This window comes from Physella acuta, unplaced genomic scaffold (genome assembly GCF_028476545.2).
Source record: "Physella acuta isolate Inbredline_101_S28 unplaced genomic scaffold, ASM2847654v3 ptg001872l, whole genome shotgun sequence".
Classification (NCBI taxonomy): Eukaryota; Metazoa; Mollusca; class Gastropoda; family Physidae; genus Physella; species Physella acuta.
Window position 1 is genome coordinate 35,331 of NW_026733378.1, and position 50,554 is coordinate 85,884.

Here is a 50,554-nt window from a genome sequence, read left to right on the forward strand (position 1 = left end):
TTAAAAACACACTAATGCGTTTAGCTACTTTTTAAACTAGAGAGACATCAATTTTACAGTATAGGCAACCAAAGGGGAGTAAGTATCATAAACAGATCAGATCCTGAAATTGCTCATCTTGGTAAAAATAACCTAGTCATTCAAAGAAAAATATTATAGTCCGTAACAATTAGCTGGGGAGGGGGAGGTGTTTAAGATCTTAAATGAGTACTAGAACACAAAGAAAAGACAGGTATATTTGCATATTATTGTTGGCAATAAGGTAGAAACACCTAGAAACACCCCCGTGTCTGAATCCAAGATATCAAGAAATACTTTCAACATATTGACAGAATATTGTTTTTGATTTCAGCTTTTAAAAAATATGAAATGGTTTTGATCAGTGTTTCTTCCAGACTTTTTTCTCCGGGGGGGGGGGGGGGGGGGGGCACTTGAAATTTTCGGGGGGGGGGGGGGCGCGGTAGACTTTCTTCGGGGGGGGGGGGGGCACTGTTAAAATTATATATTTTCTATATAAATTACATACATTTTATTTCGTTCGGGTAGATTTTTTTTGCCCCCCCCCCCCCCCCCCCCCCCCGAAGAGATGCCTGGAAGAAACTCTGGTTTTGATTCAATTTTTTTTATGGTCTAATAACAAGTTTACCAGTACAAGTGGCGTGGGTAGGGTTTTTTATACCCCATCACCACACCCCCATGGATCCCCAAAAACTGAAATTATCTCACATTAAGATACAGCTATGGGCAATGGTCTGTTAGGGTCACTTCACTTTAACAATGCAAATAGCACAACTTTATGTTTTTAAACTTGTGGACATATAATTATTATAATATGTGTGCGTGTTGTGTATTTAAACCCCTCTCCCACATGGCTAAATCCTGGTCAGTGTTACTGTCCAGTAGACATTCAAAAGAGCAACAGTACATGTATTTTTAATTCTACCCAGCAAATTAAATACACTGCATAACAAAGCTAAGTAGAGGCCTTATAGTTTAGTTAGAGACTTAAAAACATGAGTCAACTTGATGCTATATGAAATAGGTTGGATGATTTTGATCTGACCATACATTACACCAGAAGACTCATTAATTAATATATAATTCTGGCTATGAGTATTAACTTTACCTTCTTAACGCTTAAAACATAATTATTCCCCTTTTGTAAAAATAATCACATGAAATTCAAAGAAAACAGTACTAAAGAATAAACAAACACTCAAACAATAAAAAAATATAAACATATATTGATTTAAAAAACTGTGTTTTAAACCTTTTTACGTCCATTAACAGTTGACAAACAGGAAATTAGTAAAAAAAATTATTTTACACAGGCAAGGGTTTAAGAAAAACTGCATGTTTTAATTAATTAACACATGATAAAATTTACATTATGAATAATGATTAAGACAACAATTTTAAACACAAAAAAAAAACATATTAATTACATAAACTGTAACATGTTAAAATCAATTACTTGAAATATGATATTTACATATTTACACAAGATTGCAAAATTATGTTTTTCCGTATCAGTGAGGTGTAAAATGTCGAGATTTGTAAAAATCTCTATTTTTTTTTTGCACGATTACAAGACTTTCTCTATACTTCGTATATACGAGAAAGTAACAAGACCCTTTAAATTGTTTAACAAAACTATTAGGCTGGACAATTTTAAGTTGCTTTGGTTTGAACAACCAGCCTTAGATTGTGTTAAACACCACATGACTCAAACAGTTACTGGTGATATTCAGAACATCCTAGCCAGTTAAAGGGGGTATTATATTTTTTTTAACTGGCTTGGTGTGTTATTCTTACTTCAACAATTACAAATTAGTAGACCAACATTATTTTTTCTTAAACTTAAATGTAATTTAATAATATTCATATTGATTGCCAATGACATTTTAAATTTTCATTAAAGACATATTTTTGTTTGCCTTGTCCTAAATGGAAATTAAGCATCAGGTCCATAAATATAACAAAATTAATGTTATGCTTTCGCACGGCTGCCTATGATTTAAAAAAAAAATCTTTTATGAGGACTAAAAAGCAAATCAAAATCTCATGAAGGGAAATTATAAACAGTGCCCATGCCTTCCACCTCTATCATTTCTATAGTATATTTCCTATTGCAACGACAGTCTGTGCCACACTTTGGAGAGGTACAACGAGGACAGGGAAAATGGCAGCCAGGACAATCCTTTTCCAGACAATCACAGATGTCTATTGATGTCTCCAAGAAGACTCCTTTGTCGTCATACAGCTGATTTTTTCTTGACCTATGACCAAATCAAGCATGTATTTTTAACTTTAAAACTACTGTAGTGGATTAGTGAACGATTGAAGGCAACACTTTAAATTGATGAAATATAAAATAAAATTGTCAATTTAATAAACAATTTATAAATATTTTGTCACTATTTATTAGTATGTGAATCTTAATCAATAAAATCTGCCAAATATAATTTATCCACATCAGTGGCATCTATAGGTCAGGTGACACCTGGTGTAGTAAGCTGGAGTGTTGTCCCCCCCCCCCCCCCCCCCACCCATTTCTGCAACAACTAAATGTTTTATGTACAGTGACAGTAAAGGCAATGTGGTGTCACCATGTACCTAATGAGGTATAGAACTTTACAAGCTATTAAACTAACTAAAAAATTAGCTATATTATTTTTGGTGTCACCCTCTTGCATGGGTGACTCAGTAGAGTCTGCACACACAAACCCCTGCCCCCTACGCCCACTGCCAGTTCCAAATTCAACAAGTTATTCATCTGGGTCTGTACCTGGACTGAATTTTGAGCTACAAAATATTGACGGTTGGTTAGTATAGTAGCATGACTGTGTAAAAATATAGTCTGAGTTGATGTGGAAATTCAAAGTGAAGGAATGTAAAAATAACTTCACTCACTCTTTAGTGTAGAGGCGCCGATTCATTTTTCTCATTTCTCGTTTTGACTTTTCTGGATCAAAGTCTGCCATAAAAGTGCCATTCTGGTCCAAACTCAATTTTCTTAATTCATGTCTGGTCAACTAATTTAAAAAAAAAAATGTAATCATTGTAAATTACCAACAATGTTTACAAATTTGATATATTATTATTTACCTGCACCCAGGGCAGAAAAATGTTTTTACCTTTCTAAAATTGCTGCTATAACTGGGATGGATAACCAATATAATTCAACTTTAGAAGTAATTTAAAGAAATCGAACTTACTAATACACAATTAAGTGAAAGTAATTCTTTAAATTAATATCTATAAAGAAAAGCTGTTTCTATTGTTTAAATTTTTTTTATTCTAAAAGAAAATTAGAGATAATGCACATTTTTATGTAACATAAATGAAGTGTTACAATGGTTTATCATTTTGTCATATGGGGTGGGATGGTGGTCAAGAGCTTTTTTTTGTTTAATTTTTTTTAACACAACTGCTACTTGTTTTGTGTTTACTTTCCCACCAAAGATCTGCAGAAAAATATCCTAATTAATGTAAAGTAAAGCCTGCATGATGCCTAAAACATGTGATAACACCTACTTCCTCAGGAGCTGTTGATTCATTCCCAGCTGTGCTTGTACTGTTAATGTCTAATCCCAATTTGGAGCTTCGAAAAGATGGCTCATTTTCGGCTGAATCACTAGATTCACTGTCATGAATGGCTATCACTTGTGCATCATTTAGTGAAGATTTACTGCTGCTGTTGGAGTTTGACTTTTCATAATCCATTTTTGAAAGAATAAATGTCAAGCATTCACCAACAATGGATTATAAGCTGTCTTACAATCACGAACTGAAATTTAAAAAGAAATGTAATGTATGTGTGGTGCCTAAGTAAAGTTGTTAAATTTGTTAAGGAACATTTTTATGTAATTGTAGGCCTGAATAAAATAATTATTAGGCCTAAAGTAAAATTTAAAATAATTAAAAAAAGGTAAATTGAGAATTAAATATGCAAACCCAAAATCAAAATTGTAAAATTAGAATATAGGCCTTACTGTAGACTATAGACCTAAGAAAAATCATTAAATTAAAAACAGATCTAGAATCTATTCTATAGGCCTATATATAATATATATATATATATATATATATATATATGTTACGGTCAAAGCCCGAAGTGCGGCCAAACCCCGGATTGGCCGGCCAATGCGCGGATTGGCCAGCTCTCTTGGCCAAAGCCCGAAGAACTTAGAACTAAGATCGTATTTCGTACATTGGCCGGCCAATGCGCGCACTGGCCGGGACGTACTGGCCAAAGTCCGAAGTGCTTAAACTTGACAGCGTATTTTGTACATTGGCCGGCCAATGCGCGCACTGGCCGGGATGTCCTGGCCAATGTTCTATCTAGACTAAGTTGTGATCGCGTTTTCATTATTCTGGGTGTGGTTTCATTGTGAGTAACGTATTGTTTAGCTCTTGTTTGTATAGCATCCATAAGGATGGAAAAAGAGCTCAAGAGAAAGTACAAAAATATCACCAAAGAAATCATTACTATGTATCTTCGGTTGTGCAAGCCTTGTCAGACAAAATTGTCTAAACCCAAGAAAGTTCTTGTTTCCAAACCTTTGATATTTAAAGAATTTAAAGAGATGCCAAGTAGATCTTATTGATATGCAAAGTAACCCAGAAGGCAAATACAAGTTTATACTCAGTTACCAGGATCATTTAACCAAGTTCATATTGTTGCGAGCTTTGGAAACCAAAAGAGCAGAAAAAGTTGCTTACCAGCTGCTGGATATCTTCACGACTATTGGTGCCCCAAGTGTGCTTCAATCCGATAATGGAAGATAATTTGTGAATCAAGTTATTTCTGAACTAAAGAACATGTGGCCTGAACTTAAACTAGTATACGGAAAACCAAGGCATAGCCAAAGCCAAGGTTCAGTCGAACGTGCCAACCTAGATGTTCAAAATATGATGATGACATGGATGCAAACAAATGAATCAGCTCATTGGACTGAGAGTCTCAAATTCATTCAATTTATGAAAAATCGTTCTTTTCATCAAGGAATCCAACAATCATCATACTAAGCCTTGTTTGGATGCAAAGCAAAAGTGGGACTTAGCACTTCAAATCTACCAAGAGAGGCTCTCAATAAAATAGTTACTGAGGAAGATCTTGAGAACATTGAACAAGAAATGGAGGTTGCCATTAATGCAACGACATCCTCAACTAACACATCTGCTGCCAGACCAGTTGCATGACAATAATGTGGCCAACAGATTCTGTATAGTTTGTGAAAAACCTTGTAGTGCAGCTCATTCTTGTGGATCCTGTGGCAACGATGTCCATGCTATTTGTGGAGTACCCAATGAAGCAGACGAAGGGTACGGAGGGAACATTACCTGCAGATTGTGTCACAACAAACAAGACATCATGGAACACAGGTCAGCAGCTCATACTGGCTTGCAAAATCAAGGTGCTAAGATGCTTAAAACATCAAATACAAAATTTAAAGATGGTGAAGTGGGTGACAATGTACGCAGTTGTCATGAGCGTCGAGGGCGGTTTCTACAAATTAGGAACGGAACATGGTGTTCTAAAACAACTGTATGCTAGAAGTGAGTTTTCAATTCTTCACGAAAAACTGCTCTTATTGTCGTCAGTTGGCACTGAGGAAAAATCACTACGAACCATTGCATCTTCACAATCATTGACTGGGGGCCAAGGCTACACTCGCTGCAATTGCACAACCAAGTGCACAACACATCGCTGCAAGTGTAAAAATAACAAGCTGCTATGTAATTCTAAATGCCATAAAAGTTCAACTTGTTCTAACAAATGATCCTTACGCCATTAAAAAACCCAAAATCTGCTCATGATTTTCTAATTCGGACTTTGGCCGGTCGTCCTTAGCCAGATGATCTTCTAATTAAGACTTTGGCCGGTCCACCATGGCCAGTCCGCGGACTGGCCGGCCAAAGGCCGAAATCAAGAGCTATTTCAGACTTTGGCCGGTCCACCATGGCCAGTCTGCGGATTGGCCGGCCAAAGGCCGAAATCAAGCAAAGTTTCGGACTTTGACCGACCTATGGGAGGCGATATTGGCCAATGCGCAGATTGGCCGGCCAATCCTAGCATTGGCCGACTTCGGGCTTTGACCGTAACATATATATAAATATATATATATATATATATATGCCCTATATATATTTATATATATATATACAGATACTATCTCTAATATATCTATTAGATAGATATAGATAGATATAGATATATACAGCCATATAGGCCTATTTATATTTAGGCCCTATACTATATATTTTAAAAAATATATATACGCCTATATATAGGCCCTCTACTCTATATATATATATGGCATGGGCCTATATGTAATTTTTTTCATTTTTTATCATTTTAGGTGGCCCTACGTAAAATCGGCAGAGACTAGTAATGTGAAAAAAGGTGACTCATTAAATTACTAAATTTTAGTAATTATTTCACATTTTTAGGAAGATTTTATCTTTTTAAATTACAAAAATGTTTCAAAGTTTCATTCGTGTACCTGTTTTGAAACAATTGTATTAAAACTTTTCAAAAGGGCCTAATAAATAATAAAGACTACTCTAGAGTACTCTAGAGACTAGGCATTAACTAAACTAATTAGTAATTACTCTTACTATTACTAGATCTATGTATTATGTAAACTACTTACAACTTATTAGATCTACCTAGTCCTACATCTACACCCGAAGACGTCCTAAGAAAGAATTAAGACAAGTTCTGGCCTAAATAAGTCTAAATTCAAATAATTTAGTAAATTACAAAATTAGTAGGCCTAAATTCCTGAATGAAAAATATGTGCATTTATTATAACTATTAACACAGTATGACATATGGGTAATCTATCGTTTTAGGTACGTTAAATCGTCCAAGGCTAGTAATGTCCGAAAAAGTTACCTCATTGTCAAGGCTTTAATAGAAGTATATTGTGAAATATTTGTGTCAAATATTATAGATAAATGAATAATAAACCTAAATCAATGGCTAAATATATCAATATATGCAAGAAATTAACTTTAAACAGCAGTGTTTGCGAGCAGGATTTGCTATATACTATATAAAAAGAGGCCATCTGTAAGTTATAGTGGCTTCCCCTGGATATTGCGCTATAACTCTACTATAAGTTTACAATAAAAAAAAATAAACAAGATGGCTGCTATAGTAAATGAGCATGGTTGCATCTGTTGGAAACATCGCTAGTCTTCATTCATTACTGAAAATTTCTAATTCAATTGTTTAAAAACAGGTACATAAATGAAACAAGGAAACATTTTTGTATTTTTCAAAACATAAATCCTCCTCAAAATGTCTATTAAATGTGAAATAATTATTAAAATTTAAGGAGTCACCTGTTTTTCACATTACTAGTCTACTACTAGATCTAGATCTAGAGTCGCGGGCGATTTTACTTTTACTCTTTTACGTACCTAAAACGATAGATTACCGACGTATAATATGAGTATGCCTTTATTACTTCATCATTCATATCAATTTAATCAATTATCATTCCTTTTATATAAAATTAAAAATTCAGCTTGCGATTGGCCTCACTCTCACTAAGTCACTAACCTAACTCTACCTACTTACTCGTAGATTCTACTCCTCTACCAACTGTCCGCGGCATAGGCCGGCATATCGGCCTAACACTACACTAAACACTTCACTACAGGCCTAACTTATCATAAAATCTAGTTATTCGGTTAATATTTTAACAGGTTGGCTAAAGTAGCTAATTTAGAATAGATTTATGGCATGGAAACTAGAATTTATATCTTTAAAAATCTCAAGCCCAAGACGCCTAAGAACTAAGAAGATTTAGTTATTTTAGGAGGCACTATCGTAACGCATTTCGAAAGTAGAAATAAGTAAAGTCTCATTCCCGAAACAGACCGAAACAAAAATAAAACGCATTAGGCCTAGATTATATTAAGATCTATTCTATCTCTAAAAACCTATACGCCTTTCTATACGAGTATATACTAATATAGATCTAGATATTCTATATCTAATAACAAGCTTTTCAAATGCACTAAAAAAGAAACATTTATTATCTTTAGCTATAATATTTACTAGTATTATATTTATGTAATAAACAATGACCGATGTAGTGTAGGTTACGATGAGAGGGCTGGTATTTCAATTATTCTGGCTGCGGTTTCATGTATTCCTCGACTCGTGTTTGCGTACGTTCAAATGTAGAAAAGATAACTGGTGTGGAAAAAACTAGATCTACGTTCTTTGGTAATTTGAATACAAAACTGCAAGAAAAATCAAATAATTGTTAATTCTCAGTAAAGGCAAGTCAGTGTGCTTTTTAGAGGAAATTAAATAAACAGGCTAAAGCATCGCAGACAAATTTGACTATCGACGACAAAAACATATAACGTTAGTCGTTAGTGAAGTTAAAAGGCGAAGAAAAAAATTACTCTACAAAAGAGCGGACGAAGCTTCTTACCGGCTGTTGGATGTCTCCACAAACATTGGTGGCACAATGCGCGCTTCAACAAAAAGAAATGCGTTGTTTTCATTGAGGAGTTCAGCGGTTGCCATTTGAAGTTTTTGTTTGGCAAAGGTTGGTCGGTCTTAATACTTCAAATCTACCCAGAGCGTTTGTTGATAAGTTAGTTACTGAGGAAGATGTTTAGAACCTTGAACAAAAATGGAGAATATATATGATATACGTGTATAACTCGACTTCCTCAGCTAACAAACCTAGCTGCTGCTGTGGCAGAAAGTCCAGTTCTGTGTAGTGTGTGTGGAAAAAAAATGCAGCCCATTTTTGTCAGAGGCGTATCTATGGGAGGACTGGTGGGGCGACCGCCAAGGGCGCCGAACCTAAGAGGGCGTCAAAATGGGTAGAAACAAATGAAAAAGCTTATTGTAATTTGAAATATTGAATTATACATATCCAAAGTTAAGAAAATAAACGGCTACAAATCTTTACACACTGATTTAACTGATATCTACACTAATTGTGTGGAACAAAAATAAAAACGGTTCGAGACAGTGACTGGTTTCCAACTAGTGGGGGGGGGGGGGGGGGCATATTTATAAGCACGAAAAACTATTGCCTATATATAAATATGACGGGGGGTGGGCGTAAAATCTGATAGTTCGTCCTGGACGCTGGATGGGGTCGCTAAGCATCTGGTTCTTGTGGATCTTGTGACAACGATGGCAACGTAATTCGTGAAAAAAAGTAATGGAACAGACGAAGGGCATGGAGGGAACATTACTTGCAGACTATGCCATAATAACTAAGCAACACATTATGAATAAGAGGTCAGCAGCGCATGCTAGTTTGCAAAACACAATGTGCTAATTAAGCTTTAAAAAAACAAACACGTAAACTCGATGGGGGGCGTGGGGGGGGGGGGGGAGTGCGGTCAGCACTGGATGACACTAAATCGAACAATTGCAAAAATTATTGCCAAATCAGTGTTTTATCCAGTTAACATTATAAAATAGTCGGTGAGAGGTATAGCATTAAAGTTAAAATGCAAAATATATAGATAGACACCCTCATTTCCCGCACTATGGAAAACCCATCATATATTGACGCCAATCACCATATATATATTATATATATATATTATATATATATATATATATATATATATATATATATATATATATATATATATATATATATATATATATATATGGCTTTAAACTCTCCCCTTCCCCGAACACCTGACTCTTACTCACAACCTGTTAGTACCAACATAATATTTAACTAGGCATATAATATTCTAAATATAGACTGAATTGGCCTACTTCGTTTGACCTATTTATTATTATTTGTTATCTTTAGATACAGTTCTTTTTAGAAAAAAAACAGAAGTAATAATATATACTAGATCTAGAATCTAGATCTATGTTACGGAAAAAAATAAGTTATTTTATAAACGTATTTTCAGTATTTAAAAAAAACCCACATAAAATAAAAATATTCGGTAAAACTCTTCCCTCTTTTATATAACTCCGTGTGTGTTGTGTAGACATAAGTGACCAACCACCGTCACTATTAGCCCGTTGTAAATAAACATGGCAGACAACAACAAACAGACATTATCAACAACAAGCAGGATGTTATTTCTGAAAACCCTAATTTTGCTTGTTTTGGTCCAAGCCATTAGCTGTGCAATATTTAAACATAATAATAAATATTCAAAGAAGCAAAAGTTGTACACCATTGAACTTGAAAACAACTTTTTAAAGACACAGAAAAAGGATTTCAAGCCCCACTCAAATTCACAGTCACACCATCATTTGCACACAAGAGATGCTGGTGCAGTTAAGCCAGAAATTCTGTTAAATAGAACTATTTTTAATGGAACTGAAAATTCAACACATGCGTATGTTCACTGGATTGGAAAGGGTGTTAGTGAGGTAGGGTGTCCTTCACAGTGAAGTCTCAACAAAGTCAATAATATTTAAATTTTATTATTTTATTTGGTAATCTATCGCTTTGGGCTTTAGGTATGTAAAATCGTCCGCGACTAGTAATGTGAAAAACAGGTGACTCCTTAAAATTTAATAATTATTTTACGTCTTTAGTAGTATTTATGTTTTGAAATTTACAAAAATGTTTCAAAGTTTCATGTAGGCCTACCTGTTTATAAAAATATAAACAAATGGATTCAAACTTTTCAGTAATAAATGAAGACTAGCGATGTTTTCATCAGATGCAACCATGCTTATTTACTGTAGCAGCCATCTTGTTTAAATTTTTTTGGTAAACTTAGGGGTCATCCATAAATGACGTCACGCTTTTTGGACAATTTTTACCCCCCCCCCCCCCTCACCTCCGCGACACATCGTCACAAAAAGCCAGACCCCCCCCCCCCCTAAAATGACGTCACACCTCAGCCTAAAACCCCCCTCAAAATTGCAGTTGAATTTTTCTTAAAACATCGATATTTTTCCTAAATCTTGTCTGAACTCTGTCAAAATAGAGTATTTTAATCAATTCCTATTGCAATTTTTTAAAACAGTTTTCTAAAACACATTACTTTTTTATAATGCAAAAGTGTGACGTCACAACATCTGAACCCCCCCCCCCCCCCTCCCACTCAGCACACACCGTCACAAAACTATTGATCCCCACCTCAGAGTGTGACGTCATTTATGGACGACCCCTTATAGCGGGAGATTCAGGGGTAGCCACTCTATTTTACAAATGGCTGCTGTTTATATAGCAAATCTTGCTTGCAAACGTCGCTGTTTAAAGTTAATTTCTGGCCTATCTATATATATAATTCTCTTCTGGGAGCCGTTAGAAAACAAGCTGCAAGCGCCTCCTTGCAGTCCCCTCTCTTTCTCTCTATCACTATCACTATCACTACCACCCCCACCCCACCCCCACATTGTCTGGTGAGTTGTGGTCACGCTAACTGTTTACAAAGCTAAATGTTTACAAATCGTAGAGCCGGGTTTCTATTAGGGGCAGATAATTTAGTTCGATTTTAAACTTACAGGAGGTAACTAAGAAATAACTAAGAGGAGGCTGCTTTCACGGGGGGGGGGGGGGGGGGGGGGGTGTAGGGTCGGGGTTAGGTGAAAGGGGGGGGGGGGGGTTAGTGTTTTAAAGCAAATAATTTCAGTGGCAGCATTGGTACTGTCGAATTCACAAATTACGAAATACTGAAAAGTAGAAAATAAAACAACTAAATAGCGGCGTATGATACGCTGCGGGTCGGCTTGTATGGATATATTTAGCCATAGATTTTGGTTTATTATTCAGTTATCTATAATATTAGACACAAATATATCACAATATAGTTCCATGAAAGCCTTGACAATGAGGTGACTTTTTCGTACATTAGACGCGGCCAATTTTATGTACCTAAAGCGATAGATTACCATTTATTTTAATATGTATTAAATAGATTAGACCAAGTTAGATCTAGGTCTAATATTTATATTTATTTAATATTAAATTTAATAATATTGAATAAATCATTTCATGATAAGTTGTCTAAGTTGAAAGTTGCTCACTTTGTTTTTGCAGTTTGTACTCTTCTTCTTCTTCTTTCTTAATTTTTAGTGTTGGAAAGGATTGAGCATTATTTACCAGAGGGTTTGAACTCGAGACTTTTTTTTTCGAATTTAGCCGACTCGACCACGCTTCCATCACAATTAAGTATTACGTGTCAACTGGTTATGCGCCATTTAGGCCATTGACTCCGATTTCAGCCTGCTTTTCTTTTTGGATTTGCTTCCATTGCCTTTGTTTAACCAAGAACAATCTACAAGGCAGCAGTTGTTTGATTTTGGAGTTGTCTCTCCTAGAAGAGTGGCTGTCCCCAGCTAACGAGCCTCATCTGCCCGAGGGTACGAACTCGGGACTTTTCGGTTTAGCAACCATGAGTTTTACCGACTCGACCACGACAACCCCAGTTTGTACTCTTAAAAACTCTTGTAGCAACTAGATCTAGATCTAGTACTATACTAGTATATAGACTAGTATATAGTATAAGCATAGATCTAGATTCTACACTACTTAGATCTACTACTTATTATATTAGAAAATTGATAGCAAATTAAATAGGTTACCACAGGAGGAATAAGCATAAGATTAAGTAGAAAACCTGGTCTTGAAATAATTGATTTAATTAATTTAATCACATTTTTTAATTAAAATTAAACTCTCATAAACATATATGGTGTAGGATTTTGTTTGAATATTGTAAATATGTGTGTATGGCTGATTAATAAGTCCCAAGCTAAAGAGCACTTTACTTTAAGATGACTTGCTTCAAGTTAAAAAGGATGGAAGTAATAGTTTAATATGTGCAAGATACAACCTGACATTACAAAGAAACATAATTAGTAAATTCATGTTGCAGAAATGTTTAATCCAATGTTTTACATTCAATTAAAAGGTGTCATAATACAATAAATGAAATGATTTTTGTACCCCCTTCTCACTTTTTTAACAATCTTAATACGATATGCCTATAATGGTCTACATTATTAATCTAATGAATATTCACCATTTTTATTTATTAATTTTTCAGAGAATTTTTGTTCTCACAATTAGACAAAACTATTCAACATCAGCTCGGCGTGTTGAAGAAAGTAAGCTTTGGAGGTATATATATCAATTTGCACATCCTTTTACATAACTAATTTGCTTTTTATTTTAATTGGCTTTAAATAATTTCTTTATTTCATGCTACATTTGCCAAATGTAGCCTTCATAATATATATTCAAGATTCAGTGTAACTTATGCATGATCTTAATACAGATCTGAGGATTATGGGTCAACTTTCAAAGAGGTCAAGTTGGCAGAAGGAGCAAAAATCTCATACATATATATATTTCCAAAAAATGAGAAAAAGGTAAATCTTTTAATAAAGCTATTTAACACTTACTTTTATAACCAAAATTTTATTATTAAATGTTTTGTTTTTTTTGTTGTTGTTGTTTTATAGTAGTTATTTACAATTTCATTTTCATGACATCTTTGCACCACGCTCACAATGCTTTTTTGTTTAAGAAGATAGCCTCTTTCTAGGAATAGAAGCAATTGCTTTAAGAACAAAGACACAATATAACTTGTAAAACAGAATAAATCTTTCTTATTACAATATCCATTACTTAATTTGTCAAGCTGCTGTTCACTGATGTCATGGCAAAGAAAATTTATGTAACAGAAGATGAGTTACAGACAAACAAATCATATAATGTTGATGTGGAACCTGATGAGATTTTAACACATCCCACTGATGAAAATAAAATCTTGCTCTACAGCCACACACAATTGAAGGTTGGTACTTGGTCTAAAAATACCTTTTTTAGGTTTTTAATAATTTTTTCCACAGTTTTTAAGGGTGTATCAATTTTGTTGTTTTATCAACGAAGATATTGGTAAAAGGTTGTGGTAGAAACTCATGTTAAAACCTTAGTATTAAAAAAACTGCTATCTAGTTTGAATACTTTTTCTTGGTCTAAACATTTTTTGTTTTTCAGTTGTATGCCTCAGTAGACTTTGGTGCTACCTGGACGTTATTGTCAGAAAATGTTCTGCCCAACTTTTTCTGGTCAGTTGGCTACTAGTTACAGATAGCTATTGCATATTTTATGCCCACATGTTGTAAAATTTAACTCTCTTATACTATTACTCACATATAGAATATAGTTCAATCTTGTATGAAATAACAGAAAGGCATATTATCCACATTAAAGATGAGAATACAATACTAAAAATTTTCTTTTAGGCCAATACTCAGTCACACAATGTTGTTTATAACTTATAGTATATTTTATTTTACAAGATTGTAATATTGTTTAAAGTAAAATCTAAATTACAATTCTCATTAAAGGGGTGAAGAAGGCTATGATAGTGACCCCAACACTGTGCACATGGAAGTGAAAGGAGCAAGTAGGTGTTAATTTAATTAACTGTGAAGATCTATTCAGTGGTTAGCTAGCAATAATTAACAACTTATGTTTATTGGTAGAAAATTTATAAATGTGCATATTGATATATTTATTGATTTTCCCTCTGGAATCAGTGCCAAATCAAGCATTTTACAAGTCTTGTCTTGTGCCTGACTGTAAACAAACAGCTAACCAACAACTTGGAGATGTTGGACCTTTCATGATCTGGAGTCTTGTGGTTAATAAAGAGTACATGCTTGTGCAGGTGAGGGCTTGTTTTTCCCATTGCACTTATTGTTAGTGTTGTTTTGAATTAGTGAAGCGTGAAAGTGTGGGCATAAAAATTCTATTGCATTTAAAACTTTACTTTTTCAACACTATTAACTAATCACTATCAATGTTTTAATGTTTATATTCAGCCTCGTTTAGTTAAAATAATTAAACAATCACACTTTTTCTTCTTTGATAGAATTAGCTATTCCTATTTTATTGCTAAGCAAGGTCTTCATCTCAAAAAAACATTTTCCCCAGTTTAATTTATATAGAAATTGAATATTTCAGAAAAGCAACTTGAATGGGTCACAAAGTTACTTGGCTGTTTCATACAAAAGAAAACCTTTTCAAAGAGCTTATTTCCCTAAAGACTTAAAAAGCTCAGTAAGTAAATACAATTGGGTTGTTTTTTTTTTAAATGCAATTCATTTGCCAGTATAAAGTATGTTTATATTATCACATGTCAAAACACACTTGTCATTTTCAATCATAACCAGGACTTTGTAGTGCTGAGCATGGATGATGGCCAGCTGTTTGTTGCTGTTAAACACGATGACTCTGTCAACCTTTATCTGTCTGACGCCACTGGACAATATTTTGTACTGAGCTTGGAGAATGTTTACCATGTTATGAAATTAAATTGGCTTGAAATTGATTTTCACGAGGTACATTTTTTTTTAGCTCTGTTCTTTTATAAGCTATTTTCACTTAATTGACTGTAGTAGTATTTTGCTTTTGTCAACAATGTGAATGCTGCTATTATGCACCCCATCTTCTGTCCCCACTTTATAAACCACTGCACAGAATGGTTCTCCTACAATAAAAAAAAGAATGTGTGTCATTATTTATCCACTATATGCAATTATTCTATTTGCAGAAACTTGTGAAAATAAGATAAAAATTGAAAATAAGATTAAATTTTGAAGTAAATCCAAGGCTGCATTATACAACATTGCTATTTGTCATGCTCGGACCCTTAAAATAAACTTATAAATCACATCACTACTCCATTGATGCTTATATAACATAAGAGCAATACTTGATGAACCATTAATGTTGCTAAAAATAAACAAATTCTAAACTTAAATCAATTTTTTAAGGTACAAGGCATGAATTGGACATTTCTTGTCAACAAAAAACTCACCAAATCAAACAGCACCTGGCAGACTTACATATCATACGATAAAGGAGGGAACTGGGCACCACTGATGGTTAATCAGTCATGCAAAGTGGTAGGCTGTTTTAGATTCAGTCATTTATTCAAACAAAATTAATTAATTTACTTAAACCTTCCTCCATGAAAAAACTGCAAAAAATTGTCACTTAATTTTTAAAATACCTTTTTTTTGGCTAAGAGTAAGATAGTTCATTGTTCAAACAAAAGGGAAATAAATCCAAAAATAATTTAATAAGTATAAGTGCAATGTATACATGTTATTATAATATGTTGAACCGCCTTTAAAATAATGTATACCATGCATCTGAAAAGGTTGAACAGTGTGCACTGAACCTTCAAGTCTCACAGACCAGCTACCTGACCACAGTGTACTCTCAGACTAATGCAATAGGAATTATTCTTGCTCATGGAACCTTGGGTACAAACTTGCCTAATCAAAGAGCTTATGTCTTTACCAGCAATGATGGAGGTGCTAATTGGATTCAGGCTGTTACAGACCAAAAGGTGAAGAGTTTTGTATTCAATACATTTGAAAAAAACCAAACATTATATCATCATATTACAATAACATTTTAAATTCCCAAAACTTTTTTTAAGGTTTTTTTTTCCAAATTTAGTGCAAAAAGCAATTTGGGTATTTAAAAGTACAATATTAATTTTAAAAGTTTTTATAATGTTTTCTATCTTACCTTTGTAGGAGCAGGTCAATGGGACTTTCCGCTTCAACATACTGGACCAGGGAAGTATCCTGACAGCCATCCCAGATGGTTTTCTTTCTGAAACCTACAGCACCACTCTCTAGTAAGTTGTTTATCATGTTGTATTGTTGTTATTTGTTGTATTTGTTAATAAAATATTTTTTTTTACCTCCTAGAGAAGCACCAATATCGCAATCATCACATTTAAACTTTTTTTTGTTCCAGTTACTCAACAGATCAAGGATATACATGGAAAGCAGGTAAATTTGATGACAAGGGATTGCTTGTAAAAGGCGTGCTGACAGAACCAGGTATCATGACAATGGTGGAAAGGTAAACATCTTTATCCCTAGGTTGTTTATGTCCATTTATATCATGATATGTCATATATAATCAAGGTATTTGTAATAAGGATATATTTTCTATTGTAGTAGTTGAGCTCTAAACAGTTAAATTTTTTTATTTCAGTGTTTTTGGTCATGAATCTAAAGGAAAACCATGGACCCTGATCAAAATGAACTTTACAGGGTTGCTGCCAAGGAAATGTGAGGACAAAGATTACACAACTTGGACACCACAAGATTATAATTCCGTGAGTTTTTTCTTAAGGCACAAGCAAAGAAAGCCATTCTGGGCAAAGTTACCTCAACCTTTCCATTCCATCATTTAAGATTTGTAAAAGAAAGCAATGTTTATACCTAGTAAATTAATTAATGCAGTAGGTGTAATTTTAGAAACTCAAACATTTTTGGAATGTCAAAGCAGAGATGATGCCTTTCATATTTTTACAAGATATCTCAGTAGCTCACATCTGGGTGTGAGTAGTTGGGCTTGTGCTTGTAACTCTACTTTGACCAATTTTTAACGCAGCTGTTTCTTTTAAACTTAGCATAGTATTAATAGATATTAATTTTCTGGGACAACTTAAGAATATTGAGTGTTCAGTCTAATTATAATAATTATTTATTAAAGTAGTCATTAAAATTTATTTTAAGATAACTGTATTCAAAAACAAAAGGGGAGATAAGAATAAATAGAAGCTATAACTACCAGCATTTTTATGTGACATGACTTATTTTAAGAACAAACAGAATGGAAAGATTAAATATGGTAGGGCCTACTAATTCAATTACTGATTGAAAAGGTTTCTGGGACTAAATGCATTTATATTTAATATTAAAGTTAAAGAAAACTAATTATAATGAAATTATAATATAGTAAATTAAAGTACCCTTTTAAACCTGATGATCCATGAGGCTGGTGAAGTAGATTTCATCTGTTTTTTAGTGACCTCAGTGAAGGGATTGTGTGGTTAGCACTATGCCCAGCCACCTGTACTTTGCCTAAATTGAATGAGCATTATACTGCCTAAAATTAACAATTACTTAGTGGAAAAAACCTTTTAATTTTTTGGGGAAAGTTGGCTTATCTTTTCAATTTTTTTAGGTTACTGAATAATTAAGAGTGAAGCACAAAAAGTGTCTCAGATTAATTTGGTTGACTGATTATTCATGAAGTTAAATTAAATTTCTGTCTTAGAAAACTGTAAGTAACTGCTCTCTTGGAAGTGTAGTGATATATAAAAGGCGACTAGAAAATGCTTCCTGTTATAATGGCAAGAGTTTTAGTCCTAAAACAGAAAACAAAATATGTCCTTGCACAGCTGAAGATTATGAATGGTAATTATGTTGTTTCCAATTTGTTAAATTTTTATCCATTATCATTAATATGTTATCTCTTAGGTTAACATTCTGTTATATGGTCCAATTATTATTATATCGGTATGACTAATTAGTGTATACCCCCAAAGGTTTTTAAATAGTATTTTGAAGGTACCCTAATGAAAAAGAATGTATATGCTAAATATGGGGATACTTATACTTTTCTGCAGTGACTATGGTTTTGAAGAAATTGATGGTGCTTGTAAAATGGCTTCATGGTACCATGATGGCTATGTACAAGGTGATTGTAATGATGGAGGGAAATACAATAAAAGCAAAGGGTAATTTTTATTCAGTTTTTAAAACTTATATTCAGTTTTCTCATTTTTAAGATAAAATTTATGTTTTACCTTCTAATATTGTTTCAGTACATTTGAAGAAAGTCATAACCATTTGAAATTTTTTTTAAATTAAAAAAAATGTAGATACAGAAAAATACCTGCTGACACCTGTGTAGCAGGAAGTGAAGATGACAAGTATAGTACACAAGTCACAGAATGTCCACTCACTGCTCCAGCACAGCTGACCATATTATCTGAAATGGTTATCTTGCAAACTGGAAAGGAAATCACCTTTTATCTAGAGCAGGCTGAGGTTAGTTTTTCCCTTTATCTATTATATTTTAGGCAAAAGTTGTGTCGTACGTACAGCTGGCAGTCAGTGCTCATACTTGATTGTCCTGTATAAAAATCTAAACAAGAGTAATGATTCCATCCATTTTCACAACTCTAAAGGAGTATAAAAGGAAGATCATGTTCACTTTTTGGCTAAATTCAACAAAAATTCAAATTGTTTTCAATTTTTCAAATATTTGTATATTTAATATCGATTTATCTTTCTGGTTAGTATTATATTTTAGTTCTTTATATTTTCTTTAGCGTCCATATTTACACATAAGCATTTAATTGAAAACAGTATCTATTCTCCACAATCCATAAAAGCTGCTAGCCCTAAATAAATGTCAGCATAAAGATTTGTGACCTGTATATGCCTTTAATGTCTGACACAGGATTATCAGCCAGCGCATGCATGTAGGCCTCCCAGAGGAACCATCTGTAGCTAACAGTAATGTGTACTTGCACTGTAACAAAATTTCATTACAGGGATCCAAGTTCAACACTACTTACAGTTGGAACTTTGGAGATTCATCCCCTGTTGAGAATGCAAAGGGACTAAAAGAGGCCACTCCAAAAAAGCATACTTTTCAGCATCCTGGCCACTATAATGTTACTGTGACAGCCAGAAATGATAAAGGCAGTGTCACAACCTCCACATATGTTCACTGTCAAGGCAAGCTCATTCATTTAATTTAATATTTTTAAAATGTGCAATTTTACACTTTTCTTCTTCTTTCTACATTTTTTTACTCCTATCTAGTGGGTGTTCTAAAAATAGATTCTTCGAGAAAATATCCAATCTCTTTCCATATATAAATATATTAGAAATCAGAAATCAAAATGGGAATAACATGATCTTTAAAGGTTTTAATATCTACCAAAAATTAACTAATAGTAGTAATGACAGCATGTAAATATTATTATTATATTATATTGTTGATTCTAAACAATTTTTTGAACATTTTATTCTTAGACGCTGTTCGTGACACATACATAGTTGCACCCTGGGCCACAAAAACTGGAATAGAAGTTAACTTTACCTTGATTGTCTTCTCCAATATTAAGATAATGGCAGCTAATGAGGAGCATTTGTACTATATTTGGACCTTTGGTGATGAGGTAAAATCAGAATTACAACAGATTTTTAATATTGGCCATGAGTATTTTATGTTATTGCTGAGTGAGTTAATGGATCATCACTGTAATATTTTGTAATAAAAATTTGTTCTGTTCCCCTTAATGGTGGACTTTTATTTATTTCTAGTTCTAGTCTCTCTTTTTTTTTAATAACAGAAACCTGGTAGTCTTCCTTTGTTGACATGGAACAATAGTGTCACTCATATTTTTGAGCGAGCTGGAAACTATAAAGTGACCATTGAGGCATTAAACTCCATCAGTTCTGTTTACAAAGAGTATGAATTCCAAGTCTTTGGTAAGTCATGCTTAATGAGCAATAGCTATAGATAAATGTTTCAAAAACTTAGAAGTTAATGATACATAAGAGTGACTGTGTTCTGTAACCTTACAGATAATGCTGAAATACTTGAATTGACACTTAGTGAAAATGCAGCTATGTATGCTGTTAGTGAACCAATTATGAGGGAAATGTTTACCCAAAGGCTTCGGCAGCTAATAGCTGAGGTAAATATAATCATTTTACAGCTCAGCAATCAATATGAATTTTCAAAGTGCTTTACCATTTGTCCACATTTTTCCTTCATAAAAATATTTTTCAGTATGTAGGCGTAAAGATGAGCCGCATTGAAGCTGTCATAACCAAGCCTTTACCGGTGATTGTTCATCTGTATATTTTCCCATCTTCTGAGCCCGGTGAATTAAATATTTCTGAGGTAGGCTAACATTGTGTCACTTAGTTATGTTTTTTTTTAAAGCATATTTATGAGTTTTAATCCTGTGTCTGCTTTTGGTTTAGATAAAGCAAATTGTGATTGACCAAACTCAGAAAGGTGCCCTCGTCATTGATTTCATAAGAAAGCCGTCTGATCCCTATGTCATCAAGATTACAACTGCTACAGATATCTCTGGTAATTTATTTCTATTATTATAAAAGTTATTACATGCATCTTTATGATAAATAAATTGTTTTTTGAATTGTAAGTATAATTTTAAGTGTTCTTGATAATTGATTAATGTTAATGCTTTCTCTTAAGGTGACAGTCCTGGCCCCAATACACCAAGTACTTCTGGAGGAATAAATATGAAGCCTTTGTTCATAGCTGCACCAATACTGGTTCTTGCTGTTATTGTTTCAATGGTGTCATTCCTGTACTGTCGAAGGTAATAGCCCAATAAATTTATCTACAGAAAGAAACAGTAACACAGTCTACACTAAACCTAGAAAAAAAAACCCACCATAATGAATAGAAATATGTCAGTCTTATCAAAAAATTTAAGAATTATGCATTTTTTGCATTATCCCAGGAAAATGCACAATGTTCGTCAGTACAACATCCTTAATACTCAAGATGATTCTGATGCTATGCTTGATGATGATGAGGCTCCCCTTGATTTGAATGTGGACTTTGGTATCCGCGAAAGTTCAAGAGATGATCAAATTTTAGACAGTAGTGGTAAGAATATAATATAAAGCAGCTGAAGAAATTTTTAAATAGCTGAAGAAAAACTAATTCCACTCAATGAATTTACCATATTAATTGTTTAGCCAAGTGGAAAATGAAAAGAAAATCGTTGTGTAAAATATACTGGCAGCACCAGTCAACAGATTTTTTTTTAAAAGTGCTGTAGTTGCAGCTGTCAAGGAGAATTATGACTTCATTTCAAAAAATTGTGTTCCACTCTAAATGTCTATTCATATACTAATTCTCATATCTTATTTTTCTTAGGAGGCAGCCATCTTGTAATGGTCACTGGGGGATCTTCAGACCACTCAGTTCCATGTTAAAAAAAAGGAACAAAATGTTTACAGACACTGGTAAAAAAAAATTATAAAAGAAACCATTCCAGAAAAACTCATGTTTTTACAGAAGCTTCAGTCAGGTTAATTTAAGAATTAAAATCAAATTTACATTTATAATCTTAAGCTTTATCTCAAGTTTTTTTTAAAAATTGTTTTCAACTACATTTGTTATACAACTTAAAAATGTGTAACACCTTTACTTCTTTCTAGAGGCTTTCTATTTTTTTTTTTGTTAAATTGAATTACCCGCATTACACTTGTACTTTAGTACATTTATGTTCATGCCAGGAAAACAAATTTCCACTCTAGGTAACTAACATTGGAAACCAGAGCCTGTTATTACAGTAATTATGTACGTTATACAGTAGAAAAGATTTGTCACGCTTTTTAAGTTAAAAAGTTGCAAATTCAGCAACCCAACATGTGAAAAATGTTCAATTGATAATCACCAAAAAGGCATCTAAAGGAAAGTGGATGTTTTTTAAACAATTAGTAAAGTTAACTTGTGCATTTCAGTTGTGATAATTGTTTTATAATTTTGTTTAATAATATAATTTATATTCTCTTATATTTATATTAACTGCTCAGTAAATGCATATTCTATTTCTATGCTTTGTGTTGTGATTTATTTCTCTAAAAAAAAATGGTTAACTTTTATATTGGTATAAGTTAAGCAGATAAAATTGATATGATTTCCTGTCTTTAATTCGCTTCCACATTATCACAGTATTGTAAAAAGCTTTTACTTACTTTGCATTTTAAGTGTAGCTAGCATGCTTGGTTTTGGGATTTCATTTTGTTTTAACTTTTAAAAAATGTGGTATGCAATTCTATTTTCAATAGCTTTATTAAGGGTCATCTATAAATGATGGAAACTAGTGAAAATAATCTACCCATTTATAAGAAATGATTTGTGGTTTCTCCTCTGACCTCATTAAAATACCGGTGATTAGTTTCTTAAAGAATTCAAACCAAATGTAATATTTTCAAACCATTTGTCAAAATTAATATCTGCATTGACTAGAAATTGTTATAGATTTTTAGGTTGTACCTCAGTGAGGCAATGAATCTCACTTTGGCTGGTGGCAGGAGCTGGCATTGAATAGTTTTCCTTTGTGATGCAAAAGCACTTTTTCTGTGGTGAATTAAACTTTACTAAAATGACCTTTTAAAGTGGTAGAGCCAAAAAATAAAGGCAAGAAAAATGTTGTCATCTGCCTAACTAGTGCATATTATAAGTTGAGCACAATAACTGCAGATTTTGTCTTTCATGTTGGTATCATGTATCTGTAAATTCGTTGTTAATAATAGTATTAAATAAAGGAAAAAACCCATTGTTTTACAGAAGTTTTGAAATGAATTTATTATCTTAAATTAACTCTCCATGGTCTCTTCAGTATATTTCCCCTTTTCAGCCATTGCCTTAGCTCTGCTCATTGCTTTCCTTTCCAGTATCTTCTTTCTGTCTTTGTCAAGCTTCAACTTCACAATAACAGTCTGGGAGAAACAAAAAAAAACATACATAAGTTTATAATGTTCTCATTGATATGGTCATGTATGCGAAATTGATTACTAAAATGTTGCTAGATCGGTAAGGCCAAAGTCCATTATTCCGGTCTCCGCACCAACTACCCAGCATGTTTGTATGATGTATCCTTAATTACACTGGCCAAGTGCCCACATGGACATTCACCAAACCATAAGGAATAAATAATTCAGGAAAAAACATACCAGACATAGAACTAATATACATCACTTGAAACAAGAGAATTTTTTTTATAAGTCCAGCCAAGGCAAACAAACACTTAAATTATAGGTACTTTTTGCAAGGACATGGGGGTCTCCTATGGAGTAAACATTATGTTGCTAGATCGGTAAGGCCAAAGTCCATTATTCCGGTCTCCGCACCAACTACCCAGCATGTTTGTATGATGTATCCTTAATTACACTGGCCAAGTGCCCACAAGGACATTCACCAAACCATAAGGAATAAATTCAGGAAAAAACATTCCAGACATAGAACTAATATAATATACACCACACAAAACAGGAGAAAAAAATTTCATAACTCCAGCCAAGGTAAGCACTTAAATTATAGGTTCTTTTTGCAACATGAGGTTCTTCTATGTAGTAAAAATTATGTTGCTAGATCGGTAAGGCCAAAGTCCATTATTCCGGTCCCCGCACCAACTACCCAGCATGTCTTTATAATGTATCCTTAATTACACTGGCCGAGTGCCCACATGGACATTAACCAAACCATAAGGAGTAAAAATATCACATACTATTAAAAGCTAAGCAATAGTTGAGAGATCTGGTAGCCCATGCAAATTAAGTAAGGCATTCCCAACAAATAGATGAGCAAGTGTAAAGGCATTTTGTAAATATTGTATGATGGAAGAGTGGGGTGTGTGTGTGTAGGCTACATGTAATGGTGAAAGAAGCTTTATTGAACAGTAAGCATAGTGAGATTGAATTATAATGAAGAAGGTACAGATAAGAATATACAACGGGACAACTGGTAGTACAGGGGAGAATAAGCTTATGTATTAATAGTTCACAATCATCCAACCTAAGTTTGCTTTCTCTGTGAAAGCACACTTGATCCCTAATATTTTAAAGATAATGTTGCTAGATCGGTAAGGCCAAAGTCCATTATTCCGGTCTCCGCACCAACTACCCAGCATGTTTGTATGATGTATCCTTAATTACACTGGCTAAATGCCCAGAAGGACACTAACCAAACCATAAGGAATAATAAGTAAATAAATAAAATTGATACATCACGCACACAGATATTTATACACTCTATAAAAGAAACCATTAAAATTATTTGCATTCAATGTATACCTTGGATGGATGAATGCCAACATGAACAGTGGCTCCATTAGCCTTTTCTCTCTGTATACGCTCAATGTACACAACAAACTTCTTTCTATAAACTTGAACAACTTTTCCCAACTGTTGCCCTTTGTAATGGCCACGTACAACCTAAATAAATAGATTGAAAAAATGAGACCTAAATGTCAGAGACAAGTATGTAGTCATACCAAATAAAAAAAAAAGACAGGCCCTATATACAGTAGATAATGAGTTTAATGTTTAGTAGGCCTATATTATAGGCCCAGAAAAAAATATTTAGCCAACATCTAAATCTATATAGGCCCTACTACTGCTTAACCCCAGCTTTTTTTTTTAAATGTTAACCCAACCATCCACTTATAACCAAACTACAACTGTAGTTGTTACATTTTATTGGTTAGATTAACTAGTAGTTCACACCACAACAACTTTTTATTCTTAGGCTTGCTTTCCAAGCTCATGTGTTCCTGACATATACTAGACTTGAAAATGTAGGTGTAAGTTAATCTAGAATCTAGACCTAAAACATTGAAACAGGAAGGAATGGCAAAGGAAATCATCGCATGTTCCTGATTTTTCTTGGTTTATTTGGTTTTTAATTCTTTTATAAAACGTTTTAGCTTAGGCCTATTTTTTAAGCAGAACTAACTTAAGACTGGAACACTGTTTTTGGCGGGATGATAAGCACGCCTGAATTAAATGAAAACAGAAGGACTTGAAATTGAAGTGGTCATAAATGAACATATGACGTGATAAAAGCTGTGGTTTTGCATGACATCCAATAAAAGTAGCAACATGCAAAAAAACTGCAGGTGTACAGTGTTATCAAGTCTACATTCCCTTAGTTAGTAAATCAGAAACTGAAATAAAATGAATTGCTATTAAAGCCAAGACAAAAAAACTTTATGTAAATAAATTTACCTGAACTTCATCATCTTTTCTAATTGGCATGCTTCTGACATTATATTTAGTACGCAGCTCTTTGGAGAGTGGGGCACTCATGATTTTCCTTCTAATGTGGGAAGGAGCATTGAAGTGGCGAGCCCTGTTTTTTCTTCTGGAACCTGACACAGCTTTGTTGAACTTCATTCTCAGGCCTGGAGATTATAAGTTCACTGTTACCAAAATGACTTTTTTTAAGTAAAAGCACAGACATGTAACTTGATCTGATGATTCAAGTTGAGATAATTTTAATTTTAACACTTTAATGATTTTGCTTTCTGTTACAGAATATTTAGATTCTAAGTGGTCCTTCGCATATTATAAAGCATTGGTAGATTATATCTTAATGCTCTTTTATAATTTAGGCTGCTTCTTAACAGTAAGTCGGCGTAAGGCTAGCAGATTTTTTAGTTCGTGAAATTTCGAGCTTTAATAACATTGCAGAAAACAACTAATTCCAATTTAACAGCTTTCAAAAACAAAATATATAGTTTTTGTCTTGTACGTAACAAAACATTTAACTAGAAAAGCAACTACTAAATTGCAGATTACCCCAAAATATATAAGATAATCAAAGATAGTATTGAAAATTCTACATCACCTACCTTATTTTGTTATGGCCGAAACGTAAAAGAAAGGATATCCGGTTTGCGACGAAGAGAGATCACTCTAGACATACGGCTGTTCGAGGACTTATTACCTCCACCTCCAGACTACGAGTTAGGCCCTAAGCTCTTAATAAGTTAATAATATAGATCTAGAGATCTAGATCTAGACCTAGAAAGGGGAGATCTATAATAAGTTAATAACTATAATAGTAATTATAATAACCTAATCTAGTACATACTGAGTCTATACTGAAATAGTTGTGGAAAACTGGTTAAATACTTATACACCATTAAATACTAATTTTTAGATATAGATCCTAGGCCTAAATAATAGTAATACTAAAATTAATAGGCCTATATTTAAATATTACTACTATATTGCCCTATATACTATATATAGTATAGTATATTATATAGACATAGTAAATAAATAAATAAATGTTTATCAGTAGTGACAGTAGTTTATATTTATAATAATAATAAATAGTATTAAATACAATAAATAGTAGGGCCTATGGCTATATTCCTATATTTAGGGTAAAGGAGGGCGTTAAGAGCCGTGTGGTATTAAGCCCCAATCAACACCCCACCCCCACAAAACCCCCAATAACACTGCTAATCTACTTCTGAGGTAACAACCACTGCTGTTCTTTGATAACAGAGAAGCAGAGGATTCATTTTATGTAATTTATGACCCACTTGGCCCAATAGGGAGAGGATGAGACAGGATTTAATCCCACTGCTCTTTCCCTAAAATTTCTCATCTCCATAAAACCATTTTGTGAACTTTTTTTCCAAATAGACATAACTTGGGAAACTTCACTTTGTAATAAACCAAATGAGTTTTTCAAGCCCATTCTTTGTTCCTGTATTAGAGCATTGGTTGTTGTACATTTTATCACTATTTTTATAGCTATGGCTAGAATAGTTTTATTTTGGTGAATTTTTTTTGCACAGTGATTATTGGTGCCAAAACAAAATGGCCGACATTTGTCCCATTTTAACATGCTATAAAGTTTTTATCATTGTCAGAGTAAAACTTGACTGATCATTACCATAATGGTTTTATTTGTTAGATAATAAGTAAATCTACATGAATACATTAATTTTGTCCACTAGCTTGCCTGTTCAGAACAGTTATAACAGATTCTGTTATGTGGCTCTTGAAACCCTATGTGCAAGTTTCTCATTTATTAGACCACTGAATATGATACTGGTATAGGAATAGTTAACACAAAATGTATTAATTGTTAAACAGACTTGTGTCTAAATGATAGAAATACAATTCTAACCTGCTAAAAAGTAAAAATACAGCCATCTGATGTTAGCCAGGTAATTTTTAAAATGGTACAGGTACTTATTACCCCTAAGAGGCAATACAGCCGACTCAGCCCCCACCTGTTTCTAACCAACCATAAAACTTCTAATCTCTTTGTAAGTAACAGGAATAAATGTTCTTAGGTCTCAGCCAATCTGGGGTGGTATGTTATGTAATTTATGACCCTCATGGTCCAGCAGGGAAGTAAACAGACACATTAATACCACTGCTCCCCCCCTTACAATTTCTCACCCCCATGATACCCAGCCCCCACCTGTATCTAACCCACCATAAAACTTATCTCTTTGTAGGTAGCATGGACTTAGTTCTTAGATCTCAGCCAACCAGAAATAGCATCCCCTTATGTAATTTATGGCCCTCAGGGTCCAGCAAGGAGAACAAAGGGGAAACCAGTACCACTGCTCTCCCCTCAACATTTCTCACCTCCATGTCATGTTATGTAATGTACAGCACACATGGCTTATCAGGGGAAAGCATTAAGGCAGATTAGTTAATACCACCCCTTTTTACATACAAGAATGTTAACTCTGGACAGCTATACACTAGTATACTAGCTACACACTAGGCATACTAATGTGCCTACTGTAAACTACTAGACTGTAGGCCCTATGTAGTATGTACACCTGCAATTGTACCAATTGTAGACTGGGCCCATTGGGGCCTAGTGATAGCTAGTATCAGTTAAAGTGTGTGTACACAGCATTAACTATTTTGGGGTTAGAAATTAATTATTTTTATTGCGGAGTTAGTCTAAACTAGAAGATAATACTTATTGCCCCATTGCCCGGCTCCTTTCACCCCAAATGCTGATTTCGGGGGTATGACAATAAATTGTCAATTAAACCCATTTAAAGTATATTTAATAAACTTTGTTATTATTTTTATATTGTGTAAGATATGTTAGAATAATTTTGCCATATTTTCAATACTAAAAAATTCTTAGATTAGTAGAAATCTTTAAATATGTACAGGTGCTTAAAAGTGTGGCTCTTAACGCCCTCCTTTACCCTATTATTTATCACTTATTCAGTCTAATTTAAGTTTAGTAGGCTAAGTCACTCTAAAGTCACTCTAAAATCTAATTCTAATATTTCTAAGCCAGAATTGAAACTAAGTGTAAGTTGAGTAAGTGTAACAATTGATTTAGTGAATAGCAGTGAGACAGACTCATTCATAAACTTAAACTCAAACAGTAGTCACCGTGTTGTAAATGGGAGAATTATTTGAAACTAACACCAAAATAATTAAGATATTAGCCCCACCCACCCCCCAAATAATCAATATGTATTTAATAGGCCTATAGCCTATAGTATAGCATCATCATCATATGACATATTATATAATATATAGTCATATGTCAAGTTTCCATCCATAAATTGAAGAAAATTCAGATCTAGGCCTAGATCTATATATATTATTATCCTATCTAAAGTCAAGATCTTATTGCTGCCAACGATTAAGGAAATATCATTTAACATGCTTTTGCTCTAATTAAAATCAATACTATATTATTAACTAACACTAACAATAACAATAACTAAGATCATAGAGCCTATGTCTAATGTATTAAAACATTGTTTTATTAATGCCATTTGAACTAAAAAAACAAAAACACGCTAAACCTACTTGACAACCGTGTAGTCTCAATTTCAACTTGCAGCTCTGAAGCAAACCTGAAAAAATAAACACTTTTGAAATAAAACATCTATTTTTTTTAAAATATGAAAAAATGTATGCATATAAATAAAATAAAAGCTAAATAACATTGTTTATTTCCTATTCTGAGACACTATAAACACTTTCATTAAATATAGATGACTGTTGAACAAAGTAAGCACATTGTTTATTTTGTCTTCCTGCATCGGTTTACTAAAAGCACTTTCATAAACAAATTAGTTTTTTAACATGCGTACTAAATGTATATTAGTAAATTATATTCAGTGTCTACTAGGCCTAATTCTCACTAATTATAATTTTCTTTAATTCATTAACCTAATTTGCTTCTAACATTGTGGTTTTCAATCATACTCTAACAGGTATCTTGATTGATGCCATTCTAAATTTAGAGTCAGATGTAGCCTACAACAAAATTACACTTGATTTATCTTCAAATTAAGGCCAAAACGTTTTTGAAACAGCCAGGTAAGATAGCAATTAATAGCTGATCTTGTCCTTTAGAGAGTGTTTTTTGGAGAGTGTTTTTTGGGTAGTTATATAGGCTATAGCTTATATTTAATTATTTATATGTGTGTCTGGTTTATTATTGATCTTTCTATCTAGGTCTATAGAGCTTGTTTTAAAAATAATAAATGTTAGCTTTTATTTTACCTTTCGAGCTCAATGGTGCCTTATCGCAGTTTATTCTTGCAATATTCGTTAATGACATGTTTGGGGCTTACATGATCACAGCTTTGCCTTGGACCAGAGGCGTATCCAGGTTTTCGTTGTAGGGGGAGCGAAAAGAGCAAAAAAAGGCGCCCAATTTTTAACACGTTCTGTATACGTGAATATTATATATATATATATATATATATATATATATATATATATATATATATATATATATATATATATATATATATATATATATATATATATATATATATGATGTAAAAAAAATTGAAAGTATCACTCTGAAGAAATAAGAAAAAAACACACAATGTAGGCCGACAAAACAAAAAAAAATATACACACTACAACCAAAAACAATGATCGTAACACAATCTGTTTTGTAATTCTTGTAAAAAAATTATTTTACATAATAATTCCTGGGAAATTATTTAAGACAAGTGAAATAGGGGAAATAATCACTCTCTTAATATAAATATGTATATATCTACACATTTAATTATAAATGGCAAAACTAATAAATAATTCCTTTAGAATATAATGAAATTGTTTAACAATATTCGAGTTTAAAAAATGTTTTTATCTATAATCAGAATTTAATATATCGTCATCATAAATGCTAAAGTATTACAGCATAATGAAAGTTTTTAAAATCAGAGTTGGTATAATGCCACGCTTTTCGATATTATAGAAAAACACGTGGAATAACAGCCGAAATTTAACTAAATATCGGCTTTTTTTTAGTTCAGATCATATATTGTTAATTAACTATTGCTTCATTTTTACTTTCTCGTATATACGAAGTATAGAGAAAGTATTGTAATCGTGCACACAAAAAATCGAGATTTTTACAAATCTCGACGTTTTACACCTCACCGATACGGAAAAACATAATTTTGCAATCTTGTCCGTATGTCTGTGTGTTTGTGTGTGTGTCTTTGTGTCCGTGTGTAAACACGATTACTTGAGTACCGTTACAGCTAGGTTGATGAAATTTCAAATATAAGTATTTTATCAAAATCGTAGATCCATATCAACTTTTGACCGATTTTCGATAACCGGAAGTGGTACTTTTCCTACTTTGAATTTTTCAAAAGCCTATAACTTGAGTACTATTTCAGATAGATACATGAAATTTCACATGTAAGTAAAAAATCTAATTCTCTACCTTCTGTTAAATTTTGAGTAATTTCCGTTGACTGGAAGTAGTAATTTACGCTACTTTCGATTTCTCAAAAAACTAATGTAAATTTTAGAAGTACTAATAATATTGCGCACTATTATGCGCTTTTTTATTTGGCGTTCACTTGGTGTGCAATTAATTTGTCTACGAGATTTTATTCTATTTTTAAAACTTTAAGTATTTAAAATGGATTAAAAATCATGTCTATAGCCCGAGTTGCCATCCCCTGTTATTTTATATAAGAATAAGAATTTATTTTTTAAAGGTATTTTTTTAACATAGTGATAGGTATATCACACACCTTTTTACTGGTAATTGCAAAAACAATATTCACAGAGTTTTACGTTTAAAAGGTAATTTTCTGGCGGCATGGTACTTTGGTACATCATTACGCGTTTTTCTACATGTACTTAACAGATCAGTTCGGGGTGGGTTGGGGAGGGGGGGGTCAACTTCATTCACCACTGTCAGGTCACTTTAGGTCAATTATCCAACCCAGTGTATACCTAGGTGTGACATTAATGTCGCTCTACACAATTGTGGAGGTGAGGTGTGTGTGTGTGGGGGGGGGGGGGGGGAGATAACCAACTCAGAGTGAACATAGCGTCAGTTTTTAGATGACTGTTCTAAACATACATATATATTACACAAATAAGTAAGTAAGTTACATAAGTAAATTTAAGTAGAGGTGCCACATCAGTTGTATTTGTTTCTGTATTGTAATTTAAAAAAATAATCACACGATTCAAACTGTATATATAAAGTAATTATGTGTGAATGTTTATGTATACCATTTTCTAATTCAATCATTCGTAAGCAAATACATTATACAGTTGCCTTAAACTTAACACCCCTCTTGCCAAGTGGTACTACCCGTAGATGTTTTTTAAACATTGCAATGCATTATAATGGTTAATTTTAGAATGGCAAACTGCTGCAGCTGTTAATACGTGTTGTAAACGTAGACACTACTAGACTAGTACAATAATGCTTAATTGCTGCATGAAAAGAAATCTTGTGATTTATATAGATGTGCCGACCAAAAATATTTTTTTAACAAATATCATTGATTAAAACTTTAAGTTTAAAAAGTTTCCAAAAAGGCGCCACTTTGCTGAAAATGGCCAGAGGGGGAGCGGCCGCTCCCCCTGCTCCCCCCCTGCGTACGCTACTGCCTTGGACCTTCCTATTACACAGTTTCTTCTTTCATGTGCATAAGAATTCATTAGGCTAATAAGAGCTTTCATATTAATACACTATACAGTGTAAGTTCTCTGTTACCTTTGTTTGGCTTATTTAAATTTCTCTACCAATAATATACCAATGAGTAATACTAACAGTTTCCAAAATCATCCAATTAAAAAAACTGTGTAGAGGGGTGTTTACAGTTAAAGATATAATTATTTTTGCATACAAATCATAACAGTTATTTATATTAGTTAGGCCTAGTTGTCTGTATATTTACTTCTAATTCAAATAGTAACATTTTAAAAAAGAAAAAAAGTTAACTTTAAGATTAATGCTCAAATATTACTAAAGTATTGTTTTTATAGATCCACATATTTATCCAGTTGCAACATATGCTATTTTTTAATTGTCTAAAATTTAACTAACTATTAAATTTAAATCTCTTTCCAGATGAAGTTGGGATATTTTTTCTTTCTAATTCTCTTAGCTGTTTTATTACAGCTATTTCAGAGTAAGTATGTTCTGCAGTATTTGTTAACATGTGTTCAATCTAATAAACCTAATTTGTTCTGTTTGTTGATATGTTGCTTGATTTAGCATAAGATGTTTTTATAGGGTGCTTGTTTTTCTATCTTAATTTGGTTTCTAAGTTGTAATTAATACTTTAGCCTGGTACTTGCATTTGATTTCAGAAATATTCAACAGCATCTTTAAAGGGCACTCAGATCTCAGTCTACAATGCCCAAGAGGGAGTTTTATTTTGCCAGGAATGAAGATGTGCCATCCTTGGCTGACATGTCTAGGAATAAAAGAAAATGTCACTGTCATGAACAATGATTTAGGAAAAGGTGCCCAGAAAATTGTAAGTTGTGTTGGCAGATTTTCTTGGGTGTGGGTGTATATATAATATTTGATAATAGTGGACAGTCTTTTGATTGAAAGTTAATGTTAAATTTAATGAAATGAAAGCCTTTAGTATTTAATTAATTTTACCAGGTGAAAGAAGGAATTTGGCTTGGTCATCCAGTTGCAGTTAGCATCTTACAACACAAGGAACATGAAGATGATTTTCAACATAATTTAAAGATGCTTCAGCTCTTTAGCCAAGAGTTGCATGTTGCTCAACTTGTAGGCTGGTGCATGAATGATAACTCTAGATCAGTAATAATTACTGAATTATATCCCCTTGGTGCTGCAGATGCTATACATTCGACTATTATAAATAATTTTCCATTCTTAAACACAATTTATGAAAAATTTAAATTTTGTGTACATTTTGTGAAAATTATCGACATTTTACATTCACACCCTGGAGGGCCGCTTGTTTTATGTGACGCCAATGATCCAAAGAAAGCATTAAGTCAGTTTCTAGTCACAAACAATTTGACATTGGTTCTCAATGACATGGATGCCCTGCCTCAAGTGAACAGGGCCACAGGGGAGCTCATCAAATGTGGTCGTAGAGAACTCATTGGGGACTTTGTTGCACCAGAGCAGTTATGGCCCTTTGATGACCTTCCTTTCAATGACAGCGCCATGCCTAGCTATGATGAAAAAGTTGACATTTGGAAGATTCCGGATGTTTGTAATTACATAATTGGTGATAAGGCAGGCTCCAGTAAACTTCAGTTACAACTTTTTAATATTCATTCACAATGCAAGCAGCTGGACCCTGCAAAAAGACCTTCAGCAAAGCAGGTGTTACATGTGTATAACAGTATTAGTAAAAAATTGAAGTTAGAGGAAACCAATACAAAATCTGATAAACTCATTAGGCATTGATTGAAACAAATTACACTGACTGATTCCATCTGTGTTGTGGAGGCTATGTAATTAAGATTGTTTTATAATATTTTAGCTAAGATTAGAGAAAATTGATTTGTTGTTTTAAAATCCCAAATGGTGCCAATATATTATTATTTATTTGAGGAAAGGTGATGAGACAGATGATAGTGGTATTACTATTACTCTCAGCAAAGGTTTATGGGACTACACTCTTATTTTATAAAATTTATCCGATTATTTCCCCTTGTATTAGGTTTGTATCTCACATGCATTGTATACTTGTACTTTGATAGTTAATGTATGATGTATTTTTATGTTTATAACATTTACACTTGTATTAAGTTGAAACTGTGATGTTTATTATAAAATAATAATTTTATCTAAAGTCTTTATTTTCCATTTGCATTTACACTGCTTAGTCTTTTGTCATACATTTTACGTGTAGGAATGTGGTCTGAAAAAGTGGAAGGGGGTATGATGTTGAAATTGACTGAAATTGATGTCCACTTGTTGAATACAAGATCAGTTTATCAATATTGATCAATATATTTACTATTATTTCTTTTAAAAACATTCAACCTGCATAGAAAATACATATTTAAAAGGCAGTGTAGGACCACGTCATATTATAAATTGATGGTTTTTTAAAGATCTTGTTCCGAAGAAAAATACTTTTTTGTTCATTCAATGTACCTAAAAGTACTAAAATTTAATACTGTAAATGTAAAAATACTTGTAGGCCTAGGCTTATATGTTTTACAACTATTCAGAGCAAGACTTTTACTTGCATTGAAATATTTTTTTAGAATCTTGTTTCAACTTAAAATGTATATTGTAGTTACAATAAAACTACTTAGTTGTAGGTACTCGCTACCAGTGTTTCTTCCAAACTTTTTTCTCCTGGGGGGGGGGGGGGGGGGGGGGGGGGGTGGCACTGGTGAAAGAATATATTTTTAAATATATATTCTGTCTCGTTGGGTGAGGGGGACATATATGTCCCCAGGCGCCGCCCTCAGGGGCGCCAAAATGGGTTGGAAAAATAAAGCTTGAGGGGAGTGCAAATCGAAAGTTTGTCCCCGGGCGCCGGGAAGGGTTGCTACGCCTCGGGGGGGCAGAGCCTGAAAGAAACTGCTCGATACACTACAAAAAGCGCTGTAGCTGTAAGTGAAGTCTGCCTTACACATATTGATCGTTACCTTCCTGTCATTGGTTGTTTAAAAATAAACATAGCGTGGGTGTGCCATGTTTACAAAATTTAAAAAATCGATATTTTAAAAATGTAGACTAATTAGTACGGCAGCTTAAAAATAAATATGATGTTAACTTTCCAAGAAGTAGCCTATGTAATAAACCTGAGTTCCAGGTCCTACAGCTAGACTGCACCCCCCCCCCCCCCCCACCAGTTTACAAATTTAATTCCAAACGACCTTGAACTTTTCTTGTCCGTCAACTTTAATGCACTTGCATTTATTTCAGACCTGATTTTATAACATTGGAAGCTATAGAATGCTCTGGAACACTGTAAATATGCACACATGCTATTTATATTACATTGTTTTCGTGTAAAATTAATTTCAGGCGCCCACTAAAATAGTTTGGTGATCTTGTGCGTCAAACGTCTGCAACTTGAGTTTGTTTACCGAAAATTCTTGCCCGTTTTTTTTTCTCACACCGCCACTTCGTAATGTTGGGAGTAAAAGCGTGGATTGAGGCCAACAGTTGCATCACCAACACCACTTTCGATTGGTTTACTAGCTCGATATTGGAGACAAGCCAAATCGATACAAACGGGGACGGCTGTACGCGTATGTGCTTACGTGCAAGAATAGATGTATACTAGCAGATAAGCCCGTCGTTGGACGATCCAAGTTAATGTGCATTTAAATTTTAATTGGGTGTAAATTTGTAAACCTCTACCAATAACACAATGTCTTATTTTAAACATTGGTTCACTTGTGTAGAAACAAGCTGAAATAAATCATGCACATTTTTAAAGAACAGGCTGTAGTTCTATAATGAAACTTTTTTATCGGTATGTAAGTTAAAAATACTTGTGTGTTATTTTATGATACTACACGCTCACTTATTAACATTTGATAGGCATATTTCGTTGATACATAGATCTATATAACGCGCTGTAAATTGTCAATTTTAAAAAATACACTAGAGTTAAATAAATTAATTTTTCAAAGTTTTGTTTTATATGTTGGTATAGTTTAAAAATAGATCAATGCTGAGCTACAGTACTGGGATATCACGGCCACTTGCTGCACTATTGTATACATGGGGGGAGGGGGAGATATGCGACGCCGCTGCCTTTGGTCTTTCGCCCAATGTGCTGTTGATGACGTCAAACACGATTCGTTTCCTTGAGGAAAAGAATCGTCTTATGCGCGAAGGAAACACAGCGTCAACAGTGCAGTATTTAATCAATAAATCTATGAGCAGACATGCTAATTAATTTTACATTGTAATTAATTAGTTCTTATGAACTGTGGTATCACAAGGCTGGGACTGCGGTCCGCACCGGGTGACACTTTTAGCGGGTGACACCAAATCGAAAAATCGTACAATTTCCTTGCAAAACAATGTTTTATTGTGTTATAGTAATAAAAAGTGAGGGGTAACCAAACAAAAAATGCAACAGTTAGGGGAGGGGTGTGACACTTGTTCAGACTGAATGACCCCCCCCCCCCTCCTACGAAAAGTACAGAAAACCCAGGAGATTTTTATGGTACTGTTTATCGCTGGGGTCACTTGTCTATCGGTGAAACTCCGCATATATCTAAATTCATTAATCACCTGTTAATTCATTTTTAATTAAGCGTTTCGCGTTCCAACAAGTCCCTAACTCAAGCAATATAAATATAATGTATTTGTTTGTTATATAAACAACCCAAGCTGTTGGTCAAGCATTCATTCGTGTACAATTTTTTAAAAAGCGAAGACTCATAGGCATATCGTCATCAACACATGCAATTAGGAAAGTCGTTAATTAAACTGGCTTGATTTAATTACCACCACGAAGGTGATTAATGAACTAAAAAAAAAAACTTGCGTCGTTATATTTTTTTTCTTGCTATTTTATTCCCCCGATGATATTTTGTGACGTACGCTGTCCTTGTTCCAAATGATTGGTGTCAACTCTCGACTAAACTTGGACTGGACGAGAAAATATAACACAGTAATTATCGATATTTTTAGCTAACAAATATAGTGGGGGCGGGGAAAAAAATAGAAGTTGATGTTGATTAAGAGAGCCCGGATCTGTTTATGAACACTAATAAATTCATCACTTAGGCTAATGATGTGTGCTGGTGTAATGATCAAAAGACACACCTTCACCACTTAGGCTAATAATGTGTGCTGATGTAATGGTCAATAGACACACCTTCATCACTTAGGCTAATGATGTGTGCTGATGTAATGATCAACAGACACACTTTCATCACTTAGGCTAATGATGTGTACTGATGTAATGATCAACAGACACACCTTCGTCACTTAGGCTAATGTGTACTAATGTATGTAATGGTCAACAGACACACCTTCGTCACTTAGGCTAATGTGTACTAATGTATGTAATGGTCAACAGACACACCTTCATCACTTAGGCTAATGTGTACTAATGTATGTAATGGTCAACAGACACACCTTCGTCACTTAGGCTAATGTGTACTAATGTATGTAATGGTCAACAGACACACCTTCATCACTTAGGCTAATGTGTACTAATGTATGTAATGATCAACAGACACACCTTCGTCACTTAGGCTAATGTGTACTAATGTATGTAATGGTCAACAGACACACCTTCATCACTTAGGCTAATGTGTACTAATGTATGTAATGGTCAACAGACACACCTTCATCACTTAGGCTAATGTGTACTAATGTATGTAATGGTCAACAGACACACCTTCATCACTTAGGCTAATGTGTACTAATGTATGTAATGGTCAACAGACACACCTTCATCACTTAGGCTAATGTGTACTAATGTATGTAATGGTCAACAGACACACCTTCATCACTTAGGCTAATGTGTACTAATGTATGTAATGGTCAACAGACACACCTTCATCACTTAGGCTAATGTGTACTAATGTATGTAATGGTCAACAGACACACCTTCATCACTTAGACCAATGATGTGTGCTGATGAAATGGTCAACAGACCAGAGGCGTAGCGACCCTTCCCGGCGCCCGGGGACATACTTTTTGATTTGCACCCCCCCCCCCTCAAACTTTCGATTTGCACCCCCCCCCCTCGAGATTTCCATTTGCACCCCCCTCAACCTTTCAATTTATCTTTCCAACCCATTTTGGCACCCCCTAAGGTCGGCGCCCGGGGACATATGTCCGTCCCGCCCCCGCTACTGCAACAGACACACCTTCATTATTTCCTGATTTAGGCTAATGCTGTGTTTAAAAAGTTTCAGTGCTACAGGTACTCCGATCATGTGTCTACATTGTTAATGTTACCCCAGTCCATGTACATGTTAGTGTTACCCCAGTCCGTGTAGGCCTACATTGTGAATGTTACCCCAGTCCATGTAGGCTTACATTGTTGATGTTACCTATGTTCATGTACGTTGCTTGTGTTACCACAGTCCATGTAGTAATATACATTACTAGTGTTACATCAGTTCATGTACATTGTTAGTGTTACCCCAGTTCATGTACATTGTGAATGTTACCCCAGCCCATGCAGGCCTACATTGTTAATGTTACCTATGTTCATGTACGTTGCTTGTGTTACACAAGTTAAACCAAGCGACTAGACGCGGAAAGCAGCTGTTACAAGCACACAGTGACACCCATTGTTGACAAAATATTGACGTTTTAAAAATGAACCAAATTTAAAACGAACCCTCTAGGTATAAGCTTATCACAAAATACCTGTGGTAATTTGAGTAGTTAATGAATAGCCTATAAGCTATCTGAGCATTTTTTAATTAGACTACATATCAGAGGCGTAGCGGGGGGGGGGGGTGCGGAACGCACCGGGTGACACCATTTAGGGGGGTGACACCAAGGCAAAAATATCAAAAGAAATAAAGAAAAATTTGAGGGCTGGGGGTGGGGGGGGGGGTGCAAATTGAAAGTTTGAGGGGCGGGGGTGCAAATTGAAAGTTTGAGGGGGTGGGGGTGCAAATCGAAAATTGCAAGTTTGCCCCCTGGAGGGTCGCTACGCCTCTGGGGGGGGGGGGGGGGGGTGATACCATTAAGTGCCGCACCGGGAGAAACCCGACCTCGCTACGCCACTGCTACATATACATGATATGTGATCAACCGTCGTGACCATATTATTTTTAAAAAAAAACGATGTTAATTCTCACATTACATATGCTATTGCTTTTTCTTTCTTTTTTTTATAATACAAAAGTGTTGGTGTGTTTGTGTTAATTAATAAGTTATAACAATCAAATTTTATTTCAATAGAAGCGTGAAAAGCAAGTTGAGTGACGATTAGGTTTCTTTGGAACTATCAAATCAACGTTTAGGCTACTTTGGAACTTGACCGTATCAAATCAATAAAACAGAAATAAATGAAGCTGTCGCCAAATAGGCCAATAAGCTACCAAACATCCTCCCTCCCCCATCTACTACGTATACTATACAACTACTCTCTCCATAATTTGCACGTAGCGATCGTCGCCAAAGTCAGGACCCCAACCCTCTCTTGTGACGTCATTCAAAGACAAGGACGACCCATCCCACTTTCAAGACAACAGGGTGCAAAACAACAGAGCCTTGACCTTGGCATCCGTCTTACTAAAGTCTAAATCCCGTAAGTTAAATTGCTAACCAGAAAATCCTGAGTCTAGAACACGGGTTCCCAACCTGGGGGTCGCGACCCCCCTGGGGGTCGCGAAGGTCTTTCTGGGGGGTCGCCAACTGGTATACTAAACCTTAGTAATTTGAAACAAAACATAAACATTTAGAAGAATTTTTGAAATTCGGCTTCATTAACATCACTGGAAATGTAATAGAGAAGAAACAAAGCGCACTGTACAAAGTTGTTCTCAGTCACGAATCTATGAAATCTTCAAAACTAAAACGTCATTTGAGATGAGTCATTCGGAACACACCAAAAAATATATGGAGTTCTTTCGTCGATAAGAAGCTAGTTGCAAACGCCAGAAACTTGATCGAACAGAAAGTTTTCACTAGCATTAGTGCTAGCATCAAATGAAGTCGCGATAGAAAATGCCAAGCAAAAAAAAAAAAAAACAATAGGAGAAAATGTCATCAAACGCTGCATGTACGTAAATGTTAAATAACACATTTTTATTGAAATTAAGCTTTCACCATTGTTTGCTTTTCAAGTTGATAAATCAAAAGACGTGAGTTCGTGTTGGCAGTTGCTGGTCTGTGTCTATATTCATGCGGATGATAGCAAAGATAAAAGAGTTGATCTTTTGTGAAGATAGCATGGAAAAAATAAATATTTTTTTTGAAACTGGATGATTAAAATGGGTTAGAACGGCTGTGGGGGTTTTTACGGATGGTGCGCCATCTATGTTTAGCTCAAAATCGGGCTTTCAGAAAACAGAAAAGATTTAGCTCCCTAACCACTGCCCTAACCAATTGACATCAAGAGTCCATTGCTAGTATAAGTCGTAAATTATATAAAATCTGGAGCCTTCAAAGAACTGAGCAAAAACATTAATATAGATCACGAGGTTATGCTTTTCTACACTACAGTACGCTGGCTGTCAAACTAAATGTTGTTAATTGTGTTTTTTAATTGAAATCTGAAATCAAATTGTTCTTGGAAGTGCAAAAGAAACAAGACTTTTTGGTATACTTAAAACGACATAGTGGTTGGAGAGAGAATCATACCTAGCAGATATGTTCGAACATCAAGATAAGCTTAACCTGAAGCTTCAGGGAAAATGAACGAATATTATAACTTCCCATGATAATCTCGGGGCATTTTTATCAAAGCTGCAAAATCGGTAAAGAAAACAAATCTTGGAAACATTGTAAATTTGAGAAACTCTGCGGTGTGGTAGATGAATCTGATTGTGAGATTATTAAAATTTTGAAAGAAGCGATTTCTGGGCATCTTGAATCTCTTGAAAACGAACTGCATCGCTATTTCTCTGAGCTGAAAAAAAGAAGAATCTGCATTGACGCATTACCCATTCTCTTCTTCCCTTGATGTTGCCAGCATTCCCGATGAATTACAAGATGAATTCTTTGATTTGCAGAATGATTCCGTGTAAGATGAAAAACTGCAGACACAATTTTGGTGTAGTATTCACCATTCATACCCAAACATAAAATTGATTGACTTTTCGAGAATATATTTCAACACTATTCTTCGATTAAAAACAAAATTAGGATAATTATAATGAAATAGGTTGGCGTTAACAAATTATTTTAAAAATTGAAAACTTAACCACGAAGGTTTAGTGAATAGTATGCAATTTTACTCATGCTATTAAAACAGTTATCAAGAGTAGTTCATATTGAAAGTCTACTAGAAAATCTTATTTTAGTGCTTATTAATTTCCATACTAATTTCGGCTTTTTAATTCTATGGGGTCGCGGGTCACTTACTTTTTATAAAAGGGGGTCGCCAGTCGAAAAAGGTTGGGAACCACTGGTCTAGAAGCATGAGCACATGTTTAGCGACCTTGAACGTTGTTGACATCGAAAGTAAAGTTAAATTCGCGCACGTGTTTGACGTCATAGCGGAAGTAACAATAATCATTACTTTTCAATCTTTTATTTAAAAGATGTTTTTATTTCTGCGCAGAGGCGTCCGTTGCCATGTTTGGAATGTTGGGGAGTTGGATGCAAAATTTACTGCGATAGCTCATTCTCTACGACAGTTTGGCGTTATTTGACTAATTCTACTTTAAAATGGGAAGAGTAGGGGTGGAGTAGTTAAATTAATCAATAGGTCGGGCGCGGAAATGCAGGGTGTCACTCCCTCCGCCATTAACTACTTTATAATGTAGGCTACTAAAAGGCAATTGGGTGTTGCCCCCATTTCGTATGGTGTCACCCTGTGCCAAATGAGTATAAGCATATATATTAAATTAAGTATTTGATGGACGTAGCTAGAAGTATTAGATTTAGGACCAGAGTTAGATTTGACATTTTGACAATAGTAAGCTATTATACCCTAGTAACTTTTCTATAAACAACACAGCACCCAAATTTATTAGAAGAACCATTCGTCAAATATTGAAATAAAAAAGTTGGCTAAAGAACATTACGACGAGCATAATGATGGGGGGGGGGGGGGGGGGGTGGCGTTATTTCCCTACTTATTATGTCATGATTTTTCGTAATAAATATGTAAATTTCTTAACCATTTATATATATTTTTAGCGCAATTTCCATTCTGGAGAATTGCGTTTATTAACTCGTCATTTCTGGGAATGGATGGATGGATGGATGAATGTGTGTCCGGGCTTTAAGTCGTATCTCCTCCTCAACGAAGCAATATCGATGACTAGTTCCAAAAGCAATTATGTTAAGCAAGTTACGAGAATGAGCATAGGCCATAAAAATTCCGGGTTTCTTTCATGTATTTCCCGTAAAAGCCAAAAAACCTCGAAAAAATGCAGTTTTTGGCCCATATCTCGGCAACCAGACCACTTAGCGACTTGAAACATGTACCAATCGATTCCTGTCATAATTTAGAACAATATTGCCGAAGAAAGTTTTCAAAAATATCCTCTCGTTCGGTCGCAAATTTTAAAATTACATAAACACCCACAAACCGATCGCTCTTCTAGCTTGAACGCACCCCATCATTATACGTCAGAGCTATTTTTAGATAACATAAGGAAATTGCGCATAAATGTCACTAGACTTTTTTAATTAACTTGCGCGCCTACTGAACGTGATGGCGCAGCCATGGAACGCGATGACGCATCTATTGAACGTGATGACGCGTGTGGTGTGGTTGTATATACATGCCGGAAGTAGAGATCTATTATCTTAATGATTATCATGTTGATAATCAAGTTCAACTAACCAATGGTTTTAATAACCCTGCTCTTGATTTCAAGGTGCTTAGTTTAGTTAGTAGTTAGGTTTATTTAATAAAAAACGTTTTAATAACTAACCAATGGTTTTACTAACCCTGCTCTTGATTTACGCTACGACAGAGCTATTTTTAGATAACATAAGGAAATTGCGCTAAAATTGTCACTAGACTTTTTAATTAACTTGTTTAATATGCATGCCTGAACAAAAGATGTGATTTTTGTTTAAATGTAGATGTTAATTTGTTTTGTTTCTTCTTTGGTTAAAAATATTTAATCTTAAAAATTATTAGCAATTACTAATTAGCAAAATCGTAATATAACTATTACTATTAAACGTCTGAAAATTGCATTGACACTTTTAAGAACATTATCGAAATACATGTTTACTGCTGGGTGCAAACACCGTACCAGAAAATGTAATTTACATAACAAAACGTGTAATCAGAAAATGTAATTGAAATAACAAAACGTGTAATCAGAAAAGTAATTTAAATAACAAAACGTGTAATCAGAAAATGTAATTTAAATAACAAAACGTGTAATCAGAAAATGTAATTTAAATAACGAAACGTGTAATCAGAAAATGTAATTTAAATAACAAAACGTGTAATCAGAAAATGTAATTTAAATAACAAAACGTTTAATCAGAAAATGTAATTTAAATAACAAAACGTGTAATCAGAAAATGTAATTTAAATAACAAAACGTGTAATCAAAAAATGTAATTGAAATAACAAAACGTGTAATCAGAAAATGTAATTTAAATAACAAAACGTGTAATCAGAAAATGTAATTTAAATAACAAAACGTGTAATCAGAAAATGTAATTTAAATAACAAAACGTGTAATCAGAAAATGTAATTTAAATAACAAAACGTGTAACCAGAAAATGTAATTGAAATAACAAAACGTGTAATCAGAAAATGTAATTTAAATAACAAAACGTGTAATCAGAAAATGTAATTTAAATAACAAACGTGTAATCAGAAAATGTAATTTAAATAACGAAACGTGTAATCAGAAAATGTAATTTAAATAACGAAACGTGTAATCAGAAAATGTAATTTAAATAACAAAACGTGTAATCAGAAAATGTAATTTAAATAACAAAACGTGTAATCAGAAAATGTAATTTAAATAACAAGACGTGTAATCGTGTGCACAGACTGAGGTGACTTTCATCCTTGCTGTCTGTTGTCCAAGTCTATCAAGGTTAATGACGAGACTTGTCATTAATTAGCCCACATAATGAACACTGAGACTTGTTTTAACAAGCGAATTTTAATATATAAAAAAACAACGGTTAATTGCATCACCAGTAATCAACAACATGCAATTAGTTAGACGTTTCACGGTCACTTAGAGGTCAAATCTAATTTGTTTTAATAAAGACGATTGCGAAATCAAACAAGTTTACGAAGTTGAGTCCCGATATTATACAATTTATTTTAAATGCTTTTGCAAACATTAACAACAACAAAAAATCTTTCTAACTAAAACTCCCGGTTGAATAATGCATAATATATGTATTTAATTATGTTGAGGTCGTCATAAGTGTGTCACTCATCGTTTGTTAACCGACCTCAAACCACAAGAGGCGTAGCAGGGGGGGGGGGGCGGGGAGGTACATATGTCCCCGGGCGCCGACCTTAGGGGCGCCAAAATGGGTTGGAAAAACAAATTAAAATGTCATTTTAGCTGCATTTTTACATTATAAATAGTTTGAGGGGGGGGGGGGGGGTTGCAAATCGAAAGTTTGAGGGGGGATGCACATTTGAAAATTTGCTCCCGAGGGGGCGCCAAATTGAAAGTTTGTCCCCGGGCGCCGGGAAGGGTCGCTATGCCTATGCAAACCACTTCCAAACACGCTCAAGACAAGCTTTAGAACACTCTGCGCCTTGACCCTTGAATTACAACAAGAAAAGAAAAAAAAATTATTCAACAGGCTTAAATTAAACGACGCAGAGACCCAGAGTCCTCATAAGGTCGGTTGTCACCCGGTGGGATAACTTAGGGTGCCACCCCCCAAATCCTTTGCCAAATGTTCACTTTCGGTTTGGTGTCACCCCTCTCCTCTACTATTTTGTTATCACAACTGGGAAAAAAACATTGTAAATTTTACGACTTTTCGTCGAGGTGTCACCCCTTAAATTGTGTCTCCCGTAGACCGCACTCCTAGGGTTACCAGATACCTTTTCCGAAAATACTGGACACCTTTCTATCCTTCCCTTCTCAGGTATGCCGCAAAGCAGAAGAAGGGGGGTAACAGAGTATTATTCATATACTTGTCCAGTATTTATATTTATTTTATCCTTGACAGTCTGCTCAAATACTGGACTGTCCAGTTCAAAACTGGACACCTGGCAACCCTACGCACTCCCGACCCTCACCTGTGACTAGACCGTCATATAGTTTTAGATCTTAAGAGGCATACCAACTCAAAGTTTTTTAAATTTGATGTTATGAAAATTATTCTAAATCGTTTGCAGCATTGGCGATTTGCCACACACGGTTATGCAATGTAAATACATTCTGAGTAGCGATTAAATGTGTTTCACACCGTCTTGTGAACTCCATAATCCAACCAACACATCCCACATCAGATTTCTGGTTTGTAACAACCCCCCCCCCCCCCACCACTCCACTCCAAATCAAAATAAAAGCCATCAAACCGATATTTTTTTAAAATGCACACGCAATTTATAACAACGCTAGTAGATCTAGTTAGACTTTTTAAAAACTATTCATAACTTTCCTAGTGTGCTAAGATTTTACATCTCCACTCTGGAGTAGGCCTCTATACCTCTATCCTGCGTAATATTCCTTCCACTATTGATTTTATCTCTTCACTTTCCGGGAATATCCGGATATTCGGTAGTTGATCCCGGCGTTTCTCGGGATAAAACGTGTCGCAGTTTGACAGATCCATTCGTCATTTACTCGCGGGTACTTGGCATAAATTGCGTGGAATCAGCGGTCAGTAGGATTGCGGGACTTAGCTAGAAAATGAAAGTTATTTCCCTTTATGCTACGTCTCGGTTGTATAACTTGTAAAATGTTAATTTCGAGACAAGTAAACTTAAGTCATTATTTTTTACGGTATTGGAATTATAATAATTATAGAGATAGACTACCAGCGTAAAATAAAACCCCATACGATTTTAACTAAGAACAAAGATTTGCCCTAATGCCTAATACTACATTGAACTAACCTTTCTTTTGATAAAAAAAATTACATCAGTGAAAGAAATATTGTTTTGGTTTGAACAAACAATTATAATAACGTGGAGACTTTATAAATTATATTTAGCTTAACAGTCCCATTCTATCGCAGGGGAAAATTGGCTAATTGTCACATTTTTTCCCCGATGTATTAGTTAATACTAATTTTTTTATAGATGCAAATGAAAAAGATTGCTCTGCTTTAACTGCACATGGTTGACAAAAAGCATGGGACAAAAGTCATCACGGATCAATCAAGTCACCAAGTTTTAATTAAACTGAAGTCAATTAGTACGGATGCCTTGGTTTCTAACATCAACGCCTAATCACATTAATTTCCTTGCTGGAATCCCCCGGGGTAACTACGAAAAGTAGCGTCACGGTGCTTGTTCGAACTACACTTAGAGATACACAATTGTAAAAAAAAAATCCGACTTTATAAAGAAAAAAAAAAAGGCTATATTCAATTGGATTAGTAACAAGTTGTAGATACATACATTTTGAAGCTCTACACCATAAGTTATTGCACACAAATATAATTTGTCGTGATATCCGCAAATAATCAACACAAAACTAGCAGATTATGTCCATCACTGAACATAGACCATCGATTTAATTAAATCAATTTAACTAAATCGATTTAATTAATTAAAGACAAATCATGTTGCCTAGCAACCTAACATAACTCCAGTTTGCTGATGTGAAGCTTACACTACACTGGACAACAGTAGAACAAAACTTTTCATAGAATATGTGTTTACTCACCAAAATAAAAAAAAAAAAATCAAAATCAATTCGAATTCTGCTGATGAGAAGGTTGGTAAGGATCAAAATGTGTTGTGTATAAGTAGCTTTAGTTACTACTACATGTGGAACTTTCATGTACGGATCTTAGCAGTAGTTTCGAATTTAAATGCACGATCGAATTATAGCTGTATGGCATCTTCTTTTGTGTTTGCGTTATGTTTGTGTTTTTGTTTGAGTTTGCGTTTGTTTTTTCGTTTGTGTTTGCGTGTTGCGATGTGTTTGTGTTTCGTTTTGTTCTATTCTGTTCCCAAGTTGGTACATTTAAAAAAGATACGCCGTGGCGAAGCCATGTCCTTTTGACCAATGCTGTGAGTGAACCGCTTTGATCAGCTAAAATGGCAGGAACGCCCCTGTATTCTAGAATAGAATCATGTGTGACCCCCTGCACAATGCAAACAAAAACAGCGAGGCACTAACCAGAAAACGATGCCAGACAGCGGCGTGCATATGGGACGGAGTACGTTTCTACAGATAACACATGGACGGCTTTATCAAGCGGGCCGATGTACGCTGTGTTGCATACAGTACGCTTGTACCCATGTCCTTCACTAGGGCATATTGGCATAGCTTAACTTCACGGTCAATGACAGCCAGTGTTTTTTTAGGCTTTTTCTTCTCCCTGAGGGGGGGGGGGGGGTGGATGGCGGACACTGGTAAAAATATATATTTTCTATTTTGTTCGAGGACGGTAGACGTTTTTCGCCCCCACCCCCTATGATATCTACATACACACACACATATATATATATATATGTATATATATATATATATATATATATATATATATATATATATATATATATATATATATATATATATATATATATCAGGGGCGTAGCGAGGGGGGGCGGGGGTGCGGACCGCACCGGGTGACACCATTTAGGGGGGTGACACTAAGACAAAAAATAGCAAAATATATAGAGAAAAATTCGAGGGGGAGGGTGCAAATCGAAAGTTTGATGTCGGGGGGGGGGGTGCAAATCGAAAACTTGAGGGGGGGGGGGTGCAAATCGAAAACTTGAGGGGGGGGGGTGCAAATCGAAAGTTTGAAAGTTTGTCCCTGGGAAGGGTCTCTAGGCCTTTGGGGGGGGGGGGGGGGTGACACCATTAAGTGCCGCACCGGGTGACACCCGACCTCGCTACGCCACTGATATGTATATATATATATATATATATATATATATATATATATATATATATATATATATATATATATATATATACATATATTGTATATACATGGGGTGGGAGGATTAACATATCCAGTGTTAGAATATACAATTTAAAAAGACAATATGAAGGGCTCAGTGGAAAAAGTACTTAAGTTACATTTTTTCAAAAATGAGTTAGGACCGGTAATTATTATTTGATTACCTATCCTTAACCATCCATGTAAATTTGGTCCATGGAAAAAGTACCGAAGTAGCTTAATTCGAATACTTTGCATCAGCTGTTTTGGTATTTCGGCTTCAATTTAAAAACTTTGAACTCATTTTTCTCAAAACTCTCAAAATACACTTAAGTACTTTTTCCACTGAGCCCTTCATATATACTTTAACGATTGTGAGCACCCGTCCCCCTATAAATGTCCACCCACCCCCTCCCTCCCCATACACTCACACACACACCGGAAATAGAATGTCTGAAAGAAACCCTGCTGCTCATATTGAAATAAATTCAATTTTTTTAGACCAAACGCAAATGTGTCGTCTGAGCCTCACCATAACGTTTACCCCGCTGTGTGTAAAATATTGTGGACACAGAAACTGCTCTAGGACAGGGATACATCGCACTGTTAAAATGTTGAAGATGTACGACAAGCGCTGAACTAGTTCTCTCCCACTTTCTTGTGACCAAACATCTGTTTATAATACGTTTTTATCCATTCTGCTGTCCGACAAAAGTGTATAAGTAAACCGAATAACGCTTAATACTAAGTAATTAATTTTTATGGAAAACACAATTCGGATTAGTACTCTGCTTAACGTTCTTAAATTGTTAAGGAAAATTAATTTTATTTTTGGTCACAACTGTCTGCCAAACCGGTTTAGATAGGCTCCCCGTGAAGTTTTCCAGCCGAAAACCGCAACGTTCGTGGCACATCCTGATTCAAGGTATGAATGACAGACACACAACAAAGCGGGGGCTTATCGGTAACCAAATCACTGGAGTGTGTCGAGTCACTGGACCATGCAGTCCCTGAACTTGACGTAACACTGGATTACATGTGTCTGTTGCTAGTCATTTGACAAACATGGATGCATTTTTAAATTTTGGCGATAGTTGGAAAGGTTTAATTTTACGAGGGAAAATTTGATATTCATAAGTACATAAAAAACTAAGCGCAATAATTATTAAGAAATGCATAAGGAACAAACGTCTACCGCCCCCCCCCCCCCCTGAACGAAATGGAATTATATAGAACATATGTCGTTTAACAGTGACCCCATACCCCGAAAATTTTAGTCCGCCCCCCCCCCTCGAAAATTCCAAGTGCCCCCCCCCCCCCCCCCCCCCCCCAGAGAAGAAAGTCTGGAAGAAACACTGCGCATCGGTTTAACATTAGGGCAGTTCTAGCTTAATATGTAAAGTTGGTCCGGACAGGGCAAACATTGTTATCCTCTGGTTAACGAAAGCCACAGAAGCCGTCCAGAAATAGCTGTTTACAACAACTATAGTACGCATTCAATTGGAACTGTAATAAAAGGTTAATAAATGGAGATTAGCAAGCTTAGCAGGCAATTGCCACTTGAGAAGGCTGATCATTAAAGTTACAGTCTTCGTGATTTTCAATGTGAAGGTTATTTATTCAATAATATGAATGTATTGTTAATTATAGCTATTGAGCGTGTTTAATGAATCGAAAAGGAAGGGTATGTGGGTGCCCTTCTCCTCACAACCAGTGTTTCTTTCAGAGGCGTAGCGAGCCATTCCGGTGTTTGGGCCGAACCATCAATTTTGTGCCACCCTACCATTTATATTATATTTATTCATGTTAGTAAAAAATCCCCCCTCCAGTTGAGAAGGTTGGTGATGATTTTTACCAGTCGCTAGTTTTTGCTTTGGTGCAACTTTTTGACTGTCAAATTTATTACCTCAGTTTAAAATGAGCTGTTTTTCTACCCCTTTTGGCGCCCCCTTAGGGTCGTCGCCCGGGGCGGCAGCCTCACCAGCCCTCTCCTAGCTACGTCACTGGTTTCTTTCAGGCAATGCTACGGGGTCGGGGGGTATGTAATTTATATAGAAAATATATAGCCCAACTTTTAAAAGTGCCTCCCCCCCTTCCCCCATACACACATAGAGAAATGTCTGAAAGAAACCCTGATCCCGACAGAAACGGATATCCTGTAAAATGGCTCCACAGACAGGTGTTCTTTAAAAATGTCCCCTACTTAGGTCGGCGGGACATTTGTCCCAGATTAGCCGCGCTTG

General features: G+C 34.7%; 4 protein-coding genes across 5 annotated transcripts; 2 read left to right on the top strand and 2 right to left on the bottom strand.

The window, feature by feature from the left end:
• Positions 1 to 1,338: 1,338 nt before the first annotated feature.
• LOC131930990 (ARL14 effector protein-like) lies at positions 1,339 to 3,823 on the bottom strand. The gene is made up of 3 exons (XM_059287664.1): positions 3,538 to 3,823; positions 2,914 to 3,035; positions 1,339 to 2,279 (listed from the first exon to the last, which is right to left on the bottom strand). The coding sequence occupies exons 1-3, from the start codon at positions 3,724 to 3,726 to the stop codon at positions 2,063 to 2,065; spliced, it is 528 nt and encodes a 175-aa protein (XP_059143647.1). The 5' UTR covers positions 3,727 to 3,823; the 3' UTR covers positions 1,339 to 2,062.
• A 6,178-nt stretch (positions 3,824 to 10,001) lies between these two features.
• On the top strand, positions 10,002 to 23,159 carry LOC131930991 (VPS10 domain-containing receptor SorCS3). The gene is made up of 26 exons (XM_059287665.1): positions 10,002 to 10,399; positions 13,030 to 13,103; positions 13,261 to 13,354; positions 13,627 to 13,782; positions 13,986 to 14,056; positions 14,339 to 14,397; positions 14,531 to 14,661; positions 14,958 to 15,053; positions 15,167 to 15,334; positions 15,770 to 15,901; positions 16,159 to 16,350; positions 16,544 to 16,647; positions 16,770 to 16,877; positions 17,013 to 17,136; positions 18,084 to 18,223; positions 18,436 to 18,546; positions 18,691 to 18,859; positions 19,369 to 19,555; positions 19,856 to 20,001; positions 20,176 to 20,314; positions 20,411 to 20,523; positions 20,619 to 20,732; positions 20,816 to 20,927; positions 21,054 to 21,180; positions 21,325 to 21,473; positions 21,747 to 23,159. Exons 1-26 carry the CDS (start codon positions 10,055 to 10,057, stop codon positions 21,803 to 21,805), a joined length of 3,420 nt encoding a protein of 1,139 aa, XP_059143648.1. The 5' UTR covers positions 10,002 to 10,054; the 3' UTR covers positions 21,806 to 23,159.
• Positions 23,155 to 26,357, bottom strand: LOC131930993 (large ribosomal subunit protein uL24). Its single transcript, XM_059287668.1, has 4 exons — positions 26,230 to 26,357; positions 25,604 to 25,779; positions 24,671 to 24,811; positions 23,155 to 23,317 (listed from the first exon to the last, which is right to left on the bottom strand). The coding sequence occupies exons 2-4, from the start codon at positions 25,769 to 25,771 to the stop codon at positions 23,195 to 23,197; spliced, it is 432 nt and encodes a 143-aa protein (XP_059143651.1). The 5' UTR covers positions 25,772 to 25,779; positions 26,230 to 26,357; the 3' UTR covers positions 23,155 to 23,194.
• LOC131930992 (protein O-mannose kinase) lies at positions 26,319 to 34,561 on the top strand. Of its 2 annotated transcripts, XM_059287667.1 has the most exons (5): positions 26,319 to 26,343; positions 29,608 to 29,713; positions 32,742 to 32,802; positions 32,984 to 33,153; positions 33,288 to 34,561. In XM_059287667.1, the coding sequence occupies exons 3-5, from the start codon at positions 32,742 to 32,744 to the stop codon at positions 34,071 to 34,073; spliced, it is 1,017 nt and encodes a 338-aa protein (XP_059143650.1). In that variant the 5' UTR covers positions 26,319 to 26,343; positions 29,608 to 29,713; the 3' UTR covers positions 34,074 to 34,561. The 2 variants fall into 2 exon arrangements, with proteins under 2 accessions (XP_059143650.1, XP_059143649.1); XM_059287666.1 differs by lacking the exon at positions 26,319 to 26,343 and having other exon boundaries at positions 29,248 to 29,713.
• The last annotated feature ends 15,993 nt before the right edge of the window (positions 34,562 to 50,554 follow it).

Bases quoted from the DNA above. Each gene is read 5' to 3' on its own strand.
- LOC131930990 (XM_059287664.1), bottom strand. From the start codon at position 3,726: ATGGATTATGAAAAGTCAAACTCCAACAGCAGCAGTAAATCTTCACTA. The intron at 3,036-3,537 runs GTAGGTGTTATC...TTTTTAAATTAG, and splicing joins AATCAACAGCTCCTGAGGAA to TTGACCAGACATGAATTAAG. The intron at 2,280-2,913 runs GTGAGTGAAGTT...ATTTGGTCATAG, and splicing joins CGGCGCCTCTACACTAAAGA to GTCAAGAAAAAATCAGCTGT.
- LOC131930991 (XM_059287665.1), top strand. From the start codon at position 10,055: ATGGCAGACAACAACAAACAGACATTATCAACAACAAGCAGGATGTTA. The intron at 18,860-19,368 runs GTTAGTTTTTCC...ATTTCATTACAG, and splicing joins TTTATCTAGAGCAGGCTGAG to GGATCCAAGTTCAACACTAC. The intron at 21,474-21,746 runs GTAAGAATATAA...TATTTTTCTTAG, and splicing joins TCAAATTTTAGACAGTAGTG to GAGGCAGCCATCTTGTAATG.
- LOC131930993 (XM_059287668.1), bottom strand. From the start codon at position 25,771: ATGAAGTTCAACAAAGCTGTGTCAGGTTCCAGAAGAAAAAACAGGGCT. The intron at 24,812-25,603 runs GTAAATTTATTT...CTATTTATTTAG, and splicing joins GAAAAGATGATGAAGTTCAG to GTTGTACGTGGCCATTACAA. The intron at 23,318-24,670 runs GTATACATTGAA...TGTTTCTCCCAG, and splicing joins TTGGCATTCATCCATCCAAG to ACTGTTATTGTGAAGTTGAA.
- LOC131930992 (XM_059287667.1), top strand. From the start codon at position 32,742: ATGAAGTTGGGATATTTTTTCTTTCTAATTCTCTTAGCTGTTTTATTA. The intron at 32,803-32,983 runs GTAAGTATGTTC...ATTTGATTTCAG, and splicing joins TTTATTACAGCTATTTCAGA to AAATATTCAACAGCATCTTT. The intron at 33,154-33,287 runs GTAAGTTGTGTT...TAATTTTACCAG, and splicing joins GAAAAGGTGCCCAGAAAATT to GTGAAAGAAGGAATTTGGCT.